The 72,089-nt window shown below is 35.9% G+C and overlaps 1 pseudogene; it reads left to right on the forward strand.

Annotated features, from left to right (window-relative positions):
* The first annotated feature begins 23,951 nt into the window (after positions 1-23,951).
* On the forward strand, positions 23,952-42,971 carry LOC101420049 (swi5-dependent recombination DNA repair protein 1 homolog; annotated as a pseudogene).
* The last annotated feature ends 29,118 nt before the right edge of the window (positions 42,972-72,089 follow it).

Consider the following 72,089-nt stretch of genomic DNA (forward strand, 5'->3'; position numbering starts at 1 on the left):
GACTATTTTGCTAGAGTAGAAATAGATTCTTGGTCTCTTTGAAGGCTTTGTCTACTTTATTACATTCAAGATTAGCTTAAAATGATAAACAAGAGCATAAAGAAAGAAAGAAGGGAAGGAAAGAAGGAAATGTGATCTTGTGATAAAAATATTTGTTTTAAACTGTGCATATGAATAATTAGTTTTGACTCTAAAACTGTTTATGAAAATCTTGATCTGAGAAAAAACATAATTTGGCAATATGACTGTAAGGAATTGTTGAGGGCAAAGATTTAAAAAACAAAATCTGCAAATCACAATTTCTACAGGTGTCTTTGATAGTCACAAAGAAAAAAGCAAAATTTGCTGTATATTGTCTAGAAAATTTGCTTCCATGCTGGTGTCATAGATTAGTATTCAATTATCACATCTCTCAGTTGTCTCAAACTCAATAAAAAAATAATATCAACACAGATACACTGACAGGAATATATGCATATATTTATGTAAATATTATATATATGTACATATTCATACCCAGAAGTATGCACGAAATAGCTAAATTCTTCCATACTATACTTTGTACTTGAACTATTATTCTTGCTTTTATAATTAGAAGACTAATATATTAAAATATTTTCTATTTTGACCACCTTCACCATTAGAAAAAAGTGAATATATGAAAAAGTCTCCATCTCCTTCGATGTTTGCACTCTCTGGATGGTACTCTTGCTGAACTTTGGCCTTTCTGTTTTAATCTTATCCAACCGACTGTTTTGTTGAGAGTTTGGATCCCATTCTCTCAGAAGCTGGTCCCCTCTTTAAGGAAATCAAATAGATTTAAGAACATTTCTTTATTCTTCCCATCCTTAAATTCTGTCAGAAGACAAAATTAGATTATTTTGACAGGTCTTGCTCCCTTTGAAGGTTAATAGATATTTAACAAGCATCCTTTAATAATAATAAGTAATGATTGCACACCTCCTATATGAGATTTAAGAAATAAGAAAATAAGATAGAAGATAGAAGAAAATCACTAATTGATTCATAATTATTTTATGACTATTAGTTCTACAGAAATGATGTAATTGATGTGCTATACAAGTGTGTTGAAATACTCACACACACACAAAAAGAGCACAAGAAAAAATAAAGCCAAGGTATGTTTTCAGATGATGCAACTCTGAGAGTCTGCCTTTCAATTTTATTACTTCTGTATCTTTAAATAATGTATGAATCTACTTTTGAAAATTAAAGATGGTGTTATCTCTTAATTACTTCATGAAAAAAGTTTTGTTTGCTCTTTCTTTTCCCTGATAAAATCAATGTATTTTCTTTTTTCTTGTTGTCTTCTGCAAGTTATATTTATTTTCTAGTAGCATTTTCTTGGAAGCTATTATTTCTGATTGATTAATCTGAATCTGGCTATGACTTCTTTCATAGAGCAACAAGTTGGAGAAAACAGATATAAATAATATTAGCAATCACATACAGCACTTCATATGTATCAGGTATTGTTCTAATCACTTAATATATTTTAACACATTCAATCCCCAACAGAGTTCTATGAAGTAGATAGGTACTATATTATCAACGCTTTGAAATATGCAGGTACTATTATTACACACATTTTACAAATGAGGAAGTTGAGTAATGGAGATATTAAATAGCTTGCCCAAGGTCATTCAAGCAGTGAGTGGTGAAACTGGGATTTGAACCATGAATCCAGGGTTAGGGGCCTTAAGTGATGCTGCATTGCAACATGGATGCTGCTGATGTGAGCATATGCGCTTTGTAGGGGGATGGTTAGGAAGTGGAAAAATCTTATGAAACAGTGCTTTAAACACACACACAAAACATACATTTGTTATCTTTCCTAATAATTTCTTGCGTTTGTAAAGCAATTTATATTTTTCCAAGAGCTTTAGATATAGTCTTTCATTTGACATATTACAAAATAATATATATATACATAAAGTTCATATGCAGCTATTTGCCGTTATTCAAAAAAATCAGCAACACTAATTAAAACTCCAGTTTCAAAATTTCACTGCTTTTCATTTTTGTTTCATCTTTTTTTTCCATATGTAGTCCATTATTTCTCTGACATTCTCATGTATTTAGAAGCTTCCCTGATTTTTCTATCTTAAGAATCCTTTACCAAGAACCTCATTATTTTTTCTTCCCTTTCTTCCTTTTTTCCTAAAGGAAATCCTAACTTTACTGTAGTTCCAGCACCTTTAGATCCTCTGTGTACATGTCCATTCATGCCCACATCCTTGCTTACTCAGTGAAACCTCCGGTCTCAAAATTTTATTTAGTTTTTAATGGGAAGTTTTTCAAATAAGACAATGGTGTACTCTTGTAATTCTCCACAACCTATCAGTATTTCTTTTACAGTGTCCTTTCATTGACTGTCCAGTCTTATCCCCTATTTTTTAATCATCTTTTTTGCCATTTTCTGTCATAGGTTGTCTTTTACTTTTCAAAAATCTTTTCGAGCCTAAGACACCCTCTGACTAGTCTTCAAAATATGTAGAAGCCATATCATATTAGCAAAGGGAAAAAATTAGCACAAAATCTGCCTGATACTCTTCCCTTATATTCGAGTGTTTACTTACAAATTTCCCTCAGGTTTGCTTTGTTTCTATTGTCTCTTATTTTCATGCTGGATTTTAGCTACATCGACTTTGTTTCCAATCTATGCTATTTCTCACTGGGTCATTCATCTCTTCCCCATTATCAGTATTATATTAGCTCTCCTTATCTCCCATTTGTATGTTTTTGTATTTTGTTTTGGTCAATCTTGTTCTGGTTCTTCTAGTATATCTGCCATATTCTTCAAATCATAGAGTTCTTACTTATCAAGTATAATGGTATCTGCAGAAATTACACCTGAACTGAACCTGCAAATCACCATCCTTTGGTGATAATTACTCTTTTCTCTGAAATATAAAGTGAATTATTTTAAGATTGGTGTGTCTATCAGTCACACATATCTTAAAGATCTACATGGATACCCAATAAAGCTTTCTTCTTCTGGCATATACATTTCTTTCATTAACTACTCTTTGAGTGTAATGACACTGGTCCTATCAGTATACAATCATATATTTCAGCACTTTGTGTGGCATAGTATATCTTCACATGATCTCAGAGGGAAAAGCTTCTGATTGGTTGACCAAGCAGAAGCCTTTTCTTTATCATCTCCAGTCTTGAAATGTGTCCAGATTTCTCTTAAGTCCACCAAACAGTGCCCATTCTCCTTTCATTTAATTTTATCATCCTATATAATATACCTGCTAATATTCTTTTAACCCTTTCAATAAGACCCATTCAAAAATTATTGTAATCAGTTTATTATTCACCGATTTCTTTCATCTTTCCTCTCTCTTTTAATAATATATCTTTATTAATATTTCAGATTTCATTGCACTTTTCCTTTCACTCATAATTGTATCTAACTACTTTAAATCACACACTTCTTAAAGATATTGTGCCAAGGACTGAAGGAAAGGAAAAAAAAAAAACCAGATACAGATTTTGTCTTTAAGAGCTTATGATCTGGTGACCAATGTTAAGTATAAATATTAGAGAAAAAACATCTATCCATAAGTCTAAAACAAACAGAGAGTGATGAGTTCTATGAAAGTTTTCAATGAATTTCTGGGAGGGTTCGATAACTATCATTTTATTCTCTTTGTACTCAAAACACTTTCAGTAGTCATCTCTGAGGTCATCAGACTAAAAAACATTTCCCATCGCTAGCTCTTTCATGCTGCTTATTTCATTTCTTGAGCAGTGATGACTGCTGCTTAATCATCTGTTTTATAATCTTTTGACTGGTTGATATATTCCCTGAGTTAACCCATGCTATATGTTGAAACACCATTGTAGTGGCTTGAAGATGAATGTACCCCAGAAAAACATGTTCTTAAATTTAATCATTCCTGTGAGTGTGAACCAATTGTCTAAGTAGGACCTTTTAATAAGGTTACTTCAGTTAAGATGTGGCCCAAATCAATCAGGATGGGTTTAAATACTATTACTGGAGTCCTTTATAAGAGAATGATGCTCAGAGAGAGAGAAAGCCACAGAGGGAGCAGCCAGAAGCTGAATTCAATGGAATCCAGAAAAGAAGGAAGAGGCCAGAAGAGGCCACCATGTACCTTGCCAATGATAGAAGAAACAAGGATTGCTAGCAGCCAGCCTCAGAACTCTGGTCTTTGGGAAGAAAGCATTGCCTTGATGGTGACTTGATTTGAAATTTCTCTTAACCTCAAAACCATAAGCTAATAAATTTCCATAGTTAAACCAACCCATTTCATGGTATTTCTTTGAGCAGCTTAGGAAACTAAGAAAACTGTGTTCCCACTCTCTTTCTCCTCCTTCACTTTCTGGTCTTCCTGCTTAAAATTCTGCATCAGCAGAAGCAGCTAACTCTCTCATTCCTCACCTCTAGGTGTAGGTTGCCCTCTTTCTAGAAGGTACTATTTGCTTACAGATGGAACTGACTTTGATACTCAGAACACTGTGATATAGACAAGGTAGGTACCGTTATCTCTAAAAGCAAAGGCACATGAGACACAGTGTGTGGGACACTTTCTTTGGATTACATAGGTGGTTAGTAAAACAACTGGGAACACATTTAGATAACAATACCAGACACATTCCTCTATTAAATATAGATATGTTTACTTTCTGTTTGTGCATTGAGATTCAAATAGTATTTTATTATGGAGGGGTAGTAGAAAAAGTAGAACATTTAAGATGGAGTGGGGGCAAAAGGGAAGAGAAGATAGACATAGATATCATTTCATTCTTAGAGCAAGTGTTTGAGATGTCTTCATTTTTGCAAAAGAAGTGAAAGCTAGACAAATTATGTTCTTCACTAACATCAAGCATTGAATTCAATATTTTTACCTATGGTATTTCATTTAATACTCGACAATAAAATTGCATGGAAAGTATTATTTTCCCATTTTATAGAAGAGGAAACTAAGGTTAAAATGGGATATGAAATTTGCTCAAAGCAAACTTTTCTATTATTGCTTTAATGTTCTTTGTCCTTTTATTTCCTGTTTGTTCTCTTCCTGAAATTCCTGTTGGCTTAATATTTTATTTTCTGCTTTGAATCAATTTGTCTATAATATCTTCTCTCATGGTTTGTTCACTTATTGAGCTCTGTGTTCTTGGAAATGTCCTCAAGTTTATTTATACGTTCTTTATTCAATTTCTTAAATTGTCAGTCATGTTTCATTTCTCAAAAACTTATATTGTTTCTGATATTTTTTCCCTTAGTACTGTTCTCCTATTGTTTTATGAATGTAATACATTCTTGAATATTTTTGTAAATATTAATTAGTACTTTTGAAGTTCTTTCTTAAGCACTGAATTAATTGTTACCTTTTGAATTGGTTGTCCTTTTTATTCGTTTTTTATTTCTCTTTCATGGTGTTGATTTTCCTTGAATTTTGTTCTTCTTGGTTCATTTTTTTGTTATAGATTTTGTCCAGTGAGAATTGACTGTCACATATAGAATGAAGGCATAGGTTACTTAACAGAGGTAACTGTATGAGTTTTCTTTTCTATTATATAAGCAGCTTCATGATCCCAAGACCTCTCTATTGAAGGGAAGGGGGTGAATTAATAACTCTCTGTATGAGGACAGAAGATGTCACTCAGTAAACTTACCTTTAGGGAATGCTGATATAAAAAAAACCATTCAATGTTAGGATGAGGAGCTTTCCTCTCTGGGGTTCCAACATCCTCACCAGAAATTCCTGATCTCAGAGAAATGGCTGAATTTCTTTAGAGAAAAGTGGTTCAGTTCCTGCTTGGGGGATAAACATAGGACAGCCAGTTGCTTTGCTATAAGGTAGTGGAAGAGAGAATACAAAGTTAGGTGACAAGAGCAGCAGCTCTATAAACAGTCATTCAATGTATCACTTTTATGTTCTTCCACATAATCCCCTGGTCTCCATACTTGCCAAGAAAAAGTGTGACTTTCTCAGAGATTCTGTTGGGAAGATGTCTTCGCATACCTGTGGAAAGGCATAGTTTGCATGTTTTAGGCTTCAGCTTCCTTTCAACTATATTACTCAGTAAGTCATTCTCATTCATTTCATTCTTCTAGAAGACCTGCCAAGCCCTCTACCCTTGTCTATTTTCCTGAATATATACCCTTGGAATTTCCTGCTACCAATTCCACGAAATATAGGGACAGAGAGGAGGATAAACTTTGAGTTCAGTCTTCACCCTTATTCCAAATAAAGCAATTTTAAGATATGATAAAAATTAATGAAAAAACGTGTATTTTTTTTTTTGTGCCTCAACTATTGGCGTTTCTACTAAGACCAAGACATTGAATAAAGGAGCAAAAATCTTGTGGTAGTAAAAGACATTATTAGTTTATTTCAGAGTCTTGAATTAATTGTCCAAAGCGTAGGCAGTGATAAAGTTGATGAATCCCGACCTGCAGGGCTGTGAACGGGGGCTCGTGGTTGTGTGGAGGAAAATGGTGAGACAGGAGATGCGAAGAACGACAGCGAGACACGGTGATGATCAAGCTGCCAAATTTTACTGAGGGAACAAAACATATATACTCTTGGGAAGGGGAGGGGAAGTGGGAGGGATGGCGGTTAGGGATTGGCTATTGCTGTTGCTGGGGGAAGTGGCAGGGTTTAGGGATTTGTGGCTGCTGTTGCTGGGGTGGAGGGCAGACTTCAATTTCCCACCTTGCGCCTGCGCATTACTGTGTTAACCTGGGCAGTGGCGGGAACAGAGAACAAAGGAGCAGGGAGGGAGAAGAACCAGGAAATGGGCTCCGCTCTGGCGGCCATGCCATTGGTATTGCTGATCTTAGCGTATGCCCGCACCAATTGTCCCCAACAAGGCAGATGAAGTTAGATAAAATTGCTCTGAATGAATAATCTATGACAACACTTTAAGGGAGAATATTCTTATATTTTCTCAAGCCTGAGTCATTCAGCACTAGAAGTAATGCCCTTCAAACTAAATTTCTATATATGACATAAATGTTCATTCTTTTGAAACTTTCCATTCTGCAAATATTTATGCAAATTCCCGGGTGCATTTTAAAATATCAAATAAAAAGCAAGATGCTCATAAGCATATCCAGGAAAACAAGCTGAGAAGAAGCTGTCAAAAGATATGCCAAAGAGAAACCAAAGTTTTGATAACATTTTTTTCCCTATCTAGTATTTAAACTACACAGTTCAATAAAAATTTTAAAAATGTTTGATACATCTTTATATTTTAATAAGGACTCTATAGTGGATTATACCTTCTGACTCTATTGAATCAAATTGAGTATATTTAGGTAAAGATTGATTAGGTTAATAGCACACTAACACTTCCTTCCTCCTGTGGATAACACCTTCTGACTCTATTGAATCAAATTGAGTATATTTAGGTAAAGATTGATTAGGTTAATAGCACACTAACACTTCCTTCCTCCTGTCCCTCATGAGTCCTACACTTACATATCTCAGTTTTAGTCAAATCCTGGAAAAGATGAACTCATGCAACCTTTTGGCCTTGCCTTTGGAGAAGCCTGTGAAAATTGGTTAAAGCCTTCATCATGCATAATGGTTCTCAAGTTGTACAAAAAATCACAATGGAAAGAAAGATTTAAAATGATAATTTAAATGCTATTTAATTTTTATTGCATATTTTATTAATTTTATTTAAAAAACCTTTCCTTCTATATGGGGGAAATTAGTTGATACCCATAGATCAGACATTTTTATAAACTTCAAAGTCGAAAGGATGGCTTGAACAGATGACCTTGGCAGTTGGTCTTGTTATGTGGGGTCAGATAGTTCCTCAGTGAAGATAAGAGTCAGAATGCTCTCTTTTCATACCAATGAGAGCCGTGTTCATAGAAAACACCCCAACATTTGATTAATGATTGAATGAATAAATGAGTGACTTATTTGTGGGGACTGAACTCCACTGCCATTAAGAATTCCTCTGTCATTAGGAATGATTAAAGGGGTTCTGAAATAATAATTTCTTTGTAACTTTCCTGGCCACTAAACATTAAAAAAAGGGGAAAAAAACTAACTAGTTCCTTTAATAAAGCACTTAAGTCCCAAACAAGTATTGTCTTTCAATTCAATTTACCTTATCAGATTAGAAAATTGTTCATTTAACACAGATTAAAATATTAAAGACTTGACTTATCATCTCCTTGCTAAACATGTTTTATTCCTTACAGTCTCTCAGTTGGAGGCATCGCCTTCTACCTAAGATATCTTCAAGAAAGAAACCTGGAAGTGATCCCTGACATGTCCAGTTCACACCTGTCATGTGATACATTTATTTGACCCGCAAATATTTATTGAGTTCTGCTTGTACCAGGTACTAATTCAGGTGTTGGGTTTGGTACAGTGGTCAAAATAAGCAATGCTTCTACCCTCACAAAATTTGCATTCTCATAGCAGCAGATAAGCAAATTGCAGAGAGATATTAACAAGAAAAATAAACAAGAAAAAGGATAGAAAATGATAGAACCTCTGCTATCTCCTCCCATTGTCTCTAAATCTTCGTTCAGTTCCTCCTCATCTCTCAAAGCACTGCAACCATACTCTTCTTACTCTATCATTTCTATTCTTGCTGCTTAAAGAATCTATCTAATATACCTAGATCTAATTCTATATCTATTATCTATCTATCTATCTATCTATCTATCTATCTATCTATCTATCTATCTATTTCTGTCTCTCTGCCTTTCTGTCATCTTTCTATCTAAGTATTTCATATCATATTAGTCATTCCTCTTTAAAACCCACAAAGCCTCCCATCTCCTAAAGGAAAAAAGTCTTGGTTCTTTTCAATGACGTGTTGGCCTCTATGATCTTACCACTGCCTCTGCATCTAGCCTTACAGCTTCATCTCCTGCCTTTTTGTACTGAGCATAACTTTCTAGTAAATACTTGCAGCTCTTACCATAGATAGAGATGTTTTGTTCCCATGTCTTTGCTCTTGCTGCATTAATAACATTAGCAAATATTTTTGAGCATTTATTTACATCTTAATGCTGTGGTCACCATGAGGGAGGACCACCCCACCTCTTCATCTACCTGATATCTCTTCATCGTTTAATACTTTTCTCCAAGAAACTTTCTGTTATCTCCCCCTTTCCTCTGCCTCTAATAAATGAAAGTCACTTTTACAGTCTCCCATAATGCCCCTTGCCTATCTCTTCCTTCTTCATTTACCATATTATACTGGATTAATCTCTTTATGACTCTTTTACTCCTACTATGAAATGCTTGAGAGAAAGGGTCATGATTTCTTTGTTCTGTCTACACAGTGATTAAGACAGTGGTTAGCATATACGAAGTATGCATGGCACATTTGTTGAATGCATGAATGGATAAGTGAATGAGATTCTAAGGATCACCAATCTAGGCATTTAGGAAGTCCTGAAATAGGGGACTCTTGTCTAGGGGGGAGGCCAAGGAGAAGAAAAATATTCAGGAATTCTAAGAAAGAAGAAACTGTAAATCAGTACCAACTGAAGCCATGTGGTATTTACAAGATGAAAGCAAGCTTTCAGTGCCAAACCATTGATAGCCCTCATTTTATTGATGAGTAAAATATATATGCAAGGAGAGTGAGTGGGGAGCCGGGTCGCCAAGGATCAGTGTCATCCAGAGCCCCAGGACCGACCCTCAGGCACTTGCGTCCATCATCTCATTCTGCAGAGATAAAGGATCCTGAAGGAGATCCGAAGATAAGGAAGTGATCCTTCAGTATCCTGGTAAGAGAAATATGCCCTAAACTCTCTCACTGTGTGGACCTCAGTTGGCAAGCCCAGGCCCTGTTGGCCCTACAAGAGGCACTGGAAACCTTTCTAGTTCATCTCTTTGAGGATGCCTACATCCTCTCTTTACATGCTGGCCACTCTCTTTTCCTGAAGGATGTGCAACTGGCCAGGGGGATCCGAGGCATTCAAGCGGGACTTGACTGAGCTCCTGCAGCCGGTGTCTCTGTGAGCCTTTCCTGCTTACCCAGAGAGCAAGTGTGTTTTGAAGAATAAACATGATTCTCATTGATTGCTGATGGCAATCTCCCTGATTGATGTAGATGTAATCAACCATCTATGCAGTAAACTCACTGAAGACTAAAGCCCATAACTATCCTTGTATTACAATTCACCCAGTGCTTGCTAGATCAAACAACTGGGCCAAGTTGACACATTAATCTAACCATCACAGTTGACTTCAATTGGCAAATTATTTGTATGACTGTTTCAATGATTTTGAAGACACCACATCTACTGAGAGAAAAGGGCATTGTTGTTTTAGACTTTTCTGTACTGCTTATAATTATTACCATATATTTAATTTTATTTAAAACATAGGTCAAAAAACTAAAAGATTACCACTTCAAACAGTTGCATGCAGAAGTGTATCTACCAAATGAATCTCATCTTTAGTGGCAACATCAAGTTATTGAGTGGCCTGAGCCTGTCAACAAAATATATAGCTTTCACAAACTTAATTAGGATTGAAATAGAAAATGTGTAAGGTTTAATGTTCTAGTTACTTCTAGAAAATTCTATCAATGTCATTCAGAAGTTCTAACCTGTAGAATTCAACATTTTATCCTTATTTGTGAATCAAGATGATAATATTTTATACTTTGGAATTTTTTATAACTCTTTGTGGTGATATAATAGAAATAATTCTTTAATGAGAAAACTTAAAGCCAAAGTTATTAGAGAATACAGAGCTTATACTTTTTTGTGTGTTAACACTAAGTTCTATATTTGTATATTACATGTTTGCAAGAGAATTGAATGCTTGTACTTCCAATGGAGTGAATAGGAGCAGATAAAAATCTTGTCTTATTGCAACTGGAAGCAGTTTAAAATATTTCCCGCAAAATGAGAAGTACACCCAAAGATTTTAGATTTTATGTGTAGTAAAAGTTATTATGATGAATAATGATGTGTCAGTCAACTGAGTTCAGAGACAAACTGAAGGGCAGGACCAAGATCTATTTTTGAATAAACAAATTTTAACACTTTAGAGAAACCTGATATTGTTCCACATTAACTCATAATTATGCAGACATTGAAATAAAGAACATCTATTCACAGAATATACAATATATGTATCTATACACATGCACGGAAAACATTTGACAAATAACAAATATCAGTGATTATTGGAAAGTTAACATTTAGAGAATGGTATTATATATAAGGCAAAACCAATGACAAAATGCAAAGGATATGCAGGAACAAGACAAATCCAAACCAGGGTTTGAATGGGATATGAGTATTGAATCAGATTTAATAATGAACAGATCACAAATCTGAGTATTGAATCAGATTTACAGAAAAACTGAGATTAAAAGATTTTTTTCAGGCCTGAGCTTAAAGAGAGGAGGACACAGGAACAGAGGAGGGGGCAGCCTGAAAAACAAAACAAAACCCTAAATGGAGACTAGCCCAAATAAGCATTTTCACTGAATCATCACGCCTGGGAACAATCTATAGGCATGGAGGATGCAATTGGTTTTCTCAAGAGAATCTATTGAATGCCTCCACACCCTTACAGATAGTCCACTTAAATGAGAAAGGAGTTGTGTTCACGTATAACATGTTCTGGAGATAGTAGTCCTAAGTGTTTTGTTTGTTTGTTTTCTAGTAATGACTTTATAATAACAAAAATAATGCCCCAGTTTGTATTGCAAGTCTGCTATTTAGGAGCAAGTTTGGTTAACTTAACAAATAAAAATTATGTCCAAATGTTAGCTGCTGAAATGGTGTGTTTTTATATCCATACAATTCGTTTAAAGTAATGTTTAGGTCCTAATTAGGCTCTGGGAATATAGTAGGAAAGTAGAAATGTTTAGCAAAAACTGGAAACACTTAAAATCCATCAAGAAAAGAATGGACATATGCCAGCTGGGTCCTGAGCCTCAGCGGAGTTGCAACACCTACTCTCCAGTTCATTGGACTCATCCAGGACAATTAACAAGGAGGTGAGAATGGATGACCAGCACACCAAGGAACCGAGAGAGTCTACAACTGCAGGGAAGAGAATCCCATTCATCAGCTATACAGGACTGAAGCCCCCTCTCAATTAGAGGTGGAGTGGGCATCGCCATCCCAGAATCCTCAGGTTTGGGGAATAAAATATGGATTAGATTGGACTTACTGGTATTCTACTATAGACTTATTGGTATTCTAGCAGTGGAAGAAATTATATCATTGATGTGGAGGCAGTGACCACTGGAGGTGCTGAAGGCAGGGAGAGAGAAAAAGAGGTATAATATAGGGGCATTTTCTAGACTTGGAGTTGTCTTGAATGACTTTGTAATGACAGATACAGACCATTATATCTCCTGTCATAACCTACAGAATTGAGTGGGAGAGAGTATAAACTACAATTTAAACTATAATCCATGCTTAGGGACAATGCTCCAAATGTGTTCATCAATTACAATGAATGTACCACACTAATGAAAGAAGTTGTTAATGTGAGGAAAGGTGGGAAGTTTTGGGATGGGGCATATGGAATCCATTATATTTTTTTGTGTAACATTTTGTACAATCTAAGTATCTTTTTAAAAAATTAAAAATACATTAGAAAAAAGATTAGAATGGACAAATAACTTATGGTGGGTTAAGAAATGAAATGCTGTACACAATGGAAATGAACTACAGCTACTTATAATAATAATTTAGATGACTTTCCAAAATACATAACTGAGTGAAATTTTTAAAAGATTAATGAATAAATTCAGCATTATTCCAGTTGTTTAAGCATCCAAACAAGAAAACTGAATAGTGTTATTTATTTTGGATACATAGATAGATAAACTATGAATAAGAGTACAAAAATGACTTAAAAATTTTAGGCTACTTGTTACCTCTTGGAGAAGGGAGGGAGATTCATTAATACAGAGATACCTAGGGAGTTTAAAAGTCCTAGTTATATTCTATTTTAAGCTGGTGGTAGGTAATGGGTGTTCTTTGTGTCTTTCTTTGGCTATATATTATACATATGTTGTATATAATGTGTATGCAAAATGTTTATTTATATATGACATAGTGTCATAATTTTTAAAATATAACACTTTTCATCTTAGAAATAATTCTATGTTGGTTGACACATATGTGAATCAAATGTTTCAAAACACCTGTTAAATATTCTAGGTCTCTGCCAGCACCTGATAGGCTAAGTGAAGTGTCAAAAGCTAACAGCATTATTTCAGTCAGCCTGACAATTGATACCAATCATCGCAGCTGACTTTTTCACCTAGCAATCTGTGCCAATTGTTAACATGGGTGAAGTGATCCAATTGCTTGAGGCTAGGTTTTATTAATTTATATTAAAATTTAACCTTAAACAGCCACATTAGGGAATTTTAATAAAATAAAAATGCCAAAAGGAATTTAGAATATTTTGAACTGGGTAATTTCATTTGAAAATGCAAACCTTTATTCAAAGTGATTGGAAATCAAAAGCCTATTTGAGTGTGCATCACTTTTGGCAATTGTTTAATTCATAAATAGAAAAATGGCTTTAGAAACATGGTTGAAAAAAATGTACTCCCAAGGAGGCACCATCCATGCCAAGTTTACTGCTGAGATCATAAACCAGTGACAATCAGGGTTAATAATAGACACGTTGGTAGTCTTCTACTTATAATAGAATGAATAGTGCTTCTATAATTACAATTTTCTTTTTTTCTGTTATATAGAGATGAATCAATATCCAAGTAGAGAGGTAATAAAAATGTCTTCAATAATTTGCACTGCTCGTCAGAATTGCTTTTTGGGTCTGCAAGCCAATTGTATCATTCGAAATTATTATAAGTCTATTTATCAAATAGTATAAATTAAAATTTGTTTTGGCCTATTGAAGGCCATTTTATGTGATTTTCAGTATAGCCTGCTTGAATAATCTTGCACAATTTCTTTACCAAATTACTTTACAAAATAATCAATATGTTATTTCAGCAGATATTTAGAAGAATTAACTCTCCATGTGATGCTTTGCTAAGTTCTGTGGACACCAATTCTATCATGTGTGAAAGCTTCTTGCTATGCCTCAGTAATTAGGTCCCAGGAAACATTCGATTAGTGATTATAGCAATAATTCCTCTAGCTCTCATGGAATATTATTCCCAACAAAAGTAATACCCAATCTGGTCAGAATTCAATAGAACAGTGTTATAAAATGAGTAAATACATAAAGCTCTGGACATATAAAATGAAAAATTTATGTTTTCTACATATCCAGGACTTAAATTTGTCTGAGCCATATAAAAATTGGCATGAAGTCTAAGTTAAATCTACAGCAAATCTGAAATCCTGTGTGGTGCACAGTTTCTCTTTTTATTTCTTTTACTCTTATTATCTCTAGAATCTGTGTTTGCAGGAGGAACCTGGTGTGTGTTGGCAACATGCCTGATAGCTTAGTAATTTGAAGTAGAACAAACAAAAGAAAAAGAAAGATCACTGAAATATCATAAGAGGGAAATAATATTTAAGAACCTATATGCAAATGTACATAATGAATTTGATTAGGTCAAATTTAAAGTTGAAAATCAAAGTTCAAGAATGAGTCAAATTCTGGGGTTTTGTATATCTGAGTTTTCCCCTGATACATTTCATTACAGTTTTCAAGGGTAGCAAAACTTTTTGAGGTGTATTGTTGACTGATGCTTTATCTTTTCTGTTTTTTCTTTTATCTGATTAGTTAATTTTCTCTTTCACATATTAATCAGTTAGGTTTCATCACTGATTCCCTGGAAATGAGTCCACAAGAGTTTAAATATTTACCCAAGGACCATAGTCTGCAGTGTCTATTCATTTAGACACTGCATAGCCTCTCCAAATACTTTTTCATTAATTCATTAAAAACTCACTAAAATGAAAGAAAAAAGCCAATACTTTATTTTAAAACTATCAACTCAACTGGCTTTTCCCCCCTGAACTGCTTGTCCATATTGAATACCGAATGGACACCACTTCCATCTCTGTGATGTAACTTATTTCCCAGCTTTAGGTTTCATTTCCCTGAAGATGGCATTCAATTTTACCAACTTGACCTTGGTATCTTTCTGAGTGTAATTACATGACACATTCTATTTATGGTCTAACACAAATTTACTGTCCTGCCAAAATCTCAAGTTTGACCCTGGGAAATATCAACTTCCTGACATTCTCCTCCAGCTCATCTTTTAAAGACTTTCCTTATAAATTTGAAAGAAGTAACCACGCCACTATCTTTCATGTGTACTTCTCTCATCCCCTCATTTCTTACTTCATTGAGAAAATAGAAGTCATCCAATAGAAAATGTCTAATCTTTTCTCCACCAAATAAAAAAAAACCACACCTAAACTGAAATCTGTCCCCTTATTTCCCCTCTTATTTCAATTGCGAAAGATCCCTCTTCCTCCAGGTTTCAACTTCACCCTTTCTCTGGATCTAATCTCCACAAGTCACAATTCTTAGAGTTCTTCCTCTTATTGTTATCTAGTCCCTGCCGGTCTACTGGATCATTCCCATCAATATAGAAACATAGTCTAGAATCTTCCATCATAAATAAAAATGCCATCTCTTTTCCTCACCTACAACCTCATTTCTTTGTACCTCTTGAAAGTTAAACTTTTGAAAGTTGTTTACATTAGTTGTTCACATGTGTTCACTCCATACCTCAGCATACTACAATGATTTTCATCCCTTCATTCCACTGAAACTTCCCTCACCAGCATTACAATGAGGTCCAATGACCTTTTTCAAAAGATCACTATCTGATTATATTACTTAAATTTTCAGCAACCTTCACCAGAGTCAATCATTTCTTCTTAAAATACTGCCTCTTTTTATTTTTACAACACTGGTCCTGGTTTTCCTCAACTCAGTGGCTGCTCTTTTCTCTGCCTTTTTGACTCTTTCTTTTGCCTCTATAAATGATTGGGGTCCTTAGTGCTCATTATTTAGCCCTCATTGTTTTTTCAATATTTAATCCTTGGAGATTTTATCTATTTTCTTATATTTGAATGTACTTTATGTAATGATTCCCATAATTTACTTCCAACCCTGATATCTCCTTTAAGGAAACTCTAATAAAATTAATTAATTGAATTTTGGTCCCTGGTGAATAGGTAGAGCAGAAATGTGAGAGCACATAAGATCTATAAGTTCTTCAGAAAACACTCCACATAAGTGGTTCCATGTATGATGAAAGCAGGGCCAGCTCTGTTCTATAGGACTGTCCTCTAGGCCTCGTTTCTAAACTTGTTCTACCACCCACTATTCCTGGGACCTTGGACAGGACCTGGATTTGTGAAATGACTGTATCATTACCAAATTGTAATGCACGTTCAGATAAGTAAATAAAATATGAATCTACCTAATATATTCTAGGTTCTCAGCTAACTTTGTTTTATTGCTTTGATTTTGAAGATAGCTTTTTTCACATTTTTCTGAATTTGAAATATTTCTTAAAACTCATGGCATCATCTTAGAATTGTTGGAGGTCAGCTAAGAATGATGATAATGTTGTTTGAAGATCTGTTCACACTTCTGGTAATATCAAGAGTGAAAGGATCTTAGATCTGATGAATCAAAGATATTAGTAATATGGTTCATAGAACTAATAATTTAAATCATCAAACATGTAGGGCTTCTCTAACTAGAACTATACTATGTAGAGTAAGGAAACAGAGAAACTGAAGACATGTTATCAGTCTTCAGGGAATATAAAATCTAAGGAGTTTTATATACTTCTTGAATTAAATGGAGAATCTTTATATGGACAGCAAGTTCATAACTGTATAGCCCAAACTCTATAGACACATGAGGAAATTTAACAAAAGTCAGAATTATCATTTTGTGGCAATACTCAGAAGATGAGTTGGTATTGAAATTTATGAAGAAAAGAGGCAAGGGAAAGAAACTTCATGGGTGAATTATGTGATCAATTTCAGAGAGCTGGGGATGAAAATGCTCCTTTAGAAGATGTATGGAACTAGGTGAACCAACTTTTAGAGAGTTTTTTTAAAAAGTTTTCCATTTAGTGTTGCAATTGATGAGCCAAGTCTGTAAATTCCAAACTGAGTTTATACTTGAGGTAAAAGAGAGAGGAAGAAGAGTGGCTCACAGGCAGCTGTTGCTGTTCAGATGCTCTAGGATGCATTCTTAGATTAGAGTGGTGGCTAAGGAAATGTGAATCCACTGAATCTCAGAGAACTGTGGATTACAGAGTAAGATTTTGGGATAGCCAATGGCTCTGAGGGCAAAGAAAGACTCTAATCACAGCCTGGCTATAGATGTGAGCCTGGAAGACTGCAGGTTTGGGGGCTATTGTGATAAGAATGCCAAAGTAAGAAACAAGAAATGGTTTGTGAATTTAAATGGCTGAAATTTACCATCAAATGGCATAGGTATATTAAGGACGAAGGTATCTACACCACAGAACTGGAGAGAGAAACCTGGAGCAAAACTAAGAAGTCAAGATTTATCTAAATTTGTTAGCTCTTTTTTCCCTTTTGCATCAGGGCACTAAATTGATGGCTTTTGATGGTGACAGATTTTTAGCAAACAGAGAGAGAACAGAAGAGAGATTCAGGAAAGTCTGGTTTTCAGAGGTAGAGTTGCCATAAATCCAGAGGTGAAGAATTAACATTTAGAAACTTGAATTTTGAATTACACATGTTTGGGAAGAGTATAAGAAGTGCAGGAAACAGGGACTATGAATGATTTTTCTCTTTTTTTTTGCCTTTCATTGAAATATAAATAAATCACCTTTCCCTATTTCTATTGCAATACTTTTTAAAGCAGTAATCTTTGTGCCTGGGCCAATAGAAATAAATAAATAAATAAATATTTTTTAAAAGTATTCTTTTTTCTCTGAACATTCATACATGGAAAAATGATATGAATATCATTTTCCGTCAAAGGTGAGTTTACTTTTTGATGCTATTATGCTATTATTACCAGATATATACAGATCATTTCTCCTTCTGCTTTGCTTTTGTTTTTGTTTATTTAGGGATAAGTTGGGAGATTTGATGCCTTTTTCAATACCAGTAAATTATTCCTTGGGAAAAAATTCATAAAATAGCACAATTAGTCAAGGTACCTAAGAGGAGAAAACAATTCATACACTCAAGAAAAATCCGTTTGGTAAAATAAACAAATACTGAGGAGAATGAAGTAGGCTCATGTATCTAAAGATGCTAAAACTAATGGTGACTCCAAAATGAACACAACTATGACTTCCTGAATTTAAAAATAACATGGGGAATTTTTGGGACATTGGAATTGTTCTGCATGATATTGCAATGACAGATACAAGCCATTATACGTTTTGTCAAAACCTATAAAATTGTGCAGTGCAAAGTGTAAACAATAAAGTAACCCATAGACCATGCTTAGGAGCAATATTTCAATATGTGTTGATCAGTTGTAACTAAGGTACCACATGAATGAAAGATGTTCTTAAGGGGGCATGTGTGGGAGGAGGAGTGGGAGTAAATGGGAATACCCTATATTTTTGATGTAACATTCATGTAATGTAAAGCTTCTTTATAAATAAAGAAATTATTAGTTTTTGGAATAAGCAATGCAAATGAAAAATAAGCCTATTTTGGAATTGAAAACAAAATTCTCAAAAGAGAGCAGAAAGTATGGCAGAATTCATAAGAGTGGCACAAGGCAAGTCCATGTTTTGTACCTGAGAGAAAGCATTGCATAATTTAGGATAAATATGACTAGCAATTGCCATATAGGTTTAATGTGTTGATGGTCAGAGCTTCATTAAAATAGTGACACTGCAATCACAATGGTAGGAGGTTTGAGGTGAGTCACCCTCTAACATATTCCATTTATTAATAAAGTCTAGAAATATGATTTAGTGCTCAGGTAGAAAAAGATTTATATTTGAGAAAGCTTTCCACTATTATGGGGGGGTGGAGTAAATTAGAATAATAGAAGAGGTAAAAGATTGGAGATGAGTTTTATACTATCAAAGGAGCTAAATTTTCACTTGGAAAAACAAGCATTTAAATTTAAATATTGGCTGAGGAGATATTAATTGAAAATCCAGTCACATATTTGATTAGCTAACATTCAAAACAAATTTGACAATTTATGTCTATGGGAAAGACATGAGTAATGTATCTGTCATCATTTCTTTGGTGTTGGTTTAGTCACATTCATAAAAGGGCAAAAATGTCTCTATTTCTTCAGAATCTTTTTTCCCAAAGTCATTTTTCCATAAGATAGCTTTATATTAAAAGATAACTAAAATTGAAAAAGACATATTAAGTATATCATAATAATCTTAAAAAATATTATTTATCTTTTTCTGACTTCCTTAAAAATAGATTCTACTCTCCAAAGAACAGAAACAAAAGGAAAACATTATTTAAAATGATATTTAGCAAGGAGTGATATATAGATCTATTTTCAGTAACAGATTCAATCTTTTCTTTTCCAAGACTAAAAATTAATCTTTTTCCTTTTTATGATCCTACACATCATTGATTTTAGAGTATTTTAAAATAGTAATCAAGATTAGTGAAAGTTTTTATTTTTTTGTATTTGAAATCATGTCTTCAATTACAAGGTACAGTATTTTTTATTAAAGAATATTGTTTTCATACATGTGGGTATTACTATTTTGAGCATTTATTTGGAAGCCATAATTTTTAGCTGTTCTAGAGTAAGAGGATATTTTAATACAATATCTCATTGTTTTGTACTGTATTATGATTTGTTGGTTAAAAAATTAAGGACAAATCCAAAACAAGAAGATTTAAACATAAGTTTAAAGAGAATTATATAATCAACTTTTTCTTGGTAGAATGCATGCCACACCCCACATTACAGTTTCCAGCAATGATTGTGAATTTGGAATCAGGACAAAGAAAGTCGGATAATCTCAATTTCTATTTTTACAAAGCTCTGGTGACCTGGTGTCTTTTTCTTCTTTATTTTGTTATAATTTTGATATTTAAATAATCCCTATTGATAATATGATCTATATTCACTTTTTCCAAGTATTGTTTGTGCTCTCCAACATTTGAATTTCTGGATTCCTTATTGACCTTGGAAATTGTGATTATTACTTTGCTTGCATCTTTTCCTTATGGTACAATATATTACAAAGATTACAAATTATTTTACATTTATTATATTTTCTGGAGATTGTTGATGTCACTCAGGGGAATTTTCATTTTATGAGCAAGCTTTGTTCACATTGAAAGTAGGACACTACAGATAATCCCTTCCATGTGTGTTGATGCAAATACTGAATACTTTTAAATTATTGTTAATTCTCAGGTGTATCAAAATCATCTCCTTTAAATTCTTTCTGAAAAGAAAACTCAAAGTCTTATATCCCAGGGTGATAAAAACTAACCTATAGATTTAATTTCAGAACCACTATATGTAATCTCTAAGAAATCAAGGAAATAGAATAAGTGCCCAAATAAAATAAACAATAACTATTGCCATATTTTAAAAATCAGATTCTTGTATTATGACACAATAATATGTTGTTAGTTTACACATCAATTCACAGTCCATTGTTAAATTAATTTAACATATATTTCCCCTCTTTTTCCCAGTTTTGGCATTCAACTAACAGTACCTTCATGATGCCTTCACATTTTCTAAAATTTTGGGTCTCACCACCTCATGTCCCCTTTCCTAAAGTCTTGTGCTTCTTGGAATCTTATCTGTCTCAAAGGATGAGGTTGTTCCTTCTGCAACAGTGTTGTCTTCTCTCACCATATGCATTCAAACCAAGGGCTGACACCCTGACTCAAAATTCAGGGCTAAAGTTTAGGTGAGAGGGGTAGCTAGGTATACAGAATTGTGATATGGCAATTTTAAGGTAAAAATTGAAGCAATGTGTTAAAACTATTTCCTAAGATAAATATTAGAGCCTACAAATAAGGATTGAAGTTTGGGTGTTAGTTACATTTTGGGGTTGGGGATGAGGCTTGGAAATACTTCGGTTTTTCTTGTTATCCCTCTTTCCTCTTAATCTTAGTGACTGTTTAAAAAGTTCATATATATCATCGCAACTCTGACCCATCAAATTCAGATCCTTCTCAGAAATTTGTTTGCCTTCATTTCACAAAGCAAATAAATGCTGTGAGACTTTTTCACCTCTTTTCTAAAATCTTCACAATTTACAAGCAACTGCATTGGATCCTTTCGTCCTTCTTTCCAGTTAACATCAGAATAAGTCCTTTGTCTAGTCTAAAGCAAATCCTTCTGTATTCTGTATCTCATCATTTCCTGACTTCTTCTTTTCTTTCTCTCCGGTCTTTCTTCAATTTCTTCTCCAATGACCCAATTCCATCAGTTGTAAAATTTCTCATCTCTCCAATTTTAAAATAATGACAAAGAACATCAACGAAAATTTAACCTTAGGTTCTTTAAATTTTCTCTTTTCGTAATATTAATCTTGAAAGAATTTACCGTTGCTTCAGCTTCTAACCCACTGCAATCTGGTGGCTAGTCCTTGTCTTACTCTGTACCTCAACAGCATCTATACAGCTGCCATACCCTTCGTCTTTAGTCACTCTCTTTTCCCGGCTGCTGTGATACCACTCAGTTCTGCCTTTCCTCCTCTTTCTCTGACCATCTCCCTTAATTGGCTCAATTGGCTCCTCTTTCTGTGGCCCTTAACCTTGGTTTTCTCCAGGCTTCCACAGTAGGCCATCTTTCAGTTTTGCTCTGCATTATCCCTAGGTGAGTTTTTCTGCTGCCAGAGCTTCAAGTACAATCTATAAGTGAGTGAAGTTCAGATCTTAACTTTCAGACCCCCACTCCTGAATTTCAGAGCTATGTATCCAATTAGCTGGTGGATATTCCCAAGTGATTATCCCACAGGAACCTCAGATTCAGTGTGTCAAAACCTCTCTTTTAACCACTCTACTCCCAGTTAAACAGACTTTTCCTCTTATCTACCTATTATCTTAGCGATAATACCATGTACCCAGTTGTCCAAGCCAGATACTTGGAAATTATTTTAAACTCTTTCTACTCCCTTAACCCACGATATCCAATCAATCACCAAATTCTGTTTCTACAGCCTAAATATCTCCCAAATTTCTCAAGCTTTTATCTGGATTTTTACCATTGGCTCTAACAGTTCTTTCTATATCTAGACTTGCATCCATCTTTTATCAGTGGTATGCTGGACATGGATAACAATTACTTCTCTGAAAAAATGGAAAGCCCCCTAATGTAGTATTTGCCAATTTTCCTCTTGTAAATATTCCCAGCATGAGTAATTACAAGATAACAACATGATGTCAATGAACACCGAGATGGGAAGTGATACTAACATTTAGCTCTTTGACTGTGTATGACCTGGTAACAGCACACCATTTTCTCAATTTTGACTGCGTACTAGAATCATCTGGGTAGTTTCACATATGTGTGTGTATGTATATAGGATATATTATATAGGTAATGATAATTATATATGCAATAGATGATAGACCTTGTTTTCAGAGTTGAATTGGTCTTAGATGTGTCCCAAGAGTTGGTATATTGTTAAACCTCCACAAATCTTTCTAATTGAGTTACTGAGGTCAATATGAACCCTCTGCACTCTGGGTGATCTTTTTAAAAAATAAATATGATCAAGATCCTTAGTCATTCCCACCTCAAAAGTCAATTAAATCATTTCACTGCCGTTAAAATGTCAGCCAACTTCTTAACAAAATTTATAAGACCCATAAGTCCTGGATTTTTTTTTTTCTGATGCCTAGCGAATTCTCTTCTTCCTTCCTTTCACCTGGCTACCTTTCCTCAAGTTACCAAATATAACTTTAGATATTTCTAGGAGGTCTTCTTGCATCAATCAAATCAAGATTTGGTTCTCTTTTTAGCAAGGTACTTTGTTCTTCCTGCCTCAAGCTCTTTGCGAATTTCGCTTGTTTATAAGCTCCATAAAGACGAAGATCAGGTGTATTATGTTCATCATTGTATCCCAGAAACTAGAGTCTAGTTATAAAATAAAATTTCCACCATATATTTTGAATGAGTGGATCATTCTTATTATCTGATTTCCTTCTTAGTGTAAAATACAAATTAGAACATAATATAATATAAAATTTGAAAATATAGGAAATTTGAATGAAGACCATCCATAAGCATACCTCCAAAACTATCCAGTCTTAAAAAATATATTGGTATATATTTTTTCAACCGTTATCTAGGCATAGATAATTTAATTTCTTCAATATATTGCATGTTACCAAAGATTATTAACAATACTTAAAGGAAGCCCATCTAAGTTGACTTCTGCCTTTAGAAAGAGAAAATAATCAGAAGGCTTTATATGCAAACATAAATATATGCTATATTTATATACGTATATGTCCCTTATTCTTAGATATTCTTATCTCTCTTATTTATATATGTATATCTCCCTTATTCTCATTCTACACTTCCCTGCTTTTGAAACCTAATGAGATGTAGTAGAAAGAACTAAGTGAAAGTTTGGCACCACCTCTCTCAAACTGTTATTTAATACCTCTGAACCTGTTTTCCCCAATTGTAAAATGTGGGTAATAATGGATACTTTAAAAGGTTGTTGTGAGGATTGTAAGAAATGATGACTATATAACACACAGTTTTATAGTTCCATATTGTCAACTGCTACAGAGTTTTAGGGAGAAAGAGGATTGAGAAAAGCGCCTGGATTTGGCAGAAAGGTCAGTTACCTCAGCCCTTCCATAGTGCAGTTCATAGAGTTGTGGGGTCAGTGTGAGATTGCAAAGATTTAAAAAGTAAATGTAGACCATGAAAGCTGACCACTCCTTGGAGTACTTGGACAAAGAAAGAAAAAGGAAAAATGTGTATCTAGAGGGGGCAGCAGAGTCAAGTGAAAGTTTTTCAAGTTAAGTGATAGCAAAGAGGTCAGTGGCAAGGGAGAAAGGGATAATGCCGGAGAAGAGCATGAGAGGCCAGAGCTTAGAAGCTGAGGTTTATGGTGCAGGTACAGACATTAGACTTTGTACCTACCTAGACACCATCTTTTCAAAGATACCATTTCCTTGAGACTTGAAGTTCAGATTAAAATGACTACAACTGATTTTTTTAAGACCTACATTTATCCTCAGAGAAAGAAATAATTCTATAAAAATTTACTATGAGAGTAGATGAAGCAAAGTTGATTGTCAAAAGGAGCTTGAAGGAGAAAAATATGCTAATATTTCAGGTTACTAGCAATTAACTGCTACATTATCTTTAGATTTTTGATTACTAGTTAAGTTTGAGCACAGAAATACTTAGTAGGCATTTTTCAAATAAATAATTATATGTACCTCAAAGTGATTGGCTCTTTTGTCAGTTGTTTAAGAGAAATCAAGGGCTAATTTAGTTTAACGGACTTGGTGCAATGGAGACCTGAAAAATGTTGTGGTTCAAACATAATGCTAAATGCTTTGATGCCTTCTATTTCTTCGCTCAATTTATATGTTGGGCTGGACATTGTTTTAAGTTCTAGAGGCTCAGTGGTAAACAAAATGCAAAAAGTTTTGCTTTCATGGAGTTTACTCTCTAAAGGGAGACAGACAAGTCGGAATCAAATAAATAATTGCACAGTATCATATTGCAATGAATGTCAGGCAAGGAAGCATGAATCAAAGTAATGTCAGGAATTAGAGAGACTTCATAAAGCATGGTGAGGTGTTTGGAGTGATCTGTAGAGTAACAGAATGCCATTGTAGGGATAATCAGAAATATCTGATTTGTATGTTATAAAATACGTTTTTCATTTTATAAAAATTACTCCGGAGACTAGGTAAAGAACACATTATATAATTTTATCTACTGGTGACAAGCCTTGTGAAAGCTCAATTAATTGATAGACTGTTTACAGAAGAATGATGAAAGACGTTTTAAGGACTCTGCAGCTTCTCTAAGCCCATTATTTTACTCGTAAGGAAGCTAAGGCCAATAGGTGAAATAACCCAGTCATCCAGCCAGGTTACTGACCCAGCTGGAATTAGAATGTGATTCCCTCAGTATTATTCTTCCCACAGTGTTTCATTGTCCCCTTTGGTTTTGATATATGCCAAAGATATATGTTGTCCTCCCTTGCCTGAGCATCATATAAGGACACTAGCTTTGGTATAGTTTTATTAACTACCACAGAAAGCCTGGAGAGTTTTGCTTAAAGTGTGGTCTACAGACCATCTGCATCAGAGTCAAATATGTTATTTGTTTCAGATGTAGCTACTGATTGAGAATCTCAGGGAATGGGATCCAATTACTGCATCCTGACAAGTGAGAAAAATGAAAAGTTCAGAAACTTTCCAATTTTCAAGATGGAACATCAGTCAATTAGATACAAGTTTAGGCAACTGTGATTGTATTCTTTCTACTGGATATTTTGCCAACAGACTAAAACCCAAAACTTACTTCATCTCTATTCAATATCCCAGCCCCCGATCCAGTTTTAAGAGACTGTCTTAAAGAAGCAGAAGTCATTTTGTAAATTACAAATAGTTTAAAACACTATATATATAGTCCTGTGAGAAAAGACACAAATCTAGGACAATGGTGATTTAACTACCAATAATCTGGTATCATGCACATATAGGTAGTTAGATGTGGTATATACTGACTAGGAAGGAGGGATATGTGCAATACACTTTAGAAAGATTTCTGTAAAAAATTCAGTTAAGCTATATGAGTTTGGTATACAAAAATTCATTTATTTAAAATTTCCCACTTTTCTGGTAATGGTGTATACATAAGGATCATTGAAAATGCTTATCTTTTAACATTGGAAAATATTTTCGGTTAAATTGTGTTTGATGAGTTTCTATAATTTTCTTATTTATGAGTAAGGATTCTTGTATGTATATTTTAAAGTTTAAGTTTCAACTTGTTTTCCAAACTAGTAACTAGTGGTGAGGAGACCACGAGGATGGAACAGTTGGTTAAGGGGAGCAGTTTATGAAAGAAATTAAATACAGTAAAAGCAAAAGTGGCTACTACTTGTTAAACGTTTACTATGTGCATTTATATGCATACTCAAATTTAATTCTCTCAAAAACCCACCAAATAAAGGTAGACATATAGACCAATGCTGCCAAATTGATTGTTCAGAAACAGACCCACACATCTATGGTCAAGTGATTTTTTTTTTTTTTTTTTTTTTTTTTTTTTTTTTAAATTTTTTTATTTTTTATTGAATTTGTAATAATATTACATTAAAAATATATATGTGAGGTCCCATTCAACCCCACCCCCCCACCCCCCCTCTCCCCCCCCCCAACAACACTCGTTCCCATCATCATGACACATCCATTGGATTTGGTAAGTACATCTTTGGGCACCTCTGCACCTCATATACATTGGTTCACATCATGGCCCATACTCTCCTCTATTCCATCATGTAGGCCCTGTGAGGATTTACAATGTCCGGTGATTACCTCTGAAGCACCATCCAGGGCAGCTCCATGTCCCTAAGACGCCTCCACCTCTCATCTCTTCCTGCCTTTCCCCATACCCTTTGTCCATTATGTCCACTTTTCCCAATCCAATGCCACCTCTTCTATGTGGACACTGGATTGGTTGTGTCCATTGCACCTTTATGTCAAGAGGAGGCTCAGATTCCACCTGGATGCTGGATGCCATCCTCCCATTTTCAGTTGTAATCACTCTAGGCTCCATGGTGTGGTGGTTGTCCTTCTTCACCTCCATCTTAGCTGAGTGTGGTAAGTCCAATAAATCAGATTGTAGGTGCTGGAGTCTGTTGAGGCTCAGGATCTGGCTATCACATTGTCAGTCCAGAGATTCAAATCCCCTAAATATATCTTAAACCCCAACATTAACTGCACCTCCAGCACATTAGCATGAAAGTCTTATGAAGGGAGATCCCATCTGAGTCCAGATTCATCACACATAAACACCATTTCCAAAGAGGGGCCATCTGCCCTGGTAGTTAACCCCATCGGCCATGACCATAACTCCCATGGGTCTCTTTAGCCCTCAAAGGAACCAATATCTGGGGGTTGTATCTGCTTTATCTGTCTCTCTGACTCTGCTCAGTGATGTGGTCAAGTGATTTTTGACAAGGCTGTCAAGCCCACCCAGCTGGGGCAGAGCAATATATTCAACAAATCAAGCTGGGAGAGCTGAATAGCCCTATCCAAATGGAAGAAAGAGGATCCCTGTCTCGCACCTTATACAAAAATTAACTCAAATGTATCAAAGACCTAACTATAAAAGCTAGAGCCATAAAATTCCTATAAGAAAATATAGGGTAACATCTTAAAGACATGGTAGTAGGTGGTGGTTTCATAAAACTTACATTGTAAACATAGCAATGGAAGGAAAAATAGATAAATGGGACCTCCTTAAACTTAAACACTTGTGCTTCAAAGGACTTTGTCAAGAACTTGAAAAGGCAGCCCATTCAATGGGAGAAAATATTTGGAAACCACATAGCCAACAAGGGTTTGATTTTCATGCTATATAAAGAGATCATGCAACTCAACAACAACAAAAAAAGAGCAAGCAGTCCAATTAAAAAATGGTCAATAGACATTTTTCCAAAGAGAAAATACAAATGGCCAAAAAAAGCACTTGAAAAAATGTTCCATATTACTAGCAATTAGGGAAATGCAAATCAAAACTAAAATGAAAAATCATCTCACACCTTACTGAGTGATCGTTATTGAAAAAAATATAAAACAACAACTGTTGGAGAGGATATGGAGAAATAGGAACATTCCTTAACTGTCAGTGGAAATGTAGAATGGTGCAGCCTCTGTGGAAAACAGTTTGGCGGCTCCTCAGGAAGCTAAATATAGAACTGCTGTATGATCCAGCAGTCCCTCCACTTGGAATATATTCTTAAGAACTGAAAACAATGATGTTAACAGACATTTGCCCACCAATGTTCATAGCGGAGTTATTCACAATAGGCAAAAAATGAGGACAACCATCAACCGATAAATGTGGTAAATATTTATGATGGAATACTCTCCTGCTATAAGAAGTGAAATGGGACACATATGATACCATGGATGAACCTGGAGGACATTATGCTGAGTAAAATAAGCCAGGCACAAAAGGACAAATATCATATGATCTCACTAATGTGAGCTAAATATGAAAAATAAACACATGGAGTTAAAACCTGGAGTATAGGTTACAAGGAAGTAGGATGCGTGCTGGAAAGGTGTACTGATGGGTAATGTATGTAGAATATGTAATTAGCTTGACTATAAAAGTGGAGAAATGGATAAAGTTGATGGTAATACATATAACTAACAAGATGTTTATAAATGGGTTTGTGGCTGAAAAGGGAAGTTTAGGGACATAAATGTCAACTGAAAGAAAGCTAGAGAATAGTCTAGGGATTAAAAAACATAGTGAACCCAGAGGTGGTAAGGATTGTGGTAAATACTACAAATACAAGAATATTCATGTATGAACTAGAACAAATGTATGTCACAATTACAAGATGGTAAGATATGATAATGCAAAGAAAAAGTACAATTAATGTAATTTACGGACTATAGTTAACAGCAGTAATGTAATATTCTTGCATCAATGTCAAAGAAGGTGAAATATTAATGCTAGGTGTCAATAACAGGGGATATGGGATTTTTTTCTTTTGGACTATGGAAAACGTTAACAATTTACTGAGGTGGGAACTGTACAACTATGTGATGAAAGTGAGAGCCATTGAGTGTACACTTTGGATAGATTGCATGGGGCATGGGACTGTATAACACAGTGAACTAAGTGGTAGAAGATGGACTGTGGTTAACAGTATAAATATGAGCTTGTTCTCTCATAAACTGTAAGAAATGAACAATACAAATACATGGTGTTAATAATAGGGGGTGTATGGAAAAAATATACCGAATGTAAGCTATGGTCTGCAGTTAAAGGTAATAGTCTGATGATGTTCTTTCATAATTTGTAACAAATGTTTCACAACAATATAAGGTATTGGTGGAGGGGTGATGTATGGCAATTCTGCAAATTCTGCATGGTTGTTTTGTAAGCTCACAACTTCCCTAATACAAAAAACCTATCAAATAGGTATTACTATATCCATTTTACAAGTGAAAAAAACCTGCTACCATTTTATTCAGCATTCTTTCATGTTAGAGAGTTAATGTCAGTAAACTGAGCAGTAAAGAAAATTTCCCAGGTTTCTGGGTGAGGAGTTGATCTATGAACACTGTGAAGGAAGTGCAAACCTCTGACCCAGGGGTTGTAACTAAAAGCATCAGAGCCACTGGAACAACTTTTAAAATATTTTCTCAGTAAAAACATAAAGAACATGAGAGTTCTGTGTTGGCACCTTAGCATGGCTTTTTGATCTAACTCTCGTGCTTTCTACATTGTTGCTATTGTGAAATGTAATATTGATTTACAGGATATTATATAGAAAAGATGGTTTATATTCTTTTTAAGTATTATTAATTGCCTGTGTACACCTTTCTAAACTGAGTACAGGGCTCATAGTACTGTTTTCTTAGTGTGTATGTATGTGCGTGTGAATTTTGCATATTAACTTGCTTAAGAAGTGATTACCAATATCATATTTTTAAAAAAGCAATAGTCATGGGAAGCAGCTGTGGCTCAATCAGGTGGTCTCCTGTCTACCATATGGGAGGCTCTGGGTTTGTGTCCCAGAGACTCCTTGTGAAGGCAGGCTCACCCGCATGCTGCAGAGAGCCATCAGCTCAGGCACCGTGGAGTGCCGCCAGCCCACAAGTGCCACGGAGAGCTGACTCAACAAGGTGACCCAACAGAAAAAGGGTGACAATCAAAAACGCAGAAGAGTGTCTAGTGAACAGACACAGAGAGCAGACAGCAAAATAAGCCGCAGGGGCGGGGGGGGGGGAGTGGGGGGGGGATAAATAAAAATAAAATACAGGGAGGTGGATATGGCCCAACAGATAGGATGTTCACCTACCACATGGGAGGTCCAGGGTTCAAACCCAGGACCTCCTGACCCATATGATGAGCTGGCCCATGCACAGTGCTGATGTGCACAAGGAGTGCTGTGCCATATAGGGGTGTCCCCGTGTAGGGGAGTGCCACATGCAAGGAGAGCTGCCCAGCGTGAAAACGTGCCGCCAGCCCACAAGTGCCACAGAGAGCTGACGCAGCAAGATGACGTAAGAAAAAGAGACACAGATTCCAGGTGCCGCTGACAAGAATACATGAGGACACAGAAGAACACACAACAAATGGACACAGAAGGCAGACAACTGGTGGGAGCGGGGGGAAGGGGAGAGAAAAAAATAAATCTTAAAAAAAAATACAGACACAGAAGAAAACACAGCGAATGGACAGAGAGAGCAGACAGCACCCAAAAGCCTCGGGGTCGGGGGGGGGGGGGGCGGTTAAACAAAACAAAACAAAAAACCCATGAAAAAGCAATAGTCACTGTGGAAAGTAATCCTAAAGAATTTGTATGTATGGTGGGCCAAACTATAAAAGAAAATTTTCTCTCCAACTTTAAATTATTCAATACTAGATAAAATATAAAACAACAGGAAAACAAAGCAAAATAATAAAAATATTTTTGAGCTTGAAACAAGGGAAATTCTTCAGATGCCAGACACAGAGGAAACTCATAGAGAAATATGGTAGTCAAAATACAGGCCTGAAAAATTGGAGGCTGTGTTTTAACACTAGCTCAGGAGAGGAGCCTGACAAAGGGCCTAAATTTGCTAGAAAATGGAATTGAGCTACCAGTAACCAGAAAAAGTCCACATTCTAAAAGAGGATCAGAGCAAATCTACCTAGCGAACTAAAAAGAAAGCTTATCAGTTAAAGTCAGATGGAAAAAAATATCACCTATGAGAAATCAGAAACCAAGGTCTGTACTGCATTCAGATGAGAGGTCCTTGTGGTACAGAGACCCTAGCTGAAGAAAATGTAAAACTGATTTATAAGAATGCTTCATAATCTAGAGCACATGTGAAACTTACAAAAACACAATGCCAAAAGAGGATTAAATTAGAGTCAATATATACAAGTCCCATTAGGAAATAAGCCACCATGAAGAACAGTTAAATTTGTATCTCAATAACTAAAGACATTAGAACATGTGAAGGAAAGTTTAAAATAAAAAAGTTTAAAATATACAAAGACATAAAACAAAAGTAGAGACCATAAACAAGAACAAGATGATATAGGGCTAAAGAACACATTGATTTGAAACAACAAATACAATTTCTAGAAATGATAGAGGAGATTTACTTTACTCAATGTACAGAAGGATGAGAGGAAAATAGAATTAGTAATTTGAGATACAATTCTGAGGAAATCTTTCAGAATGCAAGGCAAAATTATAAGGAGATAGAAAGTATGAAAGGAAAGTATAACAAGAAATTCCTAAAAAGGAGATGAGATAGAGGATGAAAATTTCCCAAAATCAAAGAAAAAAAAAAAAGACAGGAGTCTTCCTATTGAGGATTACTGAAAGTTCAAAGTAGGGGAAATGAAAAGGAATAAATATGTAGTCAAATTTTATTGAAATTCCTTATTATCAATCATTAAAGCCAAAAGAGAGAAAAATATCTGTAAATGTAACTAGAGATATATTTTCATGAAATTTCTTACTAACATCAATAGATGGCAGAAAATGATGGAATAAGTGCACTGTTAAAGAAAACTTTTATCCAGATAAGTGATTATTAAAGAGGTAAAAAATGTGATGCAGATATATAAAGATCGAGAGATTTACAACTTTGTAACCACTGTCAGAAGAAAAGTTTGAGGGATATAGGTTAGAATAATAAGGTCCAACAAATGTCTAATATTCACATAATTACAGGAAAATGAAAAAGAATGGAAGGTATATTTTAAGAAAAATAAAAAAGGATAAGGAAAACACAAAATGATGTAGGAAGAATAAATGGAAAATATGTAGGAAGAATAAGTGGACATAAGATTGAATTTCTCAAACTATGGCAATTTTCTGCACAGATTCTTAATTTTGTGGTGCTCTTAAAAAAAAAAATGCATCACCCATGGGGAAACATCAGATATATCTAAATAGAGCACTACTCTTTCAAGTAACCTGCCTATTTTCTTTAAAAAATGCCAAAAAATGAAAGGCAATAAGATTGGGGAACTGTGCCAAATTGAAGGAAATTAAAGAGAAGTGACAAATAAATTCAACCTATGATTCTTGATTGAACTTTGAACCTAAAGATGGCATTATTGGGACAAATGGCAAAATGGAATGAGGCCTTTGGATTAGATGATAATATTAGGTCTATGTTAGTTTTGTAGATTTTGATGGTGTATTGTGGTTATGTAGAAGAAAATCCTTGCATTTAAGCAATACAAACTACAGTGTTCAGGAATAATGGGCCTACATGTCATTAATTTATTCTCAAATTGTTCAGAAATATTACTAATTGGTGAAACTAAGTTTTACGGAGATCTTTGTACAATTTTCAAAACTTTTATGTGAATTTGATGTCAAAAGTTTAAAAAGCAATAAAATTAAGAGATTGAAGAATAAAATCTTATATAAAAATTGTGGTAGAAAAATTTCCTTAAGTGGAGGAGATTTTTGCTGAGATACTAAAGTTGACTTACAATGATGTCTGCAAATTACTTTCAGAAGATATAGCAATGTACATTCACATACATGCACATAGAAACATAAACATATGTATATTTATAAATAAAAGTATAGTTATACAGAGAGGGAACACACAAAAACAAACAAGTAAAATGTTAAACATCGGGTATTATGTGAACTATTGTACTCATGTCATATTTCCTAAAAGAAGAAACTGAGATAGGGATATGAGTGCTTTACAGGGAAAGAAAAACAAAAAATAAAAAATCTGTAAGTGATGGAGGAATATAGGATCAGCAGAATAGGGACTTAGGGGAAGGGACCAAGTAAAGATGAGATCTCAGGTAAAATCATCCCTGCTCTGACCCACAGGGGAAGTTCTGGAACTTATATCACACTACAGAATTATCCACCTTGATGTAAGTCAGCTGAATTTTTAAGGATTGGAGAGTGGGAGGAGGTAACTCACTTCACTGCAGAGGCAACTCCAATTGGTTAAGAGCAATTCTTTGGAGAAAGAGGCAGCTGTGAGTCATTAATAATCAATACTGACAACAACTGAGGGCAGATGCCCCAGAAAACAGAAACATTTTAAGCATTAACATCCTATTCTCTCTTCTCATTCCCTAGTAAACCGTATTCTAGATTCTGACTTATTATAATTATTTAATATCAGTGAGATTATACAATATAGGTCCTTTTGTGTCTGGCTTATTTCACTCAATATGGTGTCTTCAAGGTTCATCCATGTTGTCACATGTGTCAGAATTTCATTCCTTTTTTTTTTTTTTAACCACTGACTAGGATTCCATTGTATTTATATACCACAGTTTGTTCATCTTTCATTGGTTGATAGATACTTGGGTTGGCCCTATCTTTTGGTAATTGCGAATAATGCTGCTATGAACATTGCTGTGCAAATATCTGTTTGAGTCTGTGCTTTCAATTCTTTGGGGTATACACCTAGTGGTGGGATTGATGGGTCATATGGTAATTCTATGCTTAACTTTCTGATAAATTGCCAGTCTTCCACAGTGGCTGCACCATTTTGCTTTTCCATGAACACCAAATGAGTGTTTGTATTTCTACAACTCCTCTCCAATATTTGTAATTTTCCATTTATTTAATTGCAACCATTCTAATGCATGTGAAAATGGTATCTCATTGTGATTTATTTTTGTTTTTTGAGGTACCAGGGCCTGGAGATTGAACCTGGGACCTTGTATGTGGGAAATCAGCACCCAACCACTGAGCCACATTGGCTTTCCTGAGTTGGCTCTTTCATTTGTTTTGCTTGTTGCTTGTTTTGTTTTCTGTTTTTTCAGGAGACACCGGAAACCGAGCCTGGGACCTCTCATGTAGGAGGCAGGTGCTTAATCGCTTGAGCCACATCTGCTCCATATTGTGATTTCGATTTGCATTTCCCTAATGAGTAATGATGTTGAGCATCCTGTACTTTTTGGGCATTTGTATATCTTCTTTGGAGAAATACCTTTTCAGGTCTTTTGCCCATTTTTTAATTGAGTCATTTGTTTTTACTGATTTTTTTCTCTCATTGCTTGCACTTTGAGTATAAAATTTAAGAAACCATTCCTAACACAAGGTCCTGAAGATACTTCCCTACATCTTCTTCTAGGAGTTTGATAGTTCTGACTCTTATATTTAGGTCTTGATTGATTTTGAGTTGATTTTTTTGTATAAGGGGTGATATAGGGATTTTTATTTTTAAAAGGGAGATTTCCCCAGCAACATTTGTTGAAGAGACTATTACTTCCTAAGGAAAAGTCTTTCCCTCTTCTCAAAAATTAGTTATCCATAAATATGAGGGTTGATTTCTGAACTCTTAATTCAATTCCCTTGATCTATATGGCTGCCCTTGTGCCAGTACCATGCTGTTTTGATTACTATAGCTTTGGAATAGGTTTTAAAATTAGAGAGGCAAGACTAAACCCCTTTTTCAAGATGGTTTTGGGTATTCAGGGTCTCTGACCCTTCCATATAAATCTGATCATTAGTTTTCCATTTCTGCAAAGAAGGCTGTTTGAATGCACTGCTATGAACTAAATATTTTATGTAAAATCATGGAATTAATTTACTTAATATATTTAGTCCATATGTTCTAATTATTAATTCCATGAGTTTACACACTATATTTAGTAGTTCATAACAGTCAATCATACAGTATTTGTTCTTTTGTGTCTGGCTTGCTTCACTCAACATAATGTCCTCCAGATTCATCCATGTTGTCATATGCTTTATAACTTCATTTCTTCTTACTGCTGCATAATATTCCATCATGTGAATACACCACAATTTGTTTAGCCATTCTCAGATAATGGACACCTGGTTTGCAGCTTTTGGCTATCATGAATAATGCCACTATGAACATCACAGCTCTCAGGTCTTCTGGGCTTATTTATAGCCATGGTATTGCTGGTCACATGGGAAATCTATGTTCAACTTCCTTAGGAACTGCCAAACAGTCCTCCAGAGCGACTGTACCATTCTACATTGCCACCAACAGTGAATATGCATCCCTATCTCTCCACATCCTCTCCCACATTTACGGTTTTCTGTCTTTTTAATAGCAGCCAGTCTAACATGTGTGAAATGATATCTCATTGTAGTTTTGAAATGCATTTCCCTAATTGCTAGTGATATTGAACATTTTTGCATGTGTTTCATTTCCAGTTGTATATGTTCTTTGGATAATTGCCTTTCCAAATCTTTTGCCCATTTTTTAATCAGAGAATTTGACTCTTTACTGTTGAGTTGTATAATCTCTTTATATATCATGAATATCAGGCATGTGATTACTAAATATTTAATCCCATTGAATCAGCTGCCTTTTAACCCTTTTGACAAAGTCCTTTGAGATGAAAAAGTTTAATTTTGAGGAGATCCCATTTATCTATTCTTTCTTTGGTTGATCCTGCTTTGGATGTAAGGTTGAAGAAACTACCGCCTACCACAAGATCTTGAAGATGTTTTCCTACATTTTCTCCTAGTAGTTTTATGCCTGCTGTTCTATATTTAGGTCCTTCATGCATTTTGAGTTAATTTTGTATTCAGTGTGAGATGGGAGTCTTCTTTTTTTTAAAAGATTTGTTTTTATTTATTTCTCTCCCCTTCCCTGCCCCCCCCTGCCCCTCCTGCCCCGGTTGTCTGTTCTCTGTGTCTATTTGCTGCGTCTTCTTTATCCACTTCTGTTATTGTCAGCGGCAGGGGTATCTGTGTTTCTTTTTGTTGCGTCATCTTGTTGTGTCAGTTCTCCGTGTGTGCGGCACCATTCCTGGGCAGGCTGCACTTTCTTTCGCACTGGGCGGCTCTCCTTATGGGGTGCACTCCTTTGCACGTGGGGCTCCCCTGCGCGGGGACACCTCCGCATGGCAGGGCACTCCTTGCGTGCATCAGCACTGCGCATGGGCCAGCTGCACACCAGTCAAGGAGGCCCAGGGTTTAAACCGCGGACCTCCCATGTAGTAGACGGACACCCTAACCACTGGGCCAAGTCCACCAATGGGAGTCTTCTTTCATTCATTTGGATATGGCTATCCAGTTCTCCAAAAACCATTTGTTGACTAAACTGTTCTGGTCCAGCTGGGAGGGTTAACAGCCTTGTCAAAATCACTTGACTGTAGCTATGATGGTATATTTCCAAGTTCTCAATTCAGTTCCATTGGTCTATCAATCTGTTCTTATTCTAGTATCATGCTGTTTTTACCCATGTAGCTAAGTAATATGCTTTAAAATCCAGAAGTGAGAGTTCTTCAACACCATTCTTTTTTTTTTTTTAAAGACATCTTTGGCTATTGGGTGTTTTTTACCCTTCCAAATAAATTTTTTAATTGTTTTTTTCATTAATTCAAAAAAGGCTGTTGGGATTTTTATTGGGATTGTGTTGAATCTGTAAATCAGTTTGGGAAGAACTGATGATGTTTAGTCTCCAACCTATGAACATGGAATGTCCTTCCAATTATTTAAATATTCCTTGGTTTCTTTTAACAATGTTTTGTAGTTTTCTGAATACAGGTCCTTTATGTCTTTAGTTAAGTTTATTCCTAAGTTTCTTTCAGTCACTTTTATAAATGGATTTTTTTCTGATTTACTCCTCAGATTGCACATCACTACTGTACAGAAATGTTGTTGATTTTTGAGTATTAATCTTATATTCCACCAGTTTGCTGAATTCATCTATTACTTCTAGTAGCTTTCTTTTGGATTTTTCAGGATTTTCTAGATATAGGATCACATCACCATCAGCAACTAGTGAAAGTTTTACCTCTACCTTTCTTATTTGGGCGCCTTTTATTTCTCTATCTAGCCTAACTGTTCTAGCTAGAACTTCTATCACAATATTGAATAATAATGTTAGCAATGGGCATCCTTGTCTTGTTGCTGATCTGAGCAGGGAAGCTTTCAATCTTTCATCATTGAGTATAATATTAGCTGTAAGTTTTTCATATTGAGAAAGTTTCCTTCTATTTCTATCTTTGGTGTGCTTTTAACAAGAAATGATGCTGTATTTTGTCAAATGCTTTTTCTGCATTAATCTAGAGGGTCATGTGATTTTTCTTCAATTTATCAATGTGATTTATTCCACTACTTGATATTCTTGTGTTGAACCACCCTTGCAGACCTGTGATAAAACCCACTTGATTGTGATGTATAATTCTTTTAATGTGCTTTGGGATTTGATTTACAAGTATTTTGTTGAGAAGTTTTGTATCTGTATTCATTATATATATTGGTCTAATGAATATAGTGTTTTTATAGTACTATATTTTTTGTAATATCTTTATCTGGTTTTGGTATTAAGGTGATGTAGCAGTTTGATATATTGATGAATTCCAAAAAGAAATATTGGATTATGTTTGTAAACTGATTTTTCTCTGGGCATATTAGATTACATTGGAGTCATAGGTTTAATTGATTAGGTAATTATGTAAACCTCTTGTGCCAGTAGGGTGTTGAGTCCCCACTCTTTGGCATGGGGATTCACAGATAAAAGGCACAGCAAAGGACAGAGTTGGATGTTTTTGATGTTAGAGTTTTGAGGCTGGAGTTTAATGCTGAAGCCTCAACCTGGAGCCCCAGGAAGTAAGCTCACAGAGGAAAGAGAAGCAAGCTCCCTGAGCCCAGGAAGAAGCAAGACCCTAGAAGGGAGGAACCTAGGAAGCCTGAACCCTCACAGACGTTGGCAGCCATCTTGCTCCAACTCGTGAAAATAGACTTTGGTGAGGAAGTAACTTATGCTTTATGGCCTGGTATCTGTAAGCTCCTACTCCAAATAATATCCTTTATAAAAACCAACCAGATTCTGCAATTTTGCATCAGCACTTCTTTGGCTGACTTATACAGGTGATGTTAGCTTTACAGAATGAGTTTGGTATCATTCTTTCTGTTAAATTTTTTGGAAGAGCTTGAGCAAGATTGGTATTAGATCATCTTTGAATGATTGGTTGCATTCACTGTGAAGCCATCTGGTCTGGGGCTTTTCATTTTTGGGAGGTTTATGATGACTGTTTCAAACTCTTCACTTTAGATTGGTTTGTTGAGGTCTTCTATTTCTTCTGGGACCAGTGTGTATGGTCCAGGTGTTTCTAGGATTTGCCCCTATCATCTACATTGTCTAGTTTTTTGGCATACAGTTATTCATAATACCCTTTTATGCTCTCTCTTGTTTCTGTGGGGTCAATGGTAATGTCCCCCCTCTCATTTCTAATTTTATTTATTTGAGTCTTTTCTCTTCTAGATAAGGGTTTGTCAATTTTTTTGTCCTTAAAGAACCAACTTTTGGTTTGCTGATTCTATTTTTTTATTGAATAAATTTATTTCTCTTCTGATCTTTACTATTTCTTTCCTTTGGCTTGGTTTGGGATTAGTTTGTTGTTCATTTCTAGTTCCTCTAGGTATGCAGTTACACCTTCAATTTTAGATCTTTTCTTTTTAATGTAAGCATTGAGGGCTATAAAATTCCCTTTCAATATTGCCATTGTAGTGTTCCATAAGTTTTTACATGTTGTGTTCTCATTTTCTTTCATCTCAAAATATTTGCTGAATTTGCTTTCAATTTCTCCTTTGACTTACAGATTATTTAAGAGTGTGCTGTTTAACCTCCATGTATTTATGAATTTGTCCCCTTTTCATCCATTATTGATTTCCAGCTTCATTGTTATTATCAGAGAAAGTGATTTGTATAATTTCAAATATTTAAAATTTATTGAGACTTGTCTTATGAGCCAACATGTGGTCTATCCTTGAGAAGGATCCATGATCACTTGAGGAGAATGCATATCCTGATGTTTTGGGGTGCAATACTCTATAGATGTCTGTTTGGTCTAGTTCATTTATCTTATTATTTAAATTCTCTGTTTCTTTATTTCTCTGTCTAGATGTTCTATCCAATACTGAGAGTGGTGTATTGAAGTCTCAAGCTATTATTGTAGAGGCATCTATTTCTCCCTTCAGCTTTGCCAGTGTGTGCCTCATGTATCTTGGGGCACTGAGGTTAGGTGCATAAATATTTAGTATAGTTATTTCTTCTTGGTAAATTGCCACTTTTATTAATATTTAATGATCTTCTTCATCCCTTATAACAGTTTTGCATTTAAAATCTCTTTTGTGTGATAATAGTTTCAATAGTCGAAATCTTTTTTGGTTACTATTCGCTTGAAATATCTTTTTCCAACCTTGTTTATTTAACCTGGTTGTGTTTATGTCTTAGGTGAGTCTATTGTGGACAATGTATAGATAGCTCATATATTTTTTTATCCATTCTATCAGTCTATGTCTTTTCATTGTGGAGTTCAAGCCATTAATATTCAATGTTAATACTGTAAAGTCATTACTTATTTTTTCCATTATTCCTTTGATTTCTCTTGTCATATGTACTATTGTCTGTATTCTTACCCTTTAATTTACTCTTCCTAATAATTTTCATTTCTATTCTCTTCTCAAATCTCTCACCCAGTTTTTTTTCCTTTCAGGCTGCAGCCATCTCTTTAGTATCTCTTATCATTCTGGTCTTTTGGTAACATAGTCTATGAGTTTTTCTTTGCCTGGGAATACTTTGAACTCACCCTTATTTTTGAAGGACAGCTTTGCCCAATACAGAATTCTTGGCTGATAGTTTTTCTCTTTCAGTACCTTAAATATATCACACCACTTTCTTCCCTCCTCCATTGTTTCTGATGAGAGGTCAGCACTTAATATATATTTTTTAATCCCTCCCTGGAGGCTTTTTGCCTTCTGTGTCCATCTGTTTTGCATTCTTCTGTGTCTGTATTTTATTTTTATTTATTTACTCCCCCCCTTGCAACTTGCTTGCTGTCTGCTCTTTGTGTCCATTTGCTGCACATTTTTCTGTGTTTTTGCTTGTTTGCATTTTTCTTGCGTCACTTTGCTGAGTTGGCTCTCCATGGCGCTTGTGGGCTGGTGGCTCTCTGCAGCATGTGGGCAAACTTGCCTTCACAAGGAGGTCCCAGGATGTGAACCCAGGGCCTCCCATATGGTAGACGGGAGCCCAACTGATTGAGCCACAGGTACTTCCCCAGCACTTAATCTTATTGAGGTTCCCTTGTATATAGTGCTTTTCTTTTCTTTTGCTGCTTTCAGAATCCTTTCTTTATTGCTGATATTTGTCATTTGAAATAGGAGGTATCTAGGGTAAGTCTATTCAGATTTATTCTGTTTGAGGTACATTGTCCATCTTGGATGTTGATATTTATGTCTTTCATAAAGATTGGGGATTTTTGGCCAATATGTCCTTAAATATTCATTCTGCCTTTTTTCCATTCTCTTCTCCTTCTGGGACACCAATAATGTGTATATTTTCATGTTTTGTATTGTCATTCAATTCCCTGAGACTCCAATCTATTTTTTCCATTTTCTTCTCTTTCTCTTCTCCTGTCTTTTCCATTAAGATATTCTGTCTTCAAAATTATTAATTCTGTCTTTGAGCAATTCACATCTGCTCTTATGTGCTGCTAATGTATTTTTTAAAGATTTATTTATTTCTTCCCATCCCTTCGTTGTTTTGCATTTGCTGTGTCTATTTGTTGTGTGCCGGTCTTCTTTCTAGAAGGTACTGGGAACTGAACCCAGGGTCCCATACCGGAAGTAGATGTCTAATCACCTAAGCTTCCTCTGCTTCCTGCTTTGTTGTGTCTCTCATTTTGTTTCCTTGCTGTGTCTTTTGGTTGCCTCCTTTCAGTGCATCATCATGTTGCATCAGCTCAGTGTGCCAACCCATTGTGCTGGTTTACTATCTTGCTCATCTTCTCCAAGAGGCACTGGGAACTGAACCTGGACCTCTTAAGTGGTAGGTGGGAGTTCAGCTACCTGAGCCACATCTGCTTCCCTTCAGTAATGTATTTTTGATCTTATTTATTGTTTCTTTCCTTCCCTTAATGTCTGTTTCTTTTCTTTGCAGTCTTTCTTATTGTTCTTTATACTTATGCAGTGTCTTCTTAATATCTTTTATCTCTTTGGTCATATTTTCTTTCAATTCTTTAAATTTATATAGGACATTTGTGTGATTATCACTGACAAATTGTCATTAATTCTCCTCTTCAGGGTATTGATTTGTTCCTTTGGCTAGTCCATCTCTTCCTGTTGCCTAGTATGGCTTGTAATTTTTTTCTGATGTCTAAGCATCTGAATATGTTGGTGAATTTACTGTGATGGCCAATTTCTCTCTCTTGCCTATTGCTTTTTTTTTCACAGCTCTTCTTTGATATTTAATTCTACTTGTTCTAAGCCTTTAAAATTGCTCAGCTTAAGTTACCAAATTGGACCAGGGACTCACTAATGGGGTGCAGATTTTCTCCCATTAGTTAGAGTACAGAAAGAACCAAAAGCAGTTTTTGTCCATGAAGTTTCCAGGCCAGCCCGCAGGTGGTGCCTGATGGCACACCATGTCTTTCAATCTCCATTTTCCTTTATTCTGGTCTGGCCAGAGCCAAGATTCAAAGTGGCTCTGCTTGCCCAATTCACTGAAGAAAAGCTTCCCAACTCCCCTTTCCTTTTCTCTTCTAACAGCTGACATGGAGAGAGATGTCTGTTCCCCTTTCAGTCAGCTGTAGTGATCCAGGGGTTTTACTCCAGCTTAATATCTTTGGCATGGGAGAGGGGAGCCCTTCTTGGCTGCCAGGTGAGTTTGGGAGTTCATGTTTTTAATTTTGGGTTCTTTGTCTCTCTGTCCCTCACCCTCCTCGGAGTTGTGAAGCCCTGTCTTAATCTGGTGATCCCCAAAATAGTTCCCTCACGTTTTGGCTCTTTTCCTTTGTTTTCAGAAGAATGTTAACCCTGCCTGCCTAATGTAATGCCATTTTCCTGCAGTTCCACAAACTGATTTTTAATATTCATATTAAAGGACACACATCCAAAATAATCAAGACAATTCTAAGAAAGAAAGTGAAGATAGGGGTCCTGCTGTAGAAATAAGTTGTATTATAAATGCATAATTAAAAGAGCATGCATTTCATAGTAGGGTAGAAATAAAGTTCTATAAAAGAGAATAAACATCTCAGAAATAGAAGAAGCATATATAAGAAGAAATAGAGGGTGGAATGGAGAAACACACAAAGCCAATCACGTGTCTTTCTTACATCCAGAGCATCTCTGTTCCTAGAGATAAACCAAGATTTTACCTCCAAGATAGAAAGTCCATCAGACTCAGCTGTGATGTTCCTAGCATGCCACAGCCCTGTGAGAATCAGTCTCCTCATAACAAAGTTCAAGGCAACAACCTATGAGTACAACACTTAGAGAATGCTTAAGGAAGACAAGATCTTCATGTATTTCTTCTTATAGCATGGTAAAACATCTTAAAGTTGAGAATGAAAAAAATGATCGGAACTTTTCTGAGAAACCAGCATCTTCTACAGAATAAAAATGTTTTGAATTTCAAGAAAGTTTTAAACACATACACAGTGAGTTTGAAGAAAGCACATATTTGAAAAGTACCTTCAAGAAGAAGCTAAATGCATATAAGTATAAATCACTTGATTTTGGGTCATACATTGCTCTGCAAAATGAATTTGTGAATGAAGATCTTCTAAAATAGGATTCAATGAAGAAAAAGTAAAGTTGGTGAAGCAAGATCAGGAAAAAGACCTTTGGAGGCTAAAACTCATCAAAATGTACAGATCAAAGAATGACCTTTCTCAGTTGCAACAGTTATAAAGAATTGTGGCCAGCTGTTGCTTTATGAATTGTAATCAGCTATGTCTAAGGAGAAGAAACTAAGTCATACAGAATTGATAGACCACTGTGGGTTAGATGATAAATTACTACACTATAACAAAAGTAAAGAAGAATTTATAGATTTTAATTCATATTTTTTTCTCCAGAATATCTTTAAGAATGATAATTAAAAGGTAATTTTACATTTTGAAGGTAAGGTATAAACCATTAGGCTTATAGGAAGCTATCCTGATTAATTTTCCTCCCAAATTTATAACCCATGTTTTTATCCATTTGTCATATAATTCCATCTGGATAGTCTAGCATATAATTAAACTCATATGTCCAAAAAAAAGAGAGGATATATGTAGTATAGTTAGAAGCACAATACTGTGGAAGAAAGAATGGACTATTCAATAATATATATTGGAACAATTGGCTTCACATATGGGAAGAAATAAAGCCTATTCTTTAAGTAAACCCATAAAATAAAATAAATTTCAGATAGTCTAAATTTCAAAATGTGTAAGTATATTTTGAAGTATTAGATGTCTATTTAGAAGAATATCTTCTTAAATTTGCCTTCTTAGTTTGTCAGGCTTTTATGACAAATGCCATACAATTAACTGGGTTAAACAGCAAACATTCATTGTCTCATGGTTTTGAAACCTAGCAGTATTAACAAAGCCATGCTTTTTCTTCAAACTCTGTAGCATTCTGGTTGCTAACTTGTCTCAATGCTTGGGGTTCCTTGACTTGTATCTCTAACTTTTGTTACAATGCAAGGCCCACGTTCTGCTCCTGTGTCTTTCTATGATCTCTGACTTTTTGTAAGGACTCCAGTAATATGGATTAGGACCCAAACTGATTCAGTTTGGCCAACCTAACTCAGATTTTAGAAGATCCTAGTCACAAATGAGTCTATACTTGAAGCGATAATATATCTTCCATAGATTCAGTTTACAAATGGGTTTATTCCTACAGTCAGGCAGATAAAGATTAAGAACACATCTTTTAAGGGGGTACATAATTCAACATACCACACTTGGGATAAGAAAGAATTTCTTCTAAATACACAAGAATATGACATAAGTAAATTAATAGATTTTAATACATTTGCTTATATCAATATTTAATGGTTGACGTGGTTGACCTAGATGATGATATAAGGTACGGCAGGGTACTGTTCCCTCATAGAATCTTTGAATAATTATAAAAAGACTGGTAAGGTCCTTTCTCAAAAATCCAGAAAACTGTTTAAGGGTTGTAGTCACAGGGCCCATGCCAAATCAAGAAAATACAGCTTTAAAAATGTAAGGAAAACTCATATGAGCCTTGCTGGTTCCTTCTACTCTACCCCAGTGTGGTATGGTGCAAACCCGTGCTCTGATTGTGGGTCCCTGGCCCTGATATGTGTTCTGGCTCACTGGGAAATTTGCAATGCTTGTATGTTGGTGTCAATCTGTTGTGGCCACCTGAAAAAGAGGACCAGGAAACTATGTGGCTTACCTTTCCAGAACTTGCTCTGCAGAGAAAAGCAGCTTGAAGAAAGCTAAGGCAGTGCAGAAACAAGCAAATCAAAGCACCTTAGGCAAAGATTATCAGCTTCAAGACATACAGTAGAGAATGTGGGAGCGAGTCTTTTTCATAGGAAGTAGAAGGTACATTTGGATTCCTGTAAATGGGGAACTCCCAAGGCCACACACCAACACAAGCCCATGATAAGACTCAGACTCAGAAGAGACCAAAAGGAACCTGAACTTTCCTTTCACCTCAGGCTGATCTTGATAGGAAAGCTCAATTCTGAAGGAAAGCATGAGCCAATTCAAAGATAATTTGCAAAGACTGGGAAAGGTGTTTGTTTTTTTTTCTCCTTTATTGTCTAGTTTGTTTTTGATAGATCCTGATGCTCAAAAGAAATCTGTCATACCATTAGCTGGATATAAGCTTAATGAAGAAACAGCTCAGGGACTAAATTGCAGACTTAACATTAAAAATTTTAAAATGTACAGTATGCAACAAAAGATTACAAGACAACCAAGATGGGAAATGATGGCCTATCAAAGAAGTAAGAAAAAAATTCAAAAACAATCAACTAAGATTAGCAAATATTGGACAAACTGGAGAAAGCATTGAAAAAATGATCTTTAATATTCTGAAGGAGATAAAGGAAAATATGGAGAAAGAACTAAAAGAGATAAACAAAATGATGAATGAACAATATGAGCATCTCAATAAAGGGATGATATTTAAAAAGAAAACACATGTAAATATTGAAGTTTAAGATCACGATAACTGAAGTGAAAGATTCCCTACAGGGTTTGAACAGCAGATTGGAGCTGACTTAAGAAAGAATAGTGAACTTGAAGGCAAGACAATTGAAATAATTCGGTTGAGGATCAGAAAGAAAGAAACACGAAAAAAGTTAATAGAGCCTAAGAGACCTGTGGAGTGCCAACAAGCATACACATTGTTGGAGTCCCAGAGAAGAAGAGAGGAAGGTTCAAACAGAATATTCAAAGAAATAATAGCAGAAAGCTTCCAAAGTTTAATGAAAAACGTGAATATATACATTTAAGAAGTCTAATAAATTCAAACAGGATAAACATGAAGAGAACCACACCCAGACACACATTAGTCAAAAAATTGAATGTTAAGAAGGAGAGCATTCTGAATGTGGCAAGAGAACATGATTTCTTATCAAAAATCATGGAGGCAAGAAGTCAGTGGGACAAAATATTTAAGGTGCTGCAGCAGTTGATATTGTTTATCAATTCCAAAAATAGATATTGGATTATGTTTGTGAACATTTCTGTTCCTCTGGGCAAATTGTATTAGATTCAGAGTTTTCACTTTTACCTGATTAAATTATGATTAAGACTTTATTTGGGACACATCAGTAGGATATTGAGTGTCATCCTCCCTTGGTGGGTGTGGACTCACAGAAAACAGCACAGCAGAAGAGTTAATTGGATCCTGTTTTGATCCTGGAGCCCCTGAAAGTAAATACATAGAGAAGTAGATATGTGAGGAAAGAGAGAAGGCTCTATTAGGTGTGGCAGAGGCCCCAGGAAGAGAGATGAGCCTTTTGCCTAACAGTTTACAGTTGGCCTTGTGGAGAGAGCAGAGCAGCTGAGCCTGGAAAGAAACAAGCCCCAGGAGAGAGATGAGACGTATCCCAGCCTACAGCTCATATTGGAAGAAGCTGGACCATAGAGCCCTAAGAGGAGAGGAAGGCTGAACCCTTGCAAACATCAGCAGACATCTTGCTCCAACACATGGCAACAGAGTAAGGGAAGTAACTTATACTTTATGACCTGGTAGCTGTAAGCTTTTACCCCTAATAAATATCCTTTAAAAGCCAACAGATTTCTGGTATTTTTGCATTAGCACCCCTTTTACTGATTAATAATTGTGCCAACCAAGAATTTTATATCCAGAGAGACTGTATTTTTAAAATATGGGAGAAATTAAGAGTTTCACAGATAAAAGCTGAAGGAGTGGTGTGTGACCGGTAGATTTGTCCTACGAGCAATACTAAATGGAGTTCTTCTAACTGCAAGGAAAGGACACTATACAAAGCATTGAAAGACTGCAAAGAAGTAAAACCTCCAGTAAAGGTAACAATATGGGTGATTATAAATGCCAGTAATATTGTATTTTATTTTTGGTATATAGCTATACATTTTACATCTCACAGTTCTAAAATGCAAATGCATACAAATACTGATAAATCTATGGTTTTAGATATACAATGTATTAAGATATAATTTGTAACAAGTACAATAAAAAGGTGGGAGGATGGAAGGCTATAGGAACAGTGTATTCATGTGCTATTGAAGTTAAGTTGGTAGCAAATTAGACATGATTATTACAGATTGTGGGTATTATATTTAAGCTCTATGGTAAACACAAAGAAAATATATCAAAAATATATACAGAAGGAAATTATAAGGGACTCAAAATGCTACACTATAAAAAGTCAAATAATTATTAAAGTAGGCATTAATGGAAGAACTGAGGGACAAAAAAGTAGAAGAGTAACAAAGACCAAATAACAAAATGACAGAAGAAAGTCCTGCATTATTAGTATTTAAATTGAAATGGATTAAGCTCTAAACTCTCCAGTCAACAGGCAGAAATTGGCAGCTTGGAAAAAATCCTGGCCCAACTATATGCTGTTTACATAAAATTCACCTTAAATTCACATGAGTAAGATGAAAGTGAAAGAATGGAAAAAAGTATACTATGCTAATAGTAATCAAAAGAGCTGGAGCAGTTAAACCAATATCAGATAAAGCAGACTTTAAGTCAAACACTATTATGAGGGAAAAAGAAGTTCACTATATACTGATAACAGTGTCAATTCAATAAAAAACATAGCAATTATAAATATATATACATCAAATGGCAGACCTTCATTATAAATGAAGCACATATTGACAGACATAAGGGAGAAATACATGCTTCTACATTAATAGTTAGAGACTTCAATACATGACTTTCAATAATGAATAGAAAATCTAACCAAAGATCAAAAAAGAAAAAAAAGGACTTGAAAGATACTTACTATTCACTTACTAGACCTAAAGGACATACATAGAACACTTCATTCAGTAGCAGCAGAATATCCATTCTTCTCTTGTGTACATGAGTCATTCTCCAGGATAGACCATAAAACAAGTTTCAATAGATTTAAATATATTAAAATTATATAGCATCTCTGACTACAATGGAATGAAGCTAGAAATCTGTAATAGAATGAGACCTAGTAAGTCCACTAATAATGTTGAAATTTAACAACTTACTCTAAAACAACCAATGGGTCAAAGAAGAAGGTGTAAGGGAAATTAAAAAATATCTTGAGACAAATGAAAATGAAAGTACAACATATCAAAACATATAGGATGCACAATGGCAGTGCTGAGAGGGAAAGTTATAGTTCTAAATCACTACAATGAAAAAGAGGAAAGATATCAAATGAGGGACCTAGCATCCCAATTGGGGCATCTAGGAAAAAAAAGAGCAAAATCAACCCAAAGTGAGGTGTAGAAAGGAAATAAAGATTAGAGCAGAGATAAATGAAATAGAGAAGTTAAAAAAAAAACCTGAAAAACAAATAGAGTCAAGAAAACCAAGTGTTAGTTCTTTGAAAAGATCAATAAAATCAACAAACCTTTAGCTAGACTGACAAAAACGAATTCAACAAAATGGTGCAATATAAGATCAACATGCAAAGATCAGCAATATTTCTATATGTTAGTAATGAACAATCTGAAGAGGAAATCAGGAAAAAATCTATTAACTTTAGCAACTGAAGGAATCAAATATCTAGGAATAAATTTAACAAATAGTGTAGAAGTCTGAAATCAAGGTGTCAGCTAGGCCAAGCTCCTTCCAAAGGCTATAGGGGAGAATCTTTCTCTCTCTCAACCAGGTTCTTTGGTGTTCCTTGGATTGTACTGCATACCTCCAGTCTCTGCTTCTGTCTCCACATGGCTTTATTCTCTGTTTCCGTGTGTCTGTGTATCCTTCTCTTCATATAAGGACATGAGTCATTGGATTTAGGGCCCAACCTAAAGTTAGCATGGTATCACCTTGATATTCTTAACTAATTACACCTGCAAATACCTTATTTCCAAATAATGTCAAATTCTGCATTTCTAAGTAGACTTGAATTTGGGAAGACACTTATTCATCCTACAATATGGGCATGGAACAATGGAAATATTCATACTCTATAGAATGTATATTGGTATTGATATGAGCTGTATGTGTATTCAAGAATGATATGAGCTGTGTGTGTATTCAAGCTTACCTAGTTCTCAGAAAGCCTCCAAGCCCCAAGAAACTGAAACTTAAAACTTTTCACACCAAATGTTTCTTAACCCCACCCTGCTATACTCTCTGTATAAAAGCAGCCTACAAGAATGGCTCAGGGCTTGCTTTTTGGACTCAAGACTGCTGGACCCAGCCAGTTGTAATAAGCTCCCTTCCCATGAAGGTCCAGCCTTGAGTCCAGGCTTTCAGTACTGTGGTCATAGAATCCTCCTTGATGCCACAACATTTCCGGGGGCTCATTTGGGATCACTGAGAAAGTCTGAGATGGTAACATTTAGTTGCTCCTCTCAGATCCCCTGTGGAGACTGGCAGAGTCCCAGCAAGCCCTCTGCCCTGGATTGTCTTAGTCCAGTATAAGGTAGTGGGCTCAACAAAGGACCTCCTGGGGAACTGGGGGCACTGAAAGGTCTGGAGGAGACACTGGGAATGAAGTAGAGGTACTCCGCACATCAGACAGATAAGTCCCCCAGGGGCATAGGGAAAGCCTAACACTGAAAGTCAGAAGGGGAGCCTGATCACTTCCCAGGAAGACCTGAGTACTTCCAAGAGGGGAGGAAACTGTCTTCTCGAGGTCTGAGAAAGAAAGGGCAGGAGGGTAGTTGTGTGCATGAGAAGTGAGAACATGTGAGACACAAAGAACCCTTGAGGAGAGAATGAGGAGTCCCAATCTGCAGTTCTATGGCAGCCTCCTATGGTGAAAGGCAGTAGAGGAGCTCTTTTAAGGGCCCTTCTTCTGAGATGGGGGTTTACACCGTCCTGCCATACTAAAAGGCGCTCTAAGTCCCCATGAGGGAAGCAGCCAGAGACAGACAAAGTGAAAGACTGAATGCGTGTTGCACAGTGCTGACACAGGGCAGAACATGGGAAACACACAAAAGTACGACCCCTCTAGGTTGCATGCTGAAAATCTTTACCCTGTTTTCACCTTCCTACTTCTTGCCATTGAATTTCTCTTTACAGGTTTGTGTTAGAATGCTCTGGAATGTTTTAAGAACATTTAATAAAAATATTAACATCATGAGTTAGCATTTGGTTTACCTTCACTAAGGTAGTGAAAGTTTGTTGTTAGTGGGAGATGTTTTTTAGGTTAGACTCCCACTCCCTCATTCCCTTTAAGGTGATGTCTGCTGCCTTTTTGTGCCTTTATTTTCACTGTTCATTCTCTCTTTCTGCAGCCATAGGTAATGAGGCACCGGTACCCCAGTGCTCCCCACTAGGATGCATCCTGAAACATTGGTCTAAATTTGGGGGCTCTTGGTTACAGAAAAATTAATTAATTAATTTTTGTAATGAAGTTTGGTCTAGATGTAGATTAAATGACAGAAAAATTTGGCCAGAAATAGGTTTTTGAATTCTAATACTATATTGCAATAAAAAATGTTTTGTAAAAAAAAAAAAAACAAAAAAAAAAAACAAGACAAAAGGTCCCATATGTTCAAATCTTCTTTGAGTTGTAGAAGAATAAAGAAACCAAAAAAGTTGTGAGTTAATGCTGTGTGAGCCCCCTTTAGCCCCAGTCAAAGATCTTAAAAGCAATAAAAATAAAAAATGTGAAATGATGGAAAGCTTGGAAACAACCCATACCAAAAGAGTAAAAATTATGAATCATATTAGCAAACTTTATGTTTCTGTTGTATTTTAACTCTTTTTTGTCTTTTTGTTCAGTGTATATTTTCATAACTCTAGAGGGTAATATTAAATTATGCAGAGTGGAGAACTTTATTCAGACTAGGACTCTGGGATGCCAAATCAGTTGACTGAAAAAGTGCTTCTTCATTCCTCCTAATATAATGGGCATGGCCTCTAGCATACCAGCAAATTCCCCATAGGAGTGTCTTCTCTGGAATCAGGAAATTATGCTTACTGCTGCTCCATTTTGCCACAGTATAGGCAAAAACAGCCTCTGTATAAAATGCTGAATTCCAGTTAAGCCAGTATAAGAGACGAGGACAGATAAGTCTGAGGCCCAGAAACCTCATGTCATGTCTCCTTAAAAAATAAGGAAATATACCTCAAACTTCTCAGTTTAAACTCAGTTGTGCCTATAAAAGGTGTGAATTGTGGTCAAGATAAAGAAAGCTCATATGCCATCAATTAAAATCAAAGAGCTTCTAAAAATGCTAAAGGTATAAAATTCTCTTTTCTGTTTTATTCTGTGCTAACTTTGAAATCTGCATTTAATTTCATCAGTTTGCATTTGCCTAGGAAATCAGATTTGGTGTTCACCTGTTAGAAATTTGGGGTTCACCTGTTAGAAATTGGATACCCAAGAAATTGGATAACCTAAAAATGAATATTTAAATGTCAATACTGTCTTGCCAGTGGATTTAATGCATAAATCACAAGTAGAATTTAATTGCTAAAAAAGCAGAGAAACTTCACAAAGTTATCACTTTGTTATAACAAGAAGTTATAAAATTCTTGTGGCTTAGTTAATAAAAGTACCCAATTCACCATAAAGTAAAAACTTACTAGAAACTGTAACAAAATTCTAAACCAATCTTACCTTAGTTTATGGTCACTTTAAGCCTGGCCTCACCCCTTGCCTTTGATTATGGTTATTTCAGGGTTAAGATTATTTATAGATGCCTTTATATTATAAAACAGCCGAAGGATAATAACTAAAATTATATTTGGGTAAATTTAGCCTAACAGCCTCTGCCCCTATGGCTCAGGAGAAAACAAATTTAAGACATCCCTGTCTCCTGTCCTACTGCTCCCTGAGGCTTTGATAGCCTCACTGAGTATGTATATAATTAGTCTTATTCATCCAAAGTCTGCTAAAGTCAAAGTAAAATATAAGGTTCTAAAGCAAAAGAAAATTGTATGAAAGCATTGGGGACATTTTAATTATAAGCCATTAATTAAGAAACAAAATTCTTATGCAAAACTGCATGGTCATTCTGCAAATTAAAGGAAAGCCTTCAGCACTCTCAAGCAAGCCTTCATGGAAGCACCAAGCCTTGGGCTCTTGGATCTCAGGGAACCATTCTACCTCCCTTTATATGAAGCCACAAAGGGGGGAAACCACAAACCCATAGTCTCAGGAAGCCCAAAGAAAAGCCTTCAAGGAGATCTTTCAAATGTTGTTTTACAGTTAAACTTGTTTTATAAAAAATGAAAGTTTTAAGTAACTTTAAGTTGTATTTCCATGTCAAACTATTCATGTCTGCCTATTTGCTCAGTGTATATCTTCATACATCTGGATGATAATATCAAATTGACAAATAATTCATAAAAGAGTGATATTCAAATTGTTCATATAGAAATCTAAAGATAGCAACTATTGAGAATAGAAAAAAGATTTTCCTGAGCTCTTTGACCTACCCAGCCTCCAGGGCCCTCTCCTTGCAAGAGCTCTGAGGGAAAGGTCAGGTGTAACAGATTAAAATTTTTTTAAGCAGAAATAATTAAATATCAGTTTGTCCTTGTAAGTTCATGTTTAATGTAATTAAGCTAAAAGGGAAAATGTAAATCTGCCCTCCCTCTTTTAAATGGATAAAGTAAATTTCATTGGTTGCTAACTGTAATTTAATAAGTTTATCTTAAGGTAAAGTAATCAGTCTATGTGATAGTAGTTAAGTATAAAAGTTTGAAAAAGCATCTTTTAAACTAAAGTTACCCGTTCTAAGTAAACATTATTAACTAGAAACCTAAATTGATGTTAATGACAAAAAGTAATTTCATAGCAATGAGACCTGTCTGGAAGTCACCTCAATGTGGATATTCAAGTGGTGGTAATGAAAAGTTACCTTGATTCCACTGATAATCTCCAGTTTTCATTTTAAAGATGGAAAAAGTAGTTTGTCCTCTACTCCTAAAGTAAAATACCTGTGTAATTAATGTCTTCGTGTTAAAAGTGTGAATGTAAGAAGCAAAGTACTAAAAAGTTCACAATTCATTGGAAATTTTTAAAAGGTGTATAAAAACTTGATTTTTATCTTTTGAGATAGACTTCAGGATTATCAAACTCTCTTGTGCATTCGAACCAGGCCTTAAATACACTGCAGGTTGCCTCTTCATATGAGTTATTCGCTAGGTTGGTCTCTGACCCTTAAAACAATAAATGTATCTACTACATCTCTGGTTGTGTTCCTGAAGTCGATGGAAACTATGTTGCAGTTTCAAACTCCTGCAGCAGCCAATGATATTTTGGTACACCAAATGTACAAAGGATATCACCTCCAAACTGGCACTGTTCCCTAGTGCTAAAGAGTGCTATGCACCAGGCTGGTGGAATACTGGAAACTATTTTCCTAGTTTCTCTCTAAGGTCAGTGCACTGCAGCTTGCTCACTGTGTAAAGGACATACAAAGTGGAGCAGTGATCACCAGAGTACTGTGAGTAGAACTTAAACACAATTGGCATTATGGCCTGCTCCCATGGAGAGATAACATGTAGGGTATTGCAAACCTAAAACTTAAATCTATTAATTACAGCTCAAAGAGAAATTTATGCATTAAGTAGTACATTAATTAGTATTAAGTACCATACCTATATCCTATTCCAGATATATGTCTGATGATTATGGTGATATTTCTATTAGATCATGTGCAGAAGGACATTGAACATGTTAAAAGTCCTGGTGACTTCATTTTCTGAGTAGTTAATGAGCATGTCTATAATATAAAGCAATGGCCACCTTGCCTGAGAGCAGTGGGTCCAACAGCCCTTTTAATTGAGAAAGCCACCAAACTAACTTGGGGGAAACCTCTCACAGCCTTCACCCCATACCATGTGAAGGATGTGCTTGAGGCCAGGGCTACCAGTGGCTTACAGGTAGCCAGTTAATTAATACCAGGCTCAATTACTAGAGACCCCTGAGGTGTAGATAAGGGTGCATCAGACTCTCAATCCAGCCACCCTACTACCAGTAGAGGGCCCAAAGTCAGATCCTGAGGGGCCCCTTCTCCACTCCTGCCTTGAAACTCTTAACCAAAACTACTCAAACAGACCAGATTTAAAAGATGAGTCTCTTGTGTGCCCAGGCATTGAATGGCTCACAGATGGGGGAAGCAGTTTTATTAAAGAAGGAATTAAAAGGGTAGGCTATGCAGTGGTTTCTCACTTTGAAACCATAAGGCCAAAGCTCTTCCCCCTGGAACTTTAGCCCAGAAAGCAGAGCTGATTGCCCTTACCTGAAGTTTAAAGCTAGCAGCTGGGAAACGGGCTAATATTTACACAGACTCTAAGTATGATTTCCTTGTCCTTCATGCTCACTCTGCTGTGTGGTGAGAATGAGGCTTGATTACTAACAGTTGGTCACCTATTAAGCATAGGCAAGAAATCCTAGATTTATTAAAAGCCATACTGTTACCTCAAGAAATAGCAGTTATGCATTGTCCAGGGCATCAGAAGACAAACACTACTATAGTGCTCTGGTCCGGCGGGGGCGAGTCCAGGGACCTGTGGGAAGAAGCAGGGTGGGGCAGGAGTCAAGAGAAGAATGGAGACAAGACAGGATTCTGATCAAGCCTCGTTTATTGGGGGTAGAACATGGGAATATATAGAGAGGGAAGGGAACGTGTACATAGGTGATAGGCTGGTCTTGTGGGTGGCAGACGTCCAAGGAGGGGATTGGCCGACAGTTAGCACCGGGTCTGCAGAGTTTCGTGCCTTGCGCATGCGTATTGCTGTGGTCACCTGAGTAGTGGCGGGAGGGGGAGAACAAAGAAGCAGGAAGGAGAAGAATAAGGAAATGACAGGGCAGATTTGTGAACTCCGCCATGTTGTGAGATCCGCCATGTTGTGGGAGGCTGTAGATAGGTCTCACAGTGGGTGGCTCCCTACACTATAGCAAAGAGAAATGCTCAAGCTAACGCAGTTACTAAAGCAACAGCACAAACCCAGGTTTTCCTCCTACCCCTTATTCCAGCACCTGTACCAGTACTTGAAGTTCTGCAGTATACCCAGGATGGACAAACCAGGGCAGCTAACCTGGGGTTCACCCTGGAGGTTGACGAGTGGCTTCTTAAGGATACCCAAGTTTACCTGCCAGGAGTGGGGCAGTGGAAAGTCCTTCATGGACTTCACCAAGCCACTCACCTGGGGAGGGATGCCCTAACCAGCTTAGTCAAATGGGTTTTTAAAAGACAAAGTCTGGTGGAGACAGTAAAAAAATTACCAGGAATTACTCAATTAAAGCCAAAAATGTAAAGAACTTTACTCTGTAGTTCTGGTCACTCCCTCAGCTATTAAATTTAAAGGAACATCCAGATTGGTGCACTAATCCTGAATGTAGCCAGCTGCCCAAGAAAGTACCAGTTCACCAAAAACTCCTGACAGGATGCACAAATACCAGTCATTGGATACCTTGAAATACCTCTTCAAGAGACAAAGCTAAGTAGTGTCTATGTCAAAGTCAGCTGTTCCCTCTAACCCTAGCCCAAATGTCTATTGCTACAGGGAATACAAACCAAACATCCTATTAAAAAAAAAACTTATTTGTTTTCATCTATAGTTCAACTGAAAAGGGAAATGCTTGACAATTTACACCCAACTCCACTGTCTATTACAATTTATAGAGTTAACCAATAGCATAAAATAATTCAAGGAAAAAATACTGTTTCTCATCAAGTTTGGGAAAATGCAAGGCTTTGCAAGCACCTGGCCTTTTCTACTTCTGTGGTCCAGTGTCTTCTTAGTGAAACTATTTATTCTCAAAATTCTAATTAAGTTTATTTCTTCCAGGATCAACATCTTGTTAGCCATATGGGAACTGCATCCAGTATTTCCCAGAATGCCAGATCCATCTTCTTACAACCAAGATAGAATAGCAAAAAAGTTTTACACCTTGCAAGGTAGGGCCTACTGCCCCTAACCAGCAGAAGTAGCTACAGAAAAAAGATCCTTTCCCTTCAGCACCCCTTTAAGATTAAAGGTGCAAACTCTCTGAGGGGGAAATGAATCAGCCCAGTAAGATAGGGAATCAATATACAGATCTGGAACCTGGCAAGAAGTCCATGGGTACATCAATAACCCCCAAGTTGACTGCTGGAAGACTATCCCCCAAATGCTGCCATTTAGAAAAAAAACTTCCTCCAGAAGCCAGGAGAAGCCCCGGATGTTCCCCAAGGACTTTATCATTGGGCCTTCCTGGGAAATTGATGAAAAAAATAAATAGTCAAAGCAGTGAGCAACTAGAACTCTTCTCATGCTCTCATCGTACTTCCCTGCTTCCTCCCCTTAATAATAGCTAGGGTTTGTACTTTGATAAATAATGCAACAAGAACACAGACAGCTGCCCACCTCATGACTCCAACAAGAGTGATGCCGAAGCTTAATGAATCTAAGCAGGCATCAAAGGAGGGGGAATGATATGGGCTGTATGTGTGTTTTCAAGAATGATATGGGCTGTGTGTGTATTCAAGCTTATCTAGTTCCTGGAAAGCCCCCCAGCCTCGAGAAACCAAAATTTTAGCTTTTCACATGAAATGTTTCTTAACGTCCCCTCCCATGCTCTCTATATAAAAGTAACCTAAAAGACTAGCTTGGGGCTCAGTTTTTGGACTCAAGCCCTCCAGGTCTGGCCAGCTGTAATAAACTTCTTTCCCACGAAGGTCTCAAGTCCTGGCTTTCAATGCTACAATCATAAAATCCTCCTCAATTGCTGCAAAATTTCAACCACTTTGGAAAACATTTTGAATATCTATTGAAGCTGAATATGTGCATACTCTATGGCCCAGCAGGTTAATCGAGACATATTCTCGAATATTAGTGTCAGAACTTTCTTGGCAACATTATTTGCAATGGAGAAATGAGACAAATAAATATGATTAGGAACATTGTTAAGTAAATTGTTATATGTGCATACCATGGACAACAGTTGTAACCTAACCCATATATATCTATATATCAACATCAAGGGAGTTACAAAAATTTTATTGTTCAGGCTACTTGCAAACTGACACAACAGCATTTAGGCAAATATAATAAAAAATACCCAAAGCAATATGTTATATTGTTGATAGAGATATATGGTTGCACACATATATGTATGTATATAAACACATTGAAACATATATTAACTGGAAATATACAATTAATATATTGGCATTGGCTTCCTTCAAGAAAGGAAAGAGAGGGTTATGAATTTAGGAAGTGAGAAAAGGAGACATTCATTTACTCTATTTTTTCCATATGAAAAACAACTTTATATGTATATATTTATGCATGTAGGTGTATGTATCTGTGTATGTATACCTGTCTCTCTATGCAATCTAAATTAAATTGACAAATGTTTAACATTTTTAATTGGGGTGGAAGTATGTTTACATCAAATTCTTCTTTTTTCTACTTTTTAATGTTAAAAAAATAAAAAATCCTGGCTGTGAAGCAGATATGAGTTACCATAATCTGAGGTCAAAGGACAAACAGAGGCATTAGAATCCTAAGGAGGACTGCAGAATACTATACCTCAAATATGGTAATTTTCCTGCCCCCTTAAGAGGAAGTCAAATTGCATTGTCAGGTTCCAGCTGCGCTGCTAGTTAACACTGCAGCTCAAACAGACTCTTGAACGTTTTCCTGGAGAAAGCTGCTTTTTAAAAAAAAATTTTAATTTAATTTTTTTTTTTTTTTTGAGGATGTGTTGGTAGAACTATAGCAGCTAGGGAGTTGGGGGAGAAATGATGTTTAGCAGAAAGTGGATTACAAACGTGAAATTTCAGGAGGCCATGGGATGACAGCATAGCAAAACAAAACGAACAAAAGAAAACAAAAATCCCTAACAGCTGAATACAAAAAGTATGCTCTTTATACCCCTGCTCTTGTCCTTCTTACCTTCCTTCCTTCCTTTCTGCCTCCCTGTCCGCCTGTGCCTCTCTTCCTCTCCCAGTCATTCTTTCCTTCTCTCATTTAGAGAGAACATGACAAGGAAGTTATGGTGTATGTGAAGATCACTAGGGAACTTATATTTCCAAAACACCCAGTTCCTCTTACTACCCTTTCTTGCCCTAAACAAGTGAAAATATCTAAGAGCCTCTTAAACCCAAGAAAGTTTAAGGTAAAGAAAACTTGGTTTTATGCCTTAGAAAATATCTTTTTATGATTTCTGCAAAATATTTCTGTGGAATTTGAATAATAATTGTTTACAGTAAAGATGGAGGAATTGGGCCAATTTTACATATAATATTGTTTTAACTTTAAATATAACGTGACTTTTTTGAAATATGAAAGGTCATATCCTTCTTTCTGTATATATCCCTAAGTTGTTGAGAAGTTATTTTTAAAATCACTAACAATATATAGCCCAAAGTGATAGAAAATATTTTTACGTCACTTGGAGATTTTTGCTATATTCACCTATGGAGACACATTTTTAAAAAATGTTTGCCTCCCTTTGTATAGTATATATGAAAGATAATTTTAAAAATACAAGCACAAATAAAATCATTTAAATCACTTATAATCCCATAGATTATAGAGAAGTTAATTTTAAACAAATTTCTTTCACTTTACTTGATGTCTTATAACCAAAGGAATTGCTAAATAGCATCAAAATTTGAATGACTGTGACCTTGGTTGTTATCAAAGGATATTTTTGGCACATGAAAACCCTTCTGGGTCTACTTATTATCTACCTGGTTTCTGAATGAAGCCTAGAATTTCAAAAGGAGATTTCAAGAGAATTGTTACTCTGAAGTTTTTCAAAAGAAATGGACATAGTAAATTGGAAAATCCTGAGCTGTTCTTGCAACAAGCTACTTGTAACATACTGCTAATTTCTGGGGCATGCTATGCTGATTCTTCTTGTCTTACGTTTCTTTCTAGCAGTTTCTCTTTGCTAACAATTCCTTTACCCCACAGTGATTTTCCCAGCACTTCTTTGCCTACTAAATCTCACTAAAAGTAGTAACTCTTGTGCCAGGACTCCTCTGACCTCTGAAGCAAGTGGTTGCAATTATCAGACTGAGAGAATGGCCATCACAGTTTGCAAGTTCTAGAATAAACACATATCAAGGAGACATCTGCCAGTAAAAATAAAAATGTTTTTCTACTCTCTCATGAAAATAGTTATAAGCAAGATCTATATTTGGAAACCCACCACTAGACTCAACTAACTAAATAAATAAATAAAACAATCAACACTTTAACCTACCTGATTTAGAATGAAAGTAATTGATTCCTTAATACACTAACCTGAGAGAGTATTTATTATTAAAACTGAAAGAAAAACCTGATTTCTTACAATTTATTTTCAATTTTTAGAGTAATTGATAATGAGAAACTATATGTCCTTTAACTTACTCAGAAATAAAAATCTATTTTACTATCTATAAAATATTAGTGAAATGAAAGCTCAATACAATAAGTAGATATTTAGTGGAGTTTAAAATTCCCTCTAAAGCAAATATGTTGCTTTCTACAAACTAATTAAATCATTGGCTTGGTAGTGATTCTCATGCAAACAAGTTTCAGTAGCATTTTGACCCATTTTCTATCACTGAAGTTCCAGGATCATTGGTGAGGCTGGAATATGAAATGTATTTGTTTGACTTTAAAACCTGTGTTCTTTCCACTAACTGAAGGCTGTAGAAGAGGAGAGGGACTCCCTCAGGTAAAGTCACTACACTACACATTGTGTGTACAAGGAACTACAGATGTTTTGCTGGAGGTTTACTTCTCAGAATGGGGTGGAACAAAAGACAGAAACTATACATACCATGCTAAAGAGAAGGAAATAAGTCCTGCAAGCAGTACAGAGCCTATAGCAGTACAAAGCCCTTGGTTTCTAGTAGATCAGACACATGGCAATAATTGCCTTTTTTTCTTCTTCTTTATTTTCTTTTAAATGTTACATTCAAAAAATATGAGGTCCCCATATACCCCCCACCCCACCCATGCCACCCCTCCCACACCAACAAACTCTTCCATCATTGTGGCACATCCACTGCACCCGGCGAATACATTCTGGAGAACCGCTGCAGCACATGGACAGTGGTCCATATTGTAGTCCACACTCTCCCCCAGTCTACCCAGTGGGCCATGACGGGACACACAACCTCCAGCGTCCGTCCCTGCAGCACCACCTAGGACAACTCCAAATCCTGAAAATGCCCCCACACCGTATCTTTTCTTCCCTCTCCCAACCATTAGCAGCCACCGTGGCCACCCTCTCCACATCACTACTACAATTTCTTCCCTTACTAATCACAATAGTTCCCCAGCAGAACACCAGTAAGTCTACTCTAATCCATACTCTATTCCTCCATATTGTGGACCTGGAAATAATTGCCTTTTAAATATCAGCAGTCAAAAATGGATGAATTTTAGGAAATTATTGCAATAATCCTGATTTTTACCTAGAATCCTGCAGTAGGTGGTAGAATAATTAAAAGAGATGACTAGAGAAATATGTAAGAGATGTGGGGGCCTTGATGATAGACTTATTGGAGAGGAAAGAAAGAGAGGAGAATGAGACAGTAATCACTCCTAGATGACTGGGTGACTGGGAAAGTGGAAACACTCACCATAAAGAGAAGGGATTTAAGACAAGGAACGGTTTTGCCCAGGATGTATGAAAGGTGTAAACAATAATGAAATTCAGTTGGAGAAATAAAGGTAATTGTGTGGACATGTCTCTAGGAGAAACTGGATACGTGCTTAGAAAGAAGTGGACTGAAATGTGGGATATGGGTTTTAGATAAAGCCATACATACATTGATAAATTGATCAAGGAAAAGACTGCAATAAGCAGAAAAGTTTTCACAGGAGCAAATTTAGTATGAAAGTCAAGAAAAGAACATCTGCAAATTAGACTGGAAAAAGTCAAAAACAGAAGAATACCATCTCATGGAAAACATTAGAGTAAAGAGTTTGATTTCAGCGAACAGATCTAGTAAGACCTATCGTGGAATAAGTATATTCATGAATTTATATGCATAAATAATTATATATATCATATATATATATGTGCACATTCCTATAAATATTTGTGTGTATATATACATATATAATAGGTATATATATATATATAGCCATGTAATTTTATATTATGGGCATATATATAAGAGTAAAGAATTTGATTTCAGCAAATCTAGTAAGAACTATAGTAGGATAAGTATATCCATGAATTTACATACACAACTAATTATTATATATATCATATATATGTATATGTGTACATTAAAAAATTTGTATGTGTATATACATATATAATATTAGGTACATATATAACCATGTGGTTTTATATTATATGCATATATAGAACATATATAACTAATGTTTTATATTATACATATTATGTATAATGTACATTTATATACCTATGCATTTATATTTAACAACTGTTTTATACATACCCATCATATATATTACTACACTAATACATACACACATACACATACTTAAGAGCCAGCATCAGAATTTTTCTTAAGAAAATAACTGTTTTAAAAGAAAATTTCTTGATTAGTGTGAGAATACAAAACTCAGAATAGGGCCTAGAGAAATAGGGAAGACATAAGGGATAGACAAATTACTATGTGAATTTGAAGGACTTATGTTTTATTTGTTTTTTAGTATTACTCCAAGGAGAGATAGAGAAAAAATAAATTAACAAGACAGAAGGCAGAATAGCAATATATCTGCACACATACTAGGAATAAGGATGTCTAAAATTCAAATTTAAACTTTGAAAGTTGTTTTCTTGAAATTTACCACTTAATAAATTTAGCTACTATACATATACACACAATAAATAGAAGGAATTGAGTTCAATATTTGACTGAATTTTAACAGTCATAAGAAAATTCATTAAAGGCTAGAATTTTTTTTAGAAGCTGATCTTAGAGTTTAGCTTTTACCACTCAGTAGTCCCCCAAGTTGAAATTTTCTTGCAAAATATTGACATGATGTGAGTTTAAAAGATTAATAAATTAATTTTTCCAAAGTTACTTTATTTCTCATTTTTATTCAAATATGAATTCAAGCTAATAGACTATTTACACATATATAACCTAAACATGTTAATTGTGCTGAGATAACAAAAACAGCATTAATAAGAAAAGAATCAAGCATTAACAGAGCTCATTGTACAGTGTGAATGGCAGACATCTAAATACAAATAAATGGTGATAAAAGAAATGATAGAAACACAAACCTCCAGCAAGAACTTGGAGTGAATTTACTAGTTAATTTTTAACTTATTCAAGAATGGATTAAAGATAGCTAAAAGCAACATGAAATAAAAATGAAAAATGAAAAATGAAGTAAATTCAGAGAAAAAAGATAGATTTGAACAGATAATTTGAAGTAAAGAGTAAATGGGTGCACAAAATGGATTGTTTAGGTCTTCTGTATTTGCTAGGATAGGTTACCAGTTGGCTTCTAAGCTTTCTAGAAAGGAAGCAAAAATGAGAACATAATCAGTTACAGAATTTATATTACAGACAAAGAAAAAGAAAATAAATCTATTCCTGGTTCTGAAACTAAAGATTTTTTCCTCGTTAAGTATTCAAAAAAAGAACAATACACCACCCTCCACAATATCCTTACATTAAATGGATTTCATAGGGCAACTTCTTATAGTGCCTCTTAACATGGGCCAATGATGACATAATGGCAAATTATACTCAATAAAAGCAGTTTTACAAGAGACCAAACCATATGGTCCAGATGTGTGGATTTCTGCTTGTGTGGCTTATTCCAAGAATGGATTTTTTTTGGTGTATATATAGGAACATAAGTGCTATATTAAATTCAATCTTTACAAATTTATGTTGTCCAACCAAGTATTTGATGAGCATTCATCAGTAGTGAGTTCAAGGCTATAGTCCTTGATGATTACTTAGGATGCAGTATTTATTTCAGGGTACTGACTGTATAGAGGAAGAGCCTAACCTTGAGTATGGGGATGGGTGCAGAGGAATGAGAACATGGAATTTTAGCTGGCTTTTGAAGGAAGAACAGGAAGACTTAAAATGGAGGTCATGCTCGTACAGAGGTAGAGTATTGTAATAACATTGTCTGTAGGCTGAGGTGAGGCGATATAATGAAGGAGATGAGGTTAAAGCGACAAGTAAACATATATATAAAAAGGCTTTGTAAAACCTTAGACTCATAGACAATGAGAAGGGAATAGGGAATTGAAATGGGAATTTCAGCAAAATAATTCCAGAAAGAAAGAGAGCTCTGGAAGGGGATAAAATTGCAGACAGAAAGAAGGCAGTCATAATTATTTAGGCAAGGTTTTCCTTTTTGTCATATTCTTTCTTTCTTTATTTCAGACCACCAGGACTTTAGAGTGGGTATTGCAGGCTATGGGGGAAAATGTTAGAAGAAAACATTTGACATTACAGAAAATCTTATATTTCAGCAAAGTATCCAGAGAAGTCAATGTCAAAGTCTAAATCCACATTTTAATTAAGGAAAGTATTTTTGGGAGGCATTTCTCCCTGCAGCTGTGTTTCTTTTTCCTTCCCCTTCTCACATGGTTTGGACAGCAAATAAGATGTGCTAATTGACTAAAGGCATAATTTTACTGTAATCCCATGTGAATCGTTTATTACTATTATTCAGGCATTCTTAAGAAAAAGGAAGGAAAAGTGTTTCTCTCAAACATGGTAAGCTTTCTGACTTTATATGACCCTTAAAGACTTGTGATTTGGAAATAACGAAGAGTAGAGGCTCAGAAATTTGACAACCAGCATAGTTGAGCTTACATCCTGTTCTATTTTATCCAGTGAGGGAAGCAGCCCCTTAAGGATCATCTTCTTCCTGCCTCTAGTTCTTTCTAACTCCCAGCTCTAATGAAGGACACACACTAAGATCATTTCAACAACCAATGCCTAAAGAATAGTGTCTGAAATTACTGTTACTTCCAAGTGAGGACTCTTCTTGACTGTGTTTTTACTCTCACCATCCTGTCTACCTGAGTTGCTCTCCTGCATTCCATTTGCATATGTTAAAATCTTAACCATTCTTCCAGAACCATTTCAAAGGAAAAAATGCAAATTTCAACGAAAAAAATTTGTGGGAAGTAATGACTTCATTCTCAAAAGCTCTGTTGCACTTTGTTCTAACTTTTTTTATAGCACTTATCTGATTTTAACTCTTAATGCTTATTTTAAAATAACTTGAGGATGGAGATGATGCTGTATTTGCACTTGCATTCACACATAGTAAATAATAAATGTTAAATGAATAATGGATGTTCATTTATTCAGTAAGTATTTGTTGTCTGTCTATTAGAAGTCAAACATTTTGTTAGGCATTACACCAATGAATAAGTTACAGTTTATTCATTGTAATAACTGAATACAGTTATTCAGGAAATCCCAGTGTTCTCAGGAATCTCAGGAAATCCCAGTGTTGGTGGGAGATACCTCAGAACTGTTTTTAGAGCAGTGTGTTAGTCAACCAAAGGGGTGCTGATGCAAAATCATAACTTAATCATGCCCAAGTACAGACCAGATTACAAACATAAGCCAATATCTATGTTTAGGAATTCATAACCATATCAAAATGCTACACTCCACCCTCCGAATTCCAAAAAGACATTACAATATTCAAATAAACCTTTAATCAGTAACAATGCAACTACTAAATCATACCACAATCAATTTAAAGAAATATACTTTGTCTTAGGGGAAAGTTCTGTTTGCTATAGACCTATGAAACTTACAAAACAATTTATCTGTTTCCAATACACAAATGGACAAAGGATAAACATTTTCATTACAATAAGAGAAATTGGGAGGGAAACATGAGTCACAGGTCCTCCACAGTTCAGTAAACCTACAGGGCATGTTCCATTCGATTACAGTCTGAGATTCATTCTTAAGATGATCGTTTCTTCTTGGAGCCTTATGGGAACTCACCCTTTCCACATGCTTGCCCAACAGTCATTTTCTTGGTTCCACCCTCATCAAGCAACTGGGTGTCAACCAAGCTCCAGATCTCACCCTCCAAGAGTGTTAGGGTGATTGCCATACCTTGCCCAATCTTTGGGTTAGAGTCTTAACCCCCCAGTTCAGTGACATGAAGACAAAATTTCCCCTAACCTTTGACAAACAGGCTCAAACCACTCAGAGCAATGAGTTGACCACCTGGCCTTCCATGGGGGATAGGTCCATTCTCTCAGACCTGTGGCATGGTGGCCTTAACTGCCATAATCCTGGGGAATGTGCTCTACCCTCTCTGTACTCTGGGTGGCAAAACTCTCCCAGAACATTGGGTGGGAACATCTACCCTCTTCAAATGCTGGTGTAAACTCACCCTCTCTGTACACATGGGTGAGGTTCCTCTCTTGGCCCAAGGTGATCTCTTAATTCCAGAACTCAACTTCCATGGTTTTCCTTCTAAAACTGATTCTCCTTCAATCTCTCCTTTCCATGTCCCTTTTAGTCCAAGCTGACAGTGGTTTTGTTCATACAGTTCTCTCAAAAAAACTTGTTGGTTTAGCATGCAAGAAGCAGGGGTCCAAGCCATCAGACAGTAAGACTTTCCACAAGTCTTTCTGAGATAATTGCGTCTTTAATCCTGATTTACAAGTTCCAAGTTTAAGTAAGTCCTCCAATGGGGCACTTTCTTCTGGGAGCTTGTTTTCCAGAGCCTTGGAATTTCCAGAATTAGTTTCTGTTTTCTTTGTGCCTAACAGTTCAGTCCTCAGTATCTCTCTCGGCTAGGATTTTGCTGTAAGCTGCAACCAGAAGCTAAGCCGCATTCTCCAGGTTTGCTTTGGAAATTTCTTCAGCTAAATGCCCAGGCTTGCCATTTTCAAATTCTGCCTTTCATAAAACACCAGGAGTTAATCTTGCTAAATTCTCTGCAACTTTAAAACATGGATCACCTTTCTTCCAGGTTCCAAAAATAGTTTCATCATTTACTTCTAAGGCTTCATAAAGTCTCTTTAGCATCCATATTTTTATCAACAGTCTCTTCAAAGTGATCTCAGCCTTTTCCATCAAGAATTTCACAATTCCTCCAAAAAATATCCCTTACCCATTTATAAAACCACTCCAGCATTCCGGTAATTGCAAAAGTACTTCCCCACTTCTCGGTACCAAATTCTGCATTAGTCAGCCAAAGGGGTGCTGCTGCAAAATACCAGAAGCCTGCTGGCTTTCATAAAGAGTACTTATTTGGGGTACAAACTTACAGTACCAGGCCATAATGCACAAGTAACTTCCCTCATGAAGTCTATTTCCACATGTTGGAGCAAGATGGCTGGCAACATCTGCCAGGGTTGAGGTTTCCTGGTTCCTCTCTTCCCAAGTCTTGCTTCTCTCTGGGTTTTAGGTCCTCTGTTTTCTCCATAAGGTCAGCTGTAGACTATGAAGCTCTTTAGGCTTTGCCTCTCTCCAAAAGGTCAGCTATAAACAATCAGGCTAATGGCACTGTCTCTTCCAGGGCTTCTGCCATGTCTGAGGAGCTGTCTCTATTCCTCTGTATTCTTCTCCTGCCTCAGGTCCTCTCTTCCTGGGGCTTGCTTCTCTTTTCTCTGTGTGTTTACTTCCTGAGGCTCCAGCTAAAGCTTAAATATCAAACTCCAACATCAAAACTCCAACATCAAAACCCCTCAACCTTTGCCATGCCTTTTATCTGTCCCATCAAGGGGTGAGGACTCAATGCCCTAATTCTGTGGCCCAATCAAAGTCCTAATCATAACTTAATCATGTCCAGGTCCAGACCAGATTACAAACATAATCCAATATCTCCTTTTGGAATTCATAACCATATCAAATTGCTACAAGCAGGTGATGGGTGTGGGATGACTGAATACCTGAAAGTAACTTGTTTCTCTCCCTGTTGCTAGGATACAAAGAAAAGAATTGTATATAAATCAGAAGGTAATGAAATGCAACCCTGTCTTTGGGCCAAATTCCACTTTAGGTGGTCAAGAATATCCTGCTGAAGCAGTGAAGTATGAAAACCAGCTTCAACCAGTTGGCCAGACCTGCACAGAGGCAGCCCCTTGCTGTCCTCACTTCAACTTGCTTAATTAACATAGTAAAATTCCCACCCAGGGGTGGAGTTATCCACCCCTTTCTTGATCATGCAATGTAGGTGCAAGCGTGATTTCCTGAACATGCTAATCATACAATTATATAACCAGCTATGTGTGTTCATCCATATGTATAAAAACTAATGCATAATCAAAGCAAATGCTAAGTAGTAACTTGGATATTTAAGCAGGAGTGAAACTGCAGCACAGGGAATCAGATCTGAGTCACTTTGGACTGGTCTTGGCTCCTATCCTCTGCAGACGTAATAAATGTGAGTTTGCCTAACTCTGGTGTTGAAGTTTTCTTCATGCCATCTCTGGTTATCCATAAAGGCCTTGCTTTGAGACTTAACACAGGGAGAGGACATCCTGAAGAAACAATGAATAAAGAGTAAATCTTGATAGGTAGACAAGAGTCCTAAGGACTATGGAAAGAAAAATTTCCAAATAAGATGAATTGTGATTTTTATTTGCTAAGATCTACAAGATTGTTAAATGCCTTGTCATATTACTTGTAGTAGCCTGTTAATATTACCAGGACATTGATATTACTCAATTATTGAAGCATATATTAAATCAACCAGGGTTGTGTACCAATTTGCTGAAGTAGTAACTTAATCTTTTAATGTTTTAAAGTAGAGGCTGAAAAAAACATTGTTTTGCATAAGTAATTGTCCAAAACTGAAGCATATTATCCCAAAACCTGAGAACTGAATATATTGGGAATGAAAGCATAGGCATTTCCTTTTCTTTTATACTAATCTTCTCAAATTCCTTATCCAAGTGTTAAGGTATCAAAAACTTAGATTACTTGGGAAAGCTTGGCTCAGTGAAGAGAATGAAATAAATAAAGAAAGAAAAGTCTGGGAAAGAAAACTATTATTCTTAAAGCACATCCTAATATAATACATGCAGAGCTGTATCAAATGCATCAAGTGAAAACAATTTGATAGAATACTAGCTATCTCTTCATTTCCATTTAAGCTATAATTAGAACTTCAAATCTCCAACTCTATTTCTTCCCAGTTTTAAATGTCTTCCTTTTCTCTTTTCTCCATTCCATCTAAACTGTCATGATTCAAGCACTAATCTTGAATATTTGTGCTGTTGTCTCCAGATTCTTTCCAATATCCTTCACAATTAATGAAGGATCCTGGAAAAACACATATAACACACATATTTTTTAAAAAAGATACACGTCTGACCTTGTAATCAATCTTTTACTATATATATATATATTTAAGTGAGGAAATTGAAGTTATAAAGTTTAAATGGAGGCCCAAGATCACAGAACTCTGAGCACTGCATGGTACTTGATCTCAGCTCTTCTGGATCCTCTTTTGAAGCCAGGGAAGTATTGGATTCCTCTAGGTTCTTTGCTATGTCACATAAAAGAATTTAAGAACATGCCAGTTTAATTAGGCCAGTAAAAAGAGCTTATTGAGAACTGAGGGAAAAGATCAGAGCTTGCTGAGAAATGGGAGAGAAGGACAATAATAGAGATGTGATGTGGGCTTCTCTAGGCAGAGACAACAATTTGGCTTGTCCAGTTACTTTTATTAAGCTGTTAATTACTTTCCCCTTGCTAATGCTAAGGGGAGGAGTCCCAAGTGGTTATTGATTATACCCACCAATGATTGGGGCCAATGGTAAGGCCTTTTTTGTGGGGTTATCTGGGACCAATGGGGAGACCTGTTTGGAATTATCTAGGGTCTTCCCTTGGCCCTAGAGTGTCCCAACTGGGACTTCAAGTCAAAGTCTTGGCAGGGTCTCACAACCATGTTGTCTGCTGGTTATGTTGTGGCTCATCTTCTACTCGTTTCCCTGTACTAACGTTCCTTACTTTCACCTCATCTCATTGCCTTCCTAGGTATTGCATGTATATAGTTCACACTAATAGAATTATTTTGTCTCAAAAATCCAGTAAAGTTTGGTAAGGCTATTATTTACCAAGTACTCAAAATCCCATTTGTCCAGCTGACTGAATTCAATGTTGCAGAATGATTTCTCTTAAAACATAAGTTTCCAGAATTTCAAATTATTTTCTCTAATTTGATTGTGGTTCTATGTATTAAACTCCTTAAATATGTGTCAAAAAACATTTTTTAAAGAGAAATTCCAGGAAGATGGCAGAACAAGGAGATCCAGGACTCATTTCTACTCCAAGAACAGCTAAATCAGGTAGAAAATGTCTGAAACAACTGTTCTGGGGCTCCAGAGGCCAGGGGATCACTCTGTAGCACTAGAAAAGAAAGGAACAGAGAGACTGAGAAGCTGTGGTAAAAAAAAAAAGAGTTACTTGTTCTGTGGTGACTGTCAGCACCATCCCCCACCCTCAAGGTGAGCTGTCTTGGATCCACTCCCTAGCTGGCAGCTGTAGGTGGAGAGGAGCACAGAAGCCCTCTTCCCCAAGAATGAGGAAGGACACAGCCAAATACTGCTTGTAGCTTTTGATCCATAAATTTAGATAATGGGTCCCAGCTCTGAAGCACTGGTTTAGCCCACCCCAGACAAGGACTTCCCCAGCCATTTGTTTCAACCCCACACCCTACAGGGGCAGAGTCAGTGATGGTTTAAAGACACACACTACCTCCTGGAGGGGAGCTGTTTGTTGAAAAGTGCCATCTGCTGGGCAGTCCAGGAAAGCACAGCTTTGGGGAACCAACAAAAAGGCTTTTTTGCCTCTTTCTTGACCCTCTCCTGAGGGTCCTTTGAAACAGGTCTGCACTCCTTTTGTAGGTTTCTGGCCCTGTTTTGGCTGGAAAATACTGACTTGGGAAAGTACTCCCTGGAGTGACCCTCCACCCAAAATTTGCCATCCAGGCAAAAGCAACTAGAAGCAAAAAAAGGAAAGTAAAGGAAAAAAAAAAAAAATTAATAGAGAAAAAACAAAAACAAACAGAACAGATCAACATTCCTGGAGAAAGAACAGAGAAAAGGAAGCTTTCCACCAGGTGTGAAGCAACTGTTCAAACAGAGCAGTCTTAAAAATTGTATTGCCTACCTGGGGCAATAATCAGATGTAAAGGAGTTGAATAAATATGATCAAACATAGCCAATTCTAATGGTTGAAACAAGTGCCAAAGTAGACACTTAAAACAAAGCCAATCAACAATAAAGCCCTAGGAAGAGAGAGAAACTGACCCTCAGAGTAAACTCATCAAGATAATCATTTGCCTAGAAATCAGTAAAAAAAAACACAAGCATACTAAGAAGCAGGAAGATATGGCCCAATCAAAGGAAAAAATAAAAAATTTGAAGAAGAAACAGAATTTGGAACAATTATTCAAAGATGTTCAAACTAATCTCTTAAATCAATTCAAGGTGATGAAGGTAAATACGGCTAAAGCAATAAAGGATATTAAGAAGACACTGGGGGAGCATAAAGAAGAATTTGAAAGTAAGAAAAGAAACATAATAGAACATATGAGAATTAAAGGCACAGTGCAAGAAATTAAAAATACACTAGAGAGTGGTGGGCTTGGCCCAGTGGTTACAGCATCCGTCTACCACATGGGAGCTCTGCAGTTCAAACCCCAGGCCTCCTTGACCCATGTAGAGCTGGCCCATGAGCAGTGCTGATGTGCGCAAGGAGTACCATGCCATGTAGGGGTGTCCCCCGTGTAGGGGAGCCCCTCGCGCAAGGAGCGCACACCATAAGGAGAGCCACCCAGCATGAAAAAAGTGCAGCCTGCCCAAGAATGGTACCGCACACATGGAGAGCTGACGCAACAAGATGATGCAACAAAAAGAAATACAGATTCCCATGCCACTGACAACAACAGAAGTGGACAAAGAAGATGTAGCAAATAGACATAGAGAACAGACAACCAGGGTGGGGGGGGGGAAGGGAAGAAAAATAAATAAATAAATAAATCTTTTTTAAAAAAACAAAAAAAATACACTAGAGGCATACAACAGCAGATTTGTGTGAGCAGAAGAAAGAATCAGTGAACTAGAAGATAGGACATTCAAAATCTCATGAACAGAAGAACAAATAGAAAAAAATTGAGCATGGTTTTAGGGAATTGAATGACACCATGAAGCACACAAACATATGCACCATGGATATTCCAGAAGGAGAAGAGAAGGGAAAAGGGGCAAAAAGAACATTTGAGGAAGTAATAGCTGAACATTTCCCAACTCTTATAAAGTACATAAATATACATGTTTAAGAAGTACAATATACTCCAAACTGAATAAACTCTAATAGAACTACTCTGAGACACATAATAATCAGAATGTAAAATGCCAAAGATAAAGAGAGAATCCTAAAAGCAGCAAGGGAAAAGTGATCTGTTACATGTAAGGAAACTGCAATAAAATTAAGTGCATATTTCTCAGCAAAGTCATGGAGATGAAAAGGTATTGATATATTTAAGGAACTGAAAAAAAAAGCCAAGCTTTATCTGGCAAAACTGTCCTTCAAAAAATGAGAAAACTTTAAAATATTCACAGGTAAATAGAAACTGAGAGATTTCATCAACAAGAGACATGCCCTACAAGAAATACTAAAGGGAGTCATTCAGGTTGAAAGAAAAGACAGGACAGAGAGGTTTGGAGGAGAGGGTAGAATAAAGATTAGCAATAAGGATACATAAAAGGGTGAAAAAATGATAAAAATAAGATACATAATAACCAAAGAATAAAATGGTTGAAGTACTACCTTTACAGTTATAACATTGAATGTTAATGGATTAAACTACTCAATCAAAAGACACTTGGAAGAATGGATATAAACATATGATCGATCTATATGCTGTCTACAAAATACTCACCTTAAACCCAGGGACACAAAATGGATTGAAAGTGAATGGTTGGAAAAAGATATTCTGCACAAACAGTAACCAAAAAAGAACTGGATAGCCACACTAATATCAGACAAAATAGACGTTAAATGGAAATCTTTTATGTAAGACAAAGAAGGATATTATGTAAAATAAAAGAACTCCACCAATAAACAGCAATCATAAATATGTATGCACCTAAATAAGGTGCCCCAAAATACATGAGGCAAACACTGGCAAAACTGGAGGGAGGTATAGATTTCTCTACAATAATAGCTGGAGACGTTAATATACCACTCTCATCAATATAGAGAACATCTAGACAGAAGATCAAGAATGAAACAGAGAACTTGATTAACATGATAAATGAACTAGAACTAATAGGCATATACAGAACATTGTACTTCCAAACAGCAGTATATACATTCTTCTCAAGTGCTCATGGATCATTCTCCAGTAGAGACTACATGATGGGTCACAAAACAAATCTCAGTGCATTTGCATAGATTGAAATTATACAAAGCACTTTTTCTGAACATAAGGGAATGAAACTGGAAATCAGTAATAAGCAGAGAATTAGGAAATTCACAAATATATGAATGTTAAACAACATACTCTTAAAGAATCAGTGGATCAAAAAGAAATTGCAAGAGAAATCAGTAAATATCTTGAGATGCATGAAAATGAGAATATAACATATAAAGCTTATGGGATGCCATGAAAGCAGTGCTGAGAGG

Source organism: Dasypus novemcinctus, chromosome 2, assembly GCF_030445035.2.
Source record: "Dasypus novemcinctus isolate mDasNov1 chromosome 2, mDasNov1.1.hap2, whole genome shotgun sequence".
Taxonomy (NCBI): Eukaryota; Metazoa; Chordata; class Mammalia; order Cingulata; family Dasypodidae; genus Dasypus; species Dasypus novemcinctus.